The 71,234-nt window shown below is 43.0% G+C and overlaps 3 protein-coding genes across 3 annotated transcripts; 2 read left to right on the top strand and 1 right to left on the bottom strand.

The window, feature by feature from the left end:
- Positions 1–15,962: 15,962 nt before the first annotated feature.
- METTL6 (methyltransferase 6, tRNA N3-cytidine) lies at positions 15,963–22,929 on the bottom strand. The gene is made up of 5 exons (XM_009948472.2): positions 22,651–22,929; positions 21,846–21,980; positions 20,418–20,588; positions 18,790–18,931; positions 15,963–16,126 (listed from the first exon to the last, which is right to left on the bottom strand). Exons 1-5 carry the CDS (start codon positions 22,927–22,929, stop codon positions 15,963–15,965), a joined length of 891 nt encoding a protein of 296 aa, XP_009946774.1.
- Positions 22,930–24,758: 1,829 nt separating this feature from the next.
- On the top strand, positions 24,759–46,524 carry EAF1 (ELL associated factor 1). Its single transcript, XM_086467838.1, has 6 exons — positions 24,759–24,862; positions 28,460–28,554; positions 31,784–31,920; positions 34,473–34,639; positions 41,335–41,565; positions 43,623–46,524. The coding sequence occupies exons 1-6, from the start codon at positions 24,760–24,762 to the stop codon at positions 43,667–43,669; spliced, it is 780 nt and encodes a 259-aa protein (XP_086323964.1). The 5' UTR covers position 24,759; the 3' UTR covers positions 43,670–46,524.
- Positions 46,525–57,605: 11,081 nt separating this feature from the next.
- Positions 57,606–70,156, top strand: MTURN (maturin, neural progenitor differentiation regulator homolog). The gene is made up of 3 exons (XM_086468400.1): positions 57,606–57,767; positions 63,648–63,770; positions 70,046–70,156. The coding sequence occupies exons 1-3, from the start codon at positions 57,606–57,608 to the stop codon at positions 70,154–70,156; spliced, it is 396 nt and encodes a 131-aa protein (XP_086324526.1).
- The last annotated feature ends 1,078 nt before the right edge of the window (positions 70,157–71,234 follow it).

Raw genomic sequence — 71,234 nt, 5'->3', positions numbered from 1 at the left:
TTCCCCCATCAACTCCAGGTAACATGGTGTATTTCCCACCTCTTCATCTAGAAGAACTGCAGGTGGGGGAAGGGAATTCTGCAGCTTCTATATAGCCAAATATTCTCCTCCTGTCAAATCCTCCCCCTCCCCACAAAATGGCTTAAAATAGATTGACAGTACAGCCTTGTTTTGCAGGTCTTGCTATTTATTTGTGCCATCATTTCAAGCTCTGTACCTCAGAGGACTGGGAACTGAGATTGCACTTCTGGTAATGTGAAATGAGTTTGCAATACAACAGTCTGAACCAGGACTCCAAGAAAAAAGAAAATTATTCTAGTGGGCTGCCTATTGGGAAGACAGCATAGAGTAGACAGCCGAGGCTGCACATGAAAACTTATTTCCACATTCCTCACTTATTTTCTGTTCTAATGGTATCCAAAGCGGGTTTTTGTCTTTCTAGTACTGCATTTGTTATCTACTTGAAGGCCAGTTGAACAACTTTTTTTTTTTTTTTTAGAGACCTGAGGAACTCAGGGCAAGATAATGAAAGCCTTCTTGAGAGCTAAAGCCAAGACTTGCTGAGTGAGCAATCCTCACTATTTATGTGAGGATCCTCACTAAGCATTTGAGCCTCATGCTACTGTATGGTATGTTATACCAAGAGCCTTCAGCCAGCTGGAGATGCTTGGGAAAATCAGAAGAGGGCAGTTACCTCTGACTGCCTGCAGCTCTCAGCCCAGTCTGATGCCCAGGCTACACTCCTGCCTGAGAGCACAGAGAACCACAGAGCTGAAAACAAGCAAACACAGCCAAGAAACTCCAGCCTCAAGGAAAACCAGAGCCTACCTCCCTCTGGTACTTTTCTCATGTCCTTAAGAGACTGCAAGAGTGGCCAAAATACCATCAGAGCTGCTTAACCCAGCATTTTCTCCCTTTTCCATATCCGTGCAGGGCAGCACAGTTGGCAGCCATTTAGCCCTAGCTAGTCTCTGTATACATGCTCAGCAATATGCATCTGCAAGGGAGCCTAGCCCATCACTCTCTACTTCTTAATCCTCCCCTACCTCAGGAAACAGAAGCTGCTATTTAAGTCTCTCCAAACAGATTTCGTATGTGTAAGGCACTACCATCCATCTGCTAGCCAGCTTTAAGTTAGTTAGGCAAGAGTTACCTGGTCAACGTAAATCCCACTGGCCAAGCAACTCTTGGGAACAAAGCAAACTGCTTAGAGCACAGCTAGCAGTAGCACTTATATAGTCTTGCACAACCCTTGGCTTTTGTCTGTGTTCATGTTATAGCAAGGATACTCACCTGAAGCAGCTCTCTAGGTAATAATTAGCTCTACCCATGCTTCTCTGGTGGTTACAAGATCCCAGAACTTTTGGTTTTTTGGAACCAAAGCAGAAGCCCACCAGCTTGTGTGCTTTTTCTCATACATGCCAGTGCCAATAATTCAAACAGGCTTCTCCTCTGTTTTGCCAAACAGCTGAAGCTCATCCTCAAATCTCTCACTTCTTCTCTTCAGCTGGGCTGCTCTTCCTCTCACCCCTACTTTCTGAAGGGAACATGACCCAAAACTGGGAAATAGGCACTGGTCCTGGCTCTACAGAGAACAGATGATTTCTTTGCACAAATGTCTGCAAGCAGCACTTGGCTGAAAGAAGCCAGAACATAAGCTTACAATGAATGAGGTTTCCTCTCTTTCTGTGCAGCCTCACAAACCAGGCCACATTACATGTAGGCTCACAGACCAAGTAATACAATTTAGGATCTTTAGTAGCTTAAGAGCTTGCAGAGATGAGAACAAATGGCTTAAGAGGTTGGATGACATACTCTGCACAGCTGTATGTGAAGAGTGACATGAAACTGTTTGAACTCACTAGTCAGTGTAATAAGGAGCCAGAGAAGGCTGTTACTGCTCATAAAATAATCTGAATTGTCAACATTTGTGTTAGTGCTTAATAGAAAAAGGAGAAATTAAAAGAAAAAACAAAGAGATGTTGAAGAAGGGTATAATAAGGAGCAATTAACCCCGTGTTGGGTGTAGAGCAATTTCCTCCAGCACATCTACTTCGCAAATGAGGCACAGCAGGAACTGTGACTGACAGAGGCAGCAGTGCTTTTGACAGAGCATTTACCAGTAGAGCTCCTCTTCTATAAATGATAAATAAGAACAGGGGTGACTAAATCCTAGTAGTTTCAACCCAAATTTGGGTTCCATTGTTTTAAGTACCACGTAACGATACAGGAAGTCAAACCTGCCCCCAAACATTTGCAGTCCAAAGGCAATAAAACTATAGAGGAGGAAGGAAATGTTTACCGCGTACAAATGGCAAATGCTAGTTGCATGGTAGCTTGTATGACTGAAAGGAGGAAGAAGCCAGGCAAGATAAGTTACTGAAAGGAAGGAGAATTAGAAAGAAGGACACTACGGAAAAGCGGGTAAAGGGCTGGATAGCAGGTGACTTGCTTATGGGCTCTATTTCCTCTTTCAGAAATCACTCTGAGCCAAGCAGGCACAGAGGTCTGCCTTGTGCAGTCTGCAGGCTGCAACCACACACCCCTGTGCAATGTGGGACTCTGCAGAGGACCCTCCCAAAAGCTGCAGCACTGCTTCCCTTCTGAACCGTGCACAGCCAGCGCTCATCAACATCCACACACTGCATGGGCCGGATCACTCAGAACTTCTGTCAGTTAAGAAAATCTCTCTCTCTCAATTGTTTGTGAGAGGAGACCCATGCAGTGACCCAGGCTGCCAAAGCAGCTCTCTGTATAAAACTTTGCTACTCTTAGCATTTATTGTCACTTGCATTTTCCAGTCAAATTCCTCAAGTTGCAAGAAATCCTGAACGGCAACTTCAGGCTATCAGGATGAGTATACTCCATAATACAGTCACACCGGAGTACCCACAGAGACCCTTCTGGCTCTCCCCCTGCCCACACAGCTATGCTCCTTTTTAATGAAAACCAGGACTTCAAGAGAGAGGAGGGGAAATGGTGCACAAGTAAGCTTACCCCAACATTCAGTCATTTGGGGGCCAGTATGCAGGTCTGAGTCCCACAGTCTAGCTACACCCTGAAAGTGCAGTGTCACAGGGATGCAGGAGGGTTTTTTGGGGCTAAGAGCATCTTTCAGAACTTTGCTGATGCACTAAGCCTAAGAAAAATATTTGACATCTTCAGGTATTTTTCTTCCAGGCCATGGAAAATTGCTCCCTTTCTAAATGCTTATTAAATTTCCTTGGGCTCATACATGAAGTGGATGATTCTGGGGGTTTGCCCTCTCCCGCAATAATGAGCAAATGGGCATCCATTCTGTTAGCTCCCCTCTTGATTCTAGTGATTCCTAGTATAATCAATCTGCCTGTCTCTTCCCAGACTTCCCAGCCTCAGTGCAAGAACTTTACTAAGGGTGTGAATTACGGGACAGTTGGACTATCTCTGTTTGGTGCTGTGTTACAATTATTGCTGATTTGTGAACATATTCTCAAATTCTTCTATATATTTTTTTTGCCTCCTGCCTTTCTAACGGGTATAGCCACATGAGTAGGTAAACAACTAGGTAAGTCCCCGCTTCCCACAACAATTACTGTCCTTCCCCACTCCTGCCCCCCAGCAAACTGTATTAGTGCCCATTCACTTATCTAGATAGTCAAGTCACATCTCATACCATCATCACTTAGGCTTTATCTGTTTCTCTTCAGCCTTATCAGCACTGTTTTAATGTTGATACTCCCATTTCTGACGTTATATCAGTTTGTGCCGCACTGGCTAATTCATTGCTAACAAATGTCCTATTCACTGTAGGGGAGATGAGTCTATATAGCTTCAGCTGCAGCATTATCCACTTTTCCTTCCTTCCTGGAGCTCACTATCCTCCAGTCCAACCCATACTCACTGCTGCCACTAGCAAATAATACAACCCACAGGTGTTCTTGTATCTTTCTTTCAAATGCTGCATTGTCTTGGCTCACAATGTTCACCAGAGTCTCTGCATCATCACATTTTGTTTCTTGAGAATCCAGTTTTGAGCTCGGGCATGCCTTTCTGTGTTAGATCTCCTTATTCGTAGTCAGTAGATTTCATTTTCTAGTACCTCCACAGTGTCAGACAGTTGTTCAGCCTTCATAAATTTCATAAACTGGTCTGGGTGTTTTCCTCTGCTTTGCAAATTACAACTGATCAAGTTGAAAGTTGGTGCCTCAGTTTGCATTTTCATTCTGTATTACCCTGTTAAAAATAAAACAAAAAAACCCTCACTATCCTCTCTTATCTTTATTTGGTTAGTGTCATGGAGGGCAAAGCATGCCTCAAAAGTCTGAGAGACATCAACTGATTCAGAATGTGAGGAAAAAAAGCCAATCTCATGACTGTCTTCATTTTTGCTGGTACCCACTGTTTGCATAAAAGGCTTTGTCAGTTAGCCTCTGCTTTTGCAGAGAACATCAGCTGTGGTAGCATTTTTAGCTGTGACATTTTCCCCACTCAGAATATTTTCTTAGTCTGTTACACTCTGTGTACCATCTGCCATACAGTAGTCACACACTGACAAGAAGCCTGGCCACAGTCTGCTTTATTTAGTAGACGAGTCCTAATTGCTTAGCCTGGCACAACATGAGCCACTGCATAGCACGGCATCTAGTTCTAACTGCTTGTGCCACAGTTTCTCGGGGGTACAATGCTCAAGCATAGTCTCAGAGGCAGCTGTGACCACCGATTAGTTCCAACACAGAACAGTCGTGCTTCCATTCAACTCCTGTTAAGAGAGGAGGGAGCAACCACACTGTAGGCCTCCGGATGCCTTTTGTTCCCAGTTTCACGCAGGGAATGCAGCAGAAAGGAAGAGGCCATGAGGCTGGGAGCTGAGCAAGCACTGCACATCCTGGATACAAACTGTACAAGTGATTCTGCTGTCCTGCCTGGTGTTAGAGACTGCTGGAGGGGTGGGGAGCAGGAAGGCTGGCTCTCTAGCTGTGTATTAAATGCAGTCTCATTAAGTATGTGCCAGGATCACCCATCCTGAACTTGAACAAAGGGCAGATGCCAGTTTTAGAACCTCTCTTGCAGGCTGTATGGCTGTTGCCTCTGAGCACCTGCCTTGGTGCGAGCACTGTAGAATGCAAGCACCAGTCACACTCTTCTTCCTTGTGAGTTGCCCATGGCTCCTTGGAGCTGCAGGCAGTGACACAGACCAACCTGCCAACAGAAACACCACAGTCCAGGGCACTGCTCAACATCCCTGCTCCACTGCTCTTTCGGTGTCTACTGAAAAGAGATGCCAAGGCTGAACGCAATCCTGAGCTAAACGGGGAAACTTCACACTCCCATGGCTCTGTGACACCCCAGCAGCCTGCGATAACCAAAAAGGAAAGACTTCTTGTCCTGCCCATCTACACCAGAACACTCTCAGCTGGCGCTGTCTCTGGGTCTGCTGCTCTCTCAGCCTGTACAGACACATGAATGTTGACATGACAATGACACATTTTCTTTTTGATCACTGGCTATTTAGAGAGGAAGTCGTAGGCCAGATACTACTTCTATACAGTGGAAATCAGGACAAGTTTGGTGGATTGGGAAGGAAGAATAACACAATGTGCTAGGACTCCAGTACCACACTATTAATAGTCACTTGTAAGCCCCTATTGCAGTTCTCCATCAAAGCAACCTTTTCTTGAAATGGCTCAAGGCCCAAACCTGTGCAATGCTGTGGTCCCTCCATGGAAGTCAGTAGAAATTGACAGCACAACTCAGCATTTTGTAGGATCAGGCGCTTGGTAATAAATAAGGCGGCTCTCAGCAAGAAAGTCCACAAGATGACTTAGCAGATACACTACTGCTTGGAGAGGGGCCAGGAAAGAATTCTGCCTGAAGAGGCTGCCTGTGGGAAAAGAGTCCTTTGTGACACTTCTCCTGGGCTGAACATAGCCATTAGTCCCACTCACTACTGTCCTGGGAAGTAGGAAACAGCAGCTCTCAGTCTGCTCCATTTCTGCCTATCATCCTGTTGCTGGGAAGGAACCACCTAGGATACAGCCTCCGTGCTTTGCTTGGTGACAGGTTTCACTCCAAGAAGCTTTTCCACGGAGCTCCTTATTTTGGGGTTGGCAGATCCCACTTGTGTGCAAAAAGCAAGGATAAGCCAGTCCTAAATAAAGAGAAAGGAAAGTGTAAGAAAGGCAAGGAGAGGAGCTGCATTTTTACAAATCCATTTCTGCACTGCCAGATAATTAGCATTTACACCAATTCTAATATTTAATATCCAGAAGAGTTACTGTTGCATAAAATGCAGTTGAGGCAATTTTACATGTAGCTTATTAGTGGTAGTGGATTATACTAAACACACGTGTAAAGTGAGATATAAAGCCAGCAAGATGTAAATGTAATTTTATTTTGTTCTTCCTCTTTCCCTTGAAATGAGAAGGGCTTGCTGGAGACAAAATGGGGATTAATAAAGTAGGAGAAACTGTAAAATAGCAAACTAAATTGCAGCCAACTTCACATAGTAATTAATGAGAGATACACAGCCTCTCTGGTCATGTGCGTCTTACACAGCTCTGCTTGAATGGATGCTCTACTGGAGAGCAGCTCATCTATAAAACAAAAGTGGGAAGAAAACAGGAGCTGTTCATATAAACAGAAATTTGTCTAATATTTTTGAGGAGTTAAAAAATATTGTATTAAGGCATTGCGTTTTGAAATCTGTATCTTAAGTCATTGCAGTTTCTAAGGTAACAATTTAGGGGGACTCAGATTAAACAGAAACAAACTGCAAGTTGTCAACGCAACAAATTATTGCCTCATGGGCAGAGGCAATTAGGATCCCAGCTGGCATTAACAGTAATAGCTTTTCACCTTACTCTCCCTCACATGGTGCTAAGAACATTCCCTCTAAATAACAAGTATCTCTGAGATGCAACTATATTTTTTTAAAAAAAAAAAAATTGTTTTTTCCTTCTTCAAGATCCAAGCGTTATTTAAGTAAACAAAAAGACGACTTAACTGTATATAAGAAGACTCTAGCTGTCTTGTCTATAGTTAATCATTACCAGCTCTTCCGACCACCCTGTTAAAGATTTAGGTAATTCAGTGCTGGGGTTAAAAGGAAGGTAGCACTGATTAGTGGCTAGTGCCATCTTGTGAACAAAATCCCAAACACCCTTCCTTCACTCTTTTTAGTAAAACTGTACCTATGCAGCAGGGTAGAGGAAAAAAAAATCCAACATTTGCACAAATAGGTAACTTCATGATAAGAGCTCCATATTTAGGCATAAAACATGAGACCAAGCATCCAACTAAGCCAGATAAGAGCTTGACAAAGTAGAGACAGTCTAGAGAGAAGAAAGTTATTTTACAGTACAGCTGATGGTAAGAGAAGCTATTCCTTTTTCACTGCATTGCAAACAATACCTAATATTACCCTTACTCAAGAAATGCGCACCACGTCAGCTGCAGACTAATGGACAAATTTTCCTCCCCTGTTTAGGTCAGTTTCCTTTTCAAAACCTTCCACACCCGGGGTTCAAACAGCAGTGGAAGACAAGGTTGCACTAAAACTATAGAATACAAAGGGATTTATGCTATAAATCCAGCAGGCTGACAAACACAGGGATCACCAACTCTGTAACCTTCCTATGGACTGCATGAGGGTTGTATTTGCTGTGTTCTGACCAGGAACAGACTGGAAAAACAGGGGATGGGCGAAGAGCAGAACTGCCGCTTCTTGTAACAAACTAACATTTTTATCATAGTGTCTGCTCCTGACACCATGCATTTGTAACGGAAACACTTCTGCTTTAAACAAAAATATCTATTTTGTATCCCTCATCAAAGCATTTTATATGTTTTTCTCCTCCCCACCCACTCCACCCCTCATTTCATGGATTTTGAGTACCTACTTCATCAGGTTTTATGATCAGGTTTGACTGTATCAGTGGATCCTCTTTTCCTAACATCAAGAGTCAGCAAAGGGAGGGATGCATTAGCTCTCCCATCCTAAAGTGCGATTCCCTTTGCCACCTTGGAGTTGCAACAGCTCTCAAGGAAGTCACATGAAGTTTTCCCATTGACTTTGACAGAAGGAGGCTTTTACCACGTCCATTTCCAACCTGGAAAAGGACCTTCCAGTGCTGGCCTTTTACTCAATCCTTTCCTTTTCAAGGATGTACTGTGGTTACCTCTTCATATCCTAGACTTTGAAAAACTTGATGGTTGTAGCAGTAGGAAAATAGGAAGACCTAGAACTTATACCAAACGTAGCAACTGGTTTTTTATGTACCATTTTTCACTCCAAGATTCTTCCCTCTTCCCTACAGGGCAGAAAGTGAGAGGCAAGGCTTGAAATCACCCAGGAAACCAAAAGCGGTGTTGGGAATGGTAGTCTTTCAAATTCCAGTGACAGGAGGTTCAGGAACCACATTTTCCTTCATCAGAACTAGTATCTCATTAACAGAGGATCTGCTCTGCAGTAAGAAGGCTTGCTATGTAGATACTGAAACAAGATATGGGAAATAATTTCTTCAGTCCCATTTTCACAGTAATTTAAATTTGAAGTAGGGAAAATATTAATCTCTATGTCTCATCACAAATGGGATGTCCTTCCTTCCTCTTCTTACCCATCCTGCATAACTGAATGGTTATAACTTTTAGGACGGGGATTGTCTCTTACTCTGTGTGTCTACAGCACCCAGAACAATGCTGTCCCATTCATGGGTTTCCAGATATCACCACAAGAAGTATGCAGTGAACATTTTTAAAGAGATTTGTTCAAAAGAATCCTCTTCGTAAGACACCATATGTTAAACTTGACATTTGGGCTCCATTCAGAGACTCTCCTGCAGTCCTGTACAATCTACCATTTCAGCACTTTGTATTTCTTTCCACCTCCTGTAACATTCAACACATGCACCATAAAAATCAATAGCAATAAAAACTTAGCTAACGTAAGGATATACAATGTCAAAGGCTCCAGGAAATGTCAAATCAAGCCACAAAAGCAAATTTCTTGTATGTTACCCATACTTTACTCATATTTATGACTTGTACTTTACTCATGTTTATGAACAATAGTAGTCAAGAATAACATATTCCCAACTCTCCGCAGGGCTACATGAAACAAAACTGTGTCATCACAGTAATAGACAGTTACACTACTGCTACCTGTGCTGCAAAACCATGAGTGTCCCTGGAGCAACGTCTGGCATTGCACATCTTCAGCTTTGTTTGGTATTTAAATATGAACAATGCCACTGTTGCAGCTAAAGTTTAACTTGCATGCTTTCTGAGCATGCCAGGCACATGCTAGCTCATCTCCTTAAATTTTTGAAAGCTCCTTTCTTTGTTGTTGTTTTTTTGAAGGATATTAATATTTGGATTTTTATTGCAGTACTACAAAATGTTGCCCAACACTGCATTTCCTGCCAAATGATAGGCTAGCCTGGCACATGAGCAAACCACATTGCTGCTAGCATTGACAAGACAGTCTTGCTCCTTCAATTCATCAGTCATTCACAAGAAGCCTTTCTTTTACAGAAGTACAAATACATCTTAAGATTTGTTGTAACTGCAAAATCATTCCATCTCACTGATCTACTATTGGTGACCAAATCAGACAAAGGGCTCTCACAAGAAGTCATCTGTACAAATGAAGTATAACCTGTGCATTATGGAATCAAGGTAAAAGCTCTCAGTACCAGTACCTGTTGACAAGCTTATCCTGTCTTCAGTAGCCTTTGAGAACACCACTGCCCTACCTTAAGAGAGATATGTAGTTCATGTTGTAGAGGCTGTTCGTGGTATTTTCCTTTAAGGTTCAGCTATGTTCTTTTTTTTAAAGCCTTTATTTAGCGGCCTGGAAAGGATCTCTGAGTAAAAGGGCAAGCTAATATTTTGTATAGAGGAAAGTCCATAAGAGGAAGATTTTTCAGGATTTCTAAAATAGATTCTGGCTCTGTATCACCTTAATTGTTTCAGCTCACTTCAAAGTGGGTTCTTCTCTCTCCTGAGTTTTACTCTTATTTCTAACCAGCTTTCTCTTGGCCATTGTGTCCCAGCCAAGTACAGATCAAGAATATATGGATGCTTAATTTATTAGCTGCTTTCAAAATTAAAAATAAAGCCTGAAACCATTACTGGAAGCTGATCCAAAGCCAGCAAAAATCCCTAGTGGTATACACTATGGAGCAAAGAGGGTATGCTACTGTATCAGGAGGAGAGTCCAGAACATCTGCATATTCCGCTTCCAGTAAGTGACTCGCATTCATCCAGATAAGAGATTATAAACGTGATGTTCCCTGGGGCCAGGTCCTAAAGGACATGACAGAGCATCCGCGAATGCTGAATGTGAAATCTGTGTTGAGATAATTCAGCCAGCTCGTCACAGCTGAGTCTAAGAAGTACAGGGTTTCAGAACTATCTTTCTGAAGGTAGTTCAGAAAAAAATTAGTGGGAACGGTTTTGTGGCTTCTTCAAATTATTTTTTCTATTGATAGAAAGAATAGATAATATTCTATTCTATCATTCCTATGAAATTTCCTTTGCTAATAAAACAAATAGAACATTTATTGTATTTGTGCAGAAAACAATTCTCCTTTCCTTCTATCCTCTGCCATCCTGCTTTTGAATACCCTGCTTTTAGCAAAACAGCAACATTTAAGAGCAAAAGGCTTCTATTAGATGACAAAAATTCCAATTAAATGTCATCTTTCACATAAAACCTTGAAGCCAAAATTAGGAAAAAGGCCCAAAAAAAAAGTATGTCAAAATCCTTAAATTTCAGATGCCCAACAATCCCATATGCACGAAGATATCATTACCCCACTGGAGAGCAGCTTCTCTGCTATTCAAACACTATTACAGAAATCCCAGCGTCCAGAGAAGTTGACTGTAGTAAAATACTGGGTGGATCACAGGCAGTAGGCAGGCTATGACTTCTCTGCTCTCTGACTTTTCTCTACAACTACCCTCAGTTACTCCTGTTCTAAGTTCTCTGGATACTACAGGCATCAGAAACCTGAGCCAGAGTTGATATGGCACATCTAGCTTAAACAAGGGTAAGACAGCACAGACACCCCAGAGTGGGAATTCTGAAAAATCACTGAAGTGACAGTGAAGTATAAAGCTTCTTAGAAGTCCAGGGAGAAAAATAAACCTGGATTTATGTTTTCAGTCACACATCTGCCTTTCCAAATCCTTCACTTCATATATTCTACAAGCACACATTGGTTACACCCGTGTCTCTGGCAAAGACCTTCAAAAGCAACCGAATCTTCCAAGAATGAGACCTCAGACTTGCTGGAAAAGCGGGTAAATGTTACCAAACAGAATAATTTAAGTAGAGGGACAAAAAAAAAATCACTAGTTGTTTGGAAGAATCATGTAGTCTTTTTCTTGTGTCCTTATCTTCCCTGATTTCACAGAAGTGGTATTTTCTCCCCGCCCCCCCCCCCCCCAATGAACGGTGCACATCAGCCTAGGAAGTGGGAATGAAAAAGATTCTCTGATGGAACATCTTACCTGGCTAATAGCTTTTATCTTTGCAAGCAATGCCTCCGTGTGCCTCCCCACAGTGCAGGCTCACCATCTGCCTTTGTTCTAATAAATGGACTCACATTACAAATACAGAGTGCAAACATATTCATATCCTGAACCCAAGGGCTAGATGTTTTTGCAGAACGTATAACTACTAAATGTTTGCTCCCAAATGTTTGAAATAGCACACAATCCTTCCTAATAACAACAAGCACAACATTCATCATAGCTACACTATGGGAGGTAAAAATCCATAAATGAAGACTTACCTATTTTCACTAAGTGTATCTTAACACTATCTTTCCAAGATAAAATTCTGCTTCCCAGATAATCTTGCATGTATTACTAATATCGCACACAACTGGATGTCGCCCTTCTGCCTGCCTCTAACACTAGCCTAGTTTTGGAAGCTGCAGGCTTTCATTCACAAAATTTCACCTTTTAGATGAGCAACTCATTTAATTGCATGTCATCCCTGGCCTATGAAACTCAGAAAACTTTTTTTTCCCCAAGAAGCTTAAACATAATCTTACCTTTTTTCCTTCACATACTGATTCTCAACACTGATATCCTCTCCAAATCTATCTATCTATCTATCTTCCAAATAACTCTTCCAGTGAAACACTTCCTAATTGGTAATTTGTATCTCTCTATATATTCAGATGGATAAACTGTACAACAGATCAAGAAAAAAAAGAACATCGGTTATGCACAATCAACCATGAGGATAGTGCTGTATTAACTGCTTAAATATTCTGCCTTTGGAACCCAAGGAACCTTCAGGTACCTGAAAGATGCACAGAAATAGCCCTTTAGCTATCAAATGAACCACACAAAACCTGCTGTGATCCCACACTTTAAAATTCAAATGGATTTTTCTCAATAGCCCGTATTACTAAGGAAAGCAAGCTTTCCTATGCATACAGTATAGGCACAATACATGTGTGGATTTCTGTCTAGTCTTAGCCTGTTGTCAAACACATTGCACAGTACCAACCAAATTTGACAGAACAGTAAAGAACATGAAAGGTTAGAAGACTCAAAGACATTGTATTTCTATAAATTTGACATAAATAGCCAACAGACAGGCCTTACTCATGGCCTCACTCAGGCACTGCCCCATTAACATATGCTATCTAATTCCAGTAGGAGACATCAGAGAACTCCACACTGGAAAGTGACATTTAGGATTCTGTTATGGCAGCAAAAGTTTTAACCGCACTTCATACTTTATTAAACAGAGAATGTAATCATACACCAAACCGTAAATAAATAAATAAATAAATAAATAAATAAATAAATAAATGCGGTTTTCTTAGTCCCACTACTTCGATATTGACTTGCTTCTATTCTAAATATTGCTCAGAACAGGGTGATGGCATGAAGTAACCTACTACTTATATTTGTGCTTGCCAGGTAGAGCAGCTAGCTCAGCTTAAGGGAAACAAAAGGAAGGTCTTCTACAGACAACTGAGTCAGTCTCAGCAGCCCCCATTGACTGAAGACAACTTAAATCAAAGAACAATCAAGATATTTATTACAGTCATGGCACAGTTGCTTGTTTGTGCAAGGTGAGCACGATTCAGTGCGTATATACTTTTTTCAAGTCCTTTGTCGCTATTTATCCTGATTATCACATCTCCTTAAGGACAGTTCTTCGAGTAAGGATACTAGGTACAGGTATCCTTGCCATGTGCTACTTCTGGTGAGCTTACATGAGCTTGGAAAGGCTGAAAGTTTGGTGGGGAGCATATCCACTTTACTCAGCGCTACAACAGCCACATGCACCCCACATGATGAGACAAGGATTTCTTAAAGCTGACTCAACTTACTCAAACTTTACCACAGTTACAAAAACTTGCAATGATTTAGAGTTCACAGAAGCAGAGGCATAGAAATGAGATAAAGCTTCCTGACCATTTGTCTCAAAATAACCTCTGCTGTGTCACAACTATAGCTGAAGACCTTTCTGCAGGGGCACTAATGCATGCTATTTTATTTTCCAGGTCTGACTGGAAATGAGACTGAACGACAAATAAAAAAAATAGAAACACTGCTCTCCGTTTAATGTGTTAGTGCACAAAAAGTAACAGTAGTTTCTCAAGTAGAAATATACAGAAACAGCGAAGCCACAGCCAGACACAAAAAGGTGTATAATTGTTCAGGTAATAGTTCAGTGTAAAAACAAAGTCAATGGCTGTCTGCAGCTAAGTCTATGGGGTTGACTCAAACCTTCTGATTAATATTTGTAATACTTGCCTACATTTCATTTCCTTTTTGGGATTCCCAGTTCAGTGTATTTGCCTTTGCATATGCTGATAATCACACGGCAAAGCGACGAGGCATCACAGAAGGCAATCCTTTAGTCTCGTTTATGCGCTGTATACTCTAAAAGGACCAAACATCCAGTCCTGTAAGGCACTTGGTGTTACAGGGTTCAAACACCACCAAAAATCAACAGAGCTCAGACTACATGCAGTCATTGCAGAACTGCTGTACTAGAGATGAACATTTGCTGAGGAGCCACAAAATGATGACTGCTCAGATTAGAATAATGCTATCATTGTTATACCCCTTTTAAGCATATTTATTCATTTACTATAAATGTTACTAGGTATTTATTACCAGTATGGCAGGAAGTGCTAATGGGTTGCACAGCAGGGTTCAGCAATGCATAAATCCCCGGGATGATACTCTACATAAAAAAAAGGAGATGTCATGTAATAACCCTCCTCAAAGAGTCATTAGGAGAATTGTGTGGTTTAATCGCTTTTTCCTCTGAGGCCAAAATTTGATGATACAATAAATCCAGCTTTGAGGCTCATGGTATCAGACCAAAAAAAGCTGTGGTGCCCTGATGCAAAGCAATGATCTGCTGCAAATTTATAAACATTTATAAACATGTCAACTGAATAAGACCTCTGGCAGCTCCAATTTGTTCAAAAAATTCAGATTGGTTAACTTCTGTAACATTAGGTTTTATGCTAGAAAAGGTATTACTTTTTTCCCTCCATGCACACACGGCCAGTGTTAAGAGTGCTGAAAAAAAAATCATTATCACACCTTATGGCTAGTTTGTCATAAACAGAGGCAAATACCTCTGGTCCACATCAGATGTGTATGACTGGGTCATCTAGCAACACACAAATCCAGTGGAAGGCCTGATCAATCAGTCACATACTAATATATACTGCAAACAATGAAAGCCCTACTCAGAATAGGGACATCCTCAAATAAAGCCACAGGCTGCCGTGCCCAGTCTATTTCCAAGGACGGAGGTTCCACAACCTCTCTGGGCCCTGCCCCAGTATCTGATTTCCCCTTACACACACATACACACACACACACACACACACAAAAGTTAATATGTCATTGGAATTTCCCTTTTTGCAACGTGTGAACATTACACAAGATCAGCACAGCCCATTGCACGAGTCCCCGGATACATCTGAGCTTCCTCTGCTGCACAGCAGCTGTTCAAAACGCAGGTTAAAGATTCAGACATGTTTTTGAGATTGTATCATCCAAGAACAAAGAATTCTGCAGTGCAAAGTGTCACAGCTGTTGAAGGGAAAGGATGAAATTCCTTCAAGCAATTAAGTCTGTGCCAAGCTATGAGCCATAGCATCAATACAGTGGCTTCTAGTGATAGGAACAGCAGACCAACACCTTTCCTGAGAGTGATGGAAAAGAATTAAGACCTCTGCTCAGAAAAAAAGCAGCTGACTAACTTGGTATTAAAGAAAGTACTTCCGACTCACTGATTTCAGTTCCAAATGGGAAACTGACTTGCAAAACCTCAACTATTTCTGCCCATCAAAAAAGGAACGTCTGAAATTAATTAGGCATAAAGACAACCTGATCCTTAACAACTTTCTTCAAGCATGAAATCAGATAAATTAGGATCTCATTCAGAATATAAACATTTTTTACACATCTACATGCTGAGCACATTAACAAGATACCATTATTAAAACACCAAAGCAGCTTGACATTACACCACTCACTGAGTCTGTTTCATTCCTGTGTGTTGCAAAATTATACTCAGAAGTCCCACAAGTACTGAAAGCAGATGAAATACTGCAACTTTAACAGGCCACAAAAACCATAAGTGATAGGAAACACAGGATGTTTATTTAAAAAATAGTTTTTATTAAAAATGGAAATAACCATTATGATTGATAATAACTAATGAAAACTAGTGCTCAAAATTAACCATATGTAGTGTGCTTTACCTGATCGTCCAACAATGCTGTACAGGATTTACTTTAGAAGCAGGAATACACATACTCAACAGGTTGCCTGCATCACTAAACCATCCCATTCATACAGCATTCATATTTCATATCTGAGGATGAAAAGCAACAAGAAATACTGGATGCAGTCATTTCTGTTTTACCAGCAAGAAGAGCACACACAAGGAAAAACTTCAATTTCAAACAGCAATGCTGTTGTTAATCAGCAAGAACTTCCGTCTTACTGAAAGGCTTTTGAAATTTGCTTTGAAGAAAAACTCTTGGAACACGTAAGTCTTCTTTCCTATTCACAGTTTCTCGCTGTACATATTCATTGACCACTTGCTCATATCCCTCAGCCTTGAAAAGCTGAGACAGGAACTCTGGAAGAGATTTAAAATAAAATAAGATTAAATATTCTGTTTAAGCTATTTTTAAAACACTGGTCAGCATTTATATAAGCATATGTTCTTATGTCTTACAGCATGAAAATCACACACAGGCCTTCAGACTTCAAGCTGTTCTACATAGGCACGCTGCTGAACAAAAATCAATACTGATTTCCGCTAGAAACATCAACTTAAGCAAAACAGCTTGCAAAACTGGGGCTTGTTAGCTACTCAGTTTAGTTTCCAAAACTTGCCACATCTCTTATTTTTATTGAGTGTCGTCATTCTCCTTGTGACTGATGCCAGTGCATATTCACCTTGTGCAGCTGACCTTTGCTAGCTAAACACATCACTTATTTCAAAGGTAATCCAGCCTTGTAGATGCAGCTCTGCTTGAGGAAAAATACCACCCTACGTTACCAGACATGCACACTCCACTGCTGCACAGAAAAATGGACAAAATGGCAAAGTGGATACCGTGCTACCAAGCCTCCACTAAGTCAAATCGGAAGTATTTTCCATAAAGAAAAGAATCTTACTCAAAGCATACCCCGCTTAGGGAAGGCAGAAGTACCTCACAAACAGGGCGACCTGTGCAGCAGAGAGGGCCGCTCATGCTGTTGACTTATTACTTTAACGAAACATCATTACTTTTCCTTTCCTCCACATTGTTTCATTTACTCAGGCAGTAGTTTCACAATAAATTTAAGCCATTCTAAACTTGTGCTACTTGAAGGAAGTAAAGACATGCCATTTTTTCACTGCTCGGGAGGATCGGCTCAACGAAATGGCTGATCGTGTGGGTACAGGAAGCCCAGCACTGGAAGAGGTGGTGTGCTGAGGAAGGAAGATGAGACCACCTACTATGGTGGTAGTGCAGGCTTGTATCAACCTAAGCCCATCATGAAGCCACATGCACTGGTTGTAAGCACAGTGTGTTCCTGTAAAATGGAGGACCCACTTCAATGAAATATAAATAAACAGCATTTAATTGTGGACCTATTGGAATCTCATTGTGAGGAAATTGCATATATTTCATAACAGAAAATTACAACCATGCATTCCTCCATGAATCTAATATTATTTCAAACAGAGAAGAATGGATTTTTTCTTCCACAGAAGCAGCTCAATGTTGTTATCTGAGACCAGACATATTATAAAAAAGTGTCATGCAAATCACCCCATGCAGCAATTACTTGGTGTACTAGCGCAACGCTAAACAAATGAAAAATAGCTCAGGTTGCAAACGGTGTGGAAATGATGGGAGTCATGTTTCTAGTAATAAAAGAATTCTCAAGCATTAAGCAATATTTACATGAAAATTAGTGAGATGAATGAGATCATAATGACTCAAAATGGGAGCAGAGGTGGTCCATGAGACAGTCACAGACCAGCCCAAGGCAAAACAATTGATAACATGAGCCATATAAGACAAATTCTCTCTTCTTCCTCTTACTCCTCCCTACCTCAATTCTTCCCTCAAAGCAAACTAGCAAGGAATTTCTCATTCAGAAACAATTCTAACACACGATAAAAGTCAGATTTAAAATTCCACAGCTAGGTCAGTCTCTTATTTGTTCCCTTTAGCATCCATTCTCTTTCTAAGAGCTAATTGTTTAAACAGAACTAAAAATCACTCCATAAATAACAGTTCTAGAAATGCTTCAATGAAGCTGTAGCACAGCCTGCATTATCTTAGATTTCATCATTGTCCTGTAAAGAATAGAGAGAGCTCAGACAAGATTAATGTTTTTTATATATCAGAAGCAATTAGGTAATACGTTATGTCATAAAACATGAATAACATTTACTTGGCTCCAAATCGGTCTCTTCAGTGGCTGTACGTTGCTTTAGACTAAGAACAAAGAGCCCCACAGAAATAAACACACAGCTTTCATTACAGAATGCCCTATAATTGATAGGAGGAAGTAACGGTTCACTAAAGTTTAGCATGAGGAATTGGGAGTTAAAAGACAAGCTATAATCCCAACTCATTGTGAGAGTCTAAGGAAATTCCTTCATGTCTCTCTGCTTCAAATTCTCCTCCAGTAAACTGCAATAATTACCTTCCTTCCTAAAGCATTACAAGCACTGAAGAAAAAACTGTTTAAATACTGTATAACATAGAAATGTTTTTTGCATCATCTTTACTACAAAAACAGAAGACAGAGTGACCACAGCTAGTCAGTGCTATCTCAGCAGGATTTGTGCACAAGCTTCTCAGCACTGTGGTCATGGTTCTGCTTTAGAAGTCACCGACTTCTTCGGTAGACCTCATCTTGCACACCAGGAATAGCCTTGCAAAAAGAATGGTGCCAAGATACCTGCTTAGTTGCTTCATGAAGATGATAATTCTGCTACTGAACATTGGTGTTCTTCCCTTAGATAACAAATCTGAATGAAATTCAGCAAATTCAGAAACTGCTGCTCCTGGCACATTATAGCACGTACAAGAAGCTTGTAAACAAGAAAGTGCTCCAAAAAGTCCTGCCAGTCTAAATACCCTCTTCCTCCCAAAAAGGATGGCAAATGAAGTACACCATGACTTAACAGTTCATCTGTGTAAAACAAAACTTCCACGGGCATGCTGGCAATTCCCCGAAGCAAGTTTAAACAGAAGATTCACAGAAAAGAAAGCACTCTACAGTATGTCTTACCTTCAGTAAAAAAATATGATCTTGTCCCATCTTGTCTAACGTAAAAGTTTTCTCCAAGTTTGCTGCCAGACTTAAACCTGAGCATTGCATGATCGTACAGTCCATAGTCTCTGAACAAGACACACTTGCCTGGTTTTAATACCTGTCACATAATACATGCAGGCTTTAATAAGGTATATGGATTTAGCCATATATATATTTAGTTATTTCTGTACCCATACACATATAACTAAGACAATACAGAAGTTATATGTATATTGAATTCACTCCCTGTGTAAAAAAAAAGTTGTATATAAACTGGATCGTCCGCTCTTAAAAACGATTCCCCACAAACAGTAGACTACAAACAGTGTTAAGACAGATGTTTGGGTGCTGATTGGCTAAATAAGCTTTTTGTGACACTCTTCAAATACAGAGAAAAGAAGAAAATACACAGTTTAACAATAAAAATTAACTCCTTACAGTGCATTTTCTTTGTTGGGTAGTATACAGTCTACCACCTGATTTTGCTTAATGACTAACAGTAAAATTTAGAACACCATGACATTTCTTTTTTCATGTGAGAAAGAAAAATTTTGCAACATAGTAAGAAATAAAAGATAAACAATTTCAGGAAAATGGATTGTGCATTTGAGGCATTTTTTAATTGCTCTTTGTTAAAGAAATCAGCCATAAAGAGTTTAAAATTTAGAAACACATGGTCACTGGCCATGCCGACTTTAGACATTTGATGCATGCACCTTTCCTACCTCGAATACCAGATGTATTTGTTAGAGGAGAAAAGGAGTACTTGCCACCTGCAAACTTGTGCAGAAACCTACAAGTGAGTTAAATGAGCCAGGCATCTCCACAGAGAAAACAATAATTAGCCTTTTCATGTGCACAAGGCAAGAACCAACTCTGACTTTGGAAAACAGCTGCAGATATATCAAAAAAATCTAACATACCCTTTTCAAACTACTGATGATAAAACAAATGGGATATCTGACAACATAAACCCCCAAAATACACACATATGCATAAATACAAAATACGTTGACTATTTCCCTCTGCAGTCAATACGTGACTTCTCAGGGAGGTTCAGAACAATCACAATTCTGATTGTTTAAACCACCCTCTGGATGGGCCTATCCTGGTCTATCAACTAACAAAGGCAGCCCAGGGAGATGAGTCTCTCTAGATTAATGTTGATCTCTGAATGCCCCACTTCTAAATCACCACAGATCAAGTGTGTTTAATAATAACAATAACATCCTAACTGCAAGTCACTGTATCTTCTGGAAGTCAATTTTGGTTCACTGTCATTCACACCTTATCAACACAGACATTTCTGAAATCCATAGACATGATTTGTAGCATACAACCTAGGAGCCAAAGTCACACATTCAAGATACCTTTTGTTATGCATTAGGCCAGAATCCAAAAAAACTCACAATAACAAGAGAGAAAAAAAAAATGTAAAACATACTGCAGTCCCATATACTAGGTGAACTAACTAAATATATCCATGGAATAGAGTATTAAAGATCACCATTACAAGACAGGTTATTTTCTCATTAAAAAAATTATACTTTCAAGCTAAAAAGAAGGAACATGCTTTAAAGGCTGTAAAATCAGCTGGTTTTTACCTTGTAAATGTTCTTCAGCACAAGATGCATTTTGTCAGGATGAATGGCAGAAAGCACAAATATAAGTGTGACAACATCCACAGAATCTGCTGGTATATTTTCTAGAAGATCATCTTTGGTAAGATCACACTGGAACACTTTACATCTTTCAGTACTGTATAAGGCATTTTTCTAGGGAAATGAAAACATTATGCTTTCATTGAAAATTAGCAGTATTTGTTACCGCAAAAGAGTGAAAAAATTGTGAAACTTATCAGTAGAGTGACACAAGACATGGTGGCAAAACAACATTAACTTCCAACAGGTGACTGATGCAATCAGAAACTCTTTGCTGCACACTACAACGGTGAAACTATAACTACTAGAATAGTCTGTTCTCAGGAATTTGAGGAGGAATGTGTGTTAAGACAGATCAGAAAACATACCACTTCTGTTTTACCGCTGCTTCTACTCTTTAAAAAAACAGAAATATTATTAAAAGAAATTCTGTATTACAAGGTGATCAAAGTTCAGCTCCTGAGCTACAAGTAGACTGTAAATAAACAGTTCAGGTTCATGTCACGTAACCTGCAGCTGGGATGTTCTAGCCCACCGTTTTGCTAGGTAAAAGGAAACCTAGTCTTGGCAAGAAAGAAGTTCAGCAAGAGCTGTGGAGGCAGACACCTCCTGAGGCATCCAAAACCCAGGGTACACACTCAGGCCAATCTCATCTTGCAGTGCAGCTGTGGCATCCCACCAAGCTACTGTCCTCTCCTGTTTGCCAAACGTATTTCTTCCCATCTTTCCCATGAGACATACAGTATGTGTCTTGTGGTTCTCAGTCACAAATGTACCACAAGAGAATGCTTTCAAATAATATATATATAGAAATTTACCTGTGATTAAGTTATTATAAACTTAATAAACCAGAATACTTTTAAAGCCCAAAGCCCCCACCAGCCTTATTGGAAGACTTGACTTTGTACTGCAGTACCACCTACCTATGAATAAGTATAAACATACCTATTTCTAATCAGGCTACAAATTTCTCAACAATAACTTTCATAGCCCCGACTTCAAGGTTCTCCTTGGGACTCCCTCTGCCCCACAAATATCAAGGCCAAGCTTCCATGCCAAACAAATTTGGCTTGTACTGCACAGTCAGCAGAGACATAGTAGTGCTCCCAAAAAACAGTCTTCACAAATCATTCAAGTAACACATATATATTACCATAATGCTAAAATTTGGTGCTGGAAAACTAGGTCTTGAGCAATGATTCGGCTTTCTGCATAGCAGATCCACTGAAATGGATCAGTCTCCACTTTTTGGCAAAAGCTGTCCTACCCTTCTTACAAAAAGGAAGGCAAGAGAAGTCTGTCATTCCAGTCATTTGTGATTTCAGAAGCTTCTAAAGACACACTAAAAGAAGTTCCAAATATCACACCAACCTTGACGTACTCAACAGCTCTAGGAGAGAAATCACAGGCATATGCAAAAATATTCAGATCTTCTTCTAAGAGTGGAAACAAGCAGTTCCCAACCCCACAGCCTGCTTCCAGAATGGTCAGTTTCTGATCTGCAAACTGGGGAGGAAGAAATCCAAGATAAAGCACATCATTTTTGTTTTCCTCATGATATGAGCAGAGACACTGTTCAATCAGCATTTTAAAAGCTACAAACAATTTTAATTACCATTGATTCAAAAACTGGAGTAGGCAACCATTGGATAATCTGACACTACAAAACAGAAATCATGACTTCTGCAAAATTACAAATCTTTTTAGAATATATTAATATTTCTTTAGTCATCTACCCCTTAAGTTATCAATAGATTCTTGTACCATTTCTGTCTTGTCTTTCATTCAGCTGTAATGAACAACGGATACATCTGGCTATTCCCCTTAACGATATTTTGCAACTAGCCTGTAATTCTGGACGCTTTTCTTTAGTGTTCTGAAGTGCACCAACTTGCATCTGAAAACGTCACATCACAGAGAGACACATTGTCTATTTAGGACACAAAACAAATATTCCAGATGCCATTCTTAGTATCCAGTATGGGTCAATTATAAACTGAAACCAAACTGACGCATCTGATCCTGAGGAGGTATCTTTGATATTAAGACAAACTACACAGGGCACTGCAAACTTAACATGTGACAGCTCTTACCCTAACGGCTTTGTTATAAGTATTATTAAATAATTTGGAAACAACTGATCCCACCTTTTACAAAGGAAGTGTATACATCTCACCTCCCGACACGCTTTTAACTCTTGAAACTCTCTGGTTGTCCAGTGCCTGTCTTTGAAGAAGTTGGTGCTGTTTCTTTTGTAAAATAGATCCCAGTTCTTCTGCGCCTCTTTCTCCAGTTTTAGCTGTTTGAACTCAGACACCAGAACCTGATCTTTCACCAGCCTCTCAGCTTCTTCTGGGCTAAGGATTCTTGCCCTATGTCCTTTTTTTTGGAAAGTACCACCTTCGGTAGATGTTGTCATATTTAAGCAATTGGCTGACGTGTTTTCTTGGAACATCCTAGGCTTTTTCACACAAACATGAATGCCAAAGACTCAAGGATGATTTTTTTCTTTAGTCTATGTTTCCATCACTTAAGTAAAATAACTGAGGATCTAGAAGCAGAATAAAAAATGAGGAGTTACAGCATGCATTTACTACAACGTTACAGTGATCTGTCCTACCTGATGGACTGCAATACCACCAGATTTCTCTTAACTTCAGAAATCCTCCATCCAAACCAATAACTGCATACAACATCACACTGATGTCAATGAAGATATTTAACAGAGTCTACTGGTCTTCCCTCTACATCCTAGAAAGCTACCTAAAGAGAAAGATGGTGCAGCTCTAGGCTTATTTTCACTAAAACTGACTTTAAAACGAAAGCAAGGGCTTTGTTTCTTGTTAATCCCAATCAGAACACTTCAGAAAAATTGTAACTGAAAAACAGGTGACATTTAAAAGTCCCATTAAAGTTGACAAAACAAGCTGTATTCATGTTAGCATTTCTCCTTTCTGCTCTCACCTCTGTGAGAAAACATTTATAACACCACGTCACTCGAACAAGAGAGCAAAACCAGTACTGTGGTCCAAATGCCCATAGCCGGCCTGTGTCAGCATTCCTTCCACTCCTCCTGAGGATCCATGCCAGTTTCCACAATCAGAGGTGGTTTTATTTTCAGAAGTTAACAAAAATGGAGCAATGAAAAGAGCTCTGCGTAGGCTGGGAAGGGATCCAAATATTTTCTTTGATGTTAAACTAGTTCTGACCTGCCTTGCCACAAATATTCAGACCCCGAAAGATGGCACATGTGAATTAAATCCTGCATGGCCCAGTAACTCCCAGTGAAGCCCAGGTAGCCAAAAGGTGTATGTCAGTGCCTGGCAACAGGCATCGGTGTCATTTTACCAAAATGGAAATGAGAAAAACCCAACGATACCCACCCTAACGCAAAAAAAAAAAAAAAAAAAAAATAAAATATATATATATATATAAGTACTTCACTTACATATTTTACCTCATGATACAAATATGAACATAAAATACAAAAGTGTGCAAACGAAATAAAGAACTGTCAAAATTTTGTCCAGCTTCACAGGAGACAGACACCCTCTTTTTCCTTCAAAAACAACAGAAAAGGTTACAGAGAAAGGTTCCCTTGAAAGAAAGTCTCCTCAAGAAGAGTATACACTAAAAAAAGCTTAATCAGCAAAATTCTACTTTATGCCTGGCATGCTACAAAAAGATCGTTTATATTTCTTCACAGGACAAGCCAGGACAAAAAAAATATCCAGGGTGGCCCTTTCACTAACCCATTTGCGCTCAGAAAACGCTTCGGTAAGAAGTTAGCACGATGACAAACACCGTTTTAACAGCCTACGTGTAGGCTAAAGAGCTTTTTAAAGGTGTGTAATCCAGCCCTCAGACTGCACAGATAATGCCTCTGTGCAAGCTCCCGGTCCCCCCACAAGGGAACTGGCTTCCCGCCAACAGCTGCTCCCTCAGAGGGGACGGGGCCGCCGCCGCCGCCGCCGCCGCCGCCGCGCTGAACGCCCCGGCAGGGCAGGGCAGGCCCCTCCTGCCCTGCCCTCCCGAGGGCGGGGAGCGCCGGGCTCCCACCTCTTCTCTCAGGGACGCCCCTCGGGGGACCCGTACCCCCTTCGCGGGGACAGCAGCACCTGCTCGGCCCAGCGCCCCGGCCTCGCTTCGTCTCACCCCGCCGTACCCGCCGCCGCCAACCCCGGAGCAGTTTCCCGGCTGCACTCGGCCCCCGGAAGGGCGCCGGGCGGCAACGCACGGAGGAGAGGAAGGGACCGGCCGGGCCGGGAGGGGAGGGGACGGGGACATGAACGGCTCGGCGAACTCGCTGCTGGACAAGGAAGAGCACCCGCTGCAGCTGGGCGAGAGCTTCGAGCGGCGGCCCAAGGCCTCCTTCCACACCATCCGCTGTGAGCGCCACCCCCTCTCCCTCCCGGCGGGCTACGCCGCCGCTGCCGCCCTTTCTCCCCCCTCTCCTCCCGCTCCCTCCGTCCTGTCCCCCTGCCGCCTGCCCCGGCGGCGCTTCCCCTTCAGCCGCACCCACCGCTCCTGCTGGCGAGCCCCCTCTCCTTGAACGCCTTCCCGCCGGGCGGCCCCGGGTCGGAGGGGCAGTACCTGTCCGGCGCCCCGCCATCCTCACCGAGGTCTCCTCCCGGAGTCCCGCCGCCGTTTCTTACTCGTTAAGGGCCGACCCCTCCCCGCCGGCCTGCGGGGGCCTCCGGCCCGCCACGACGAAGCCTTGCTCTTGCCCTGTCCGCCCCTGCTCCTCACCGCCCCTTTCGCGCCACCACCCCGGGGCTTCGTTACCCCCTCAGCGCCCCTCTCCCTCCTTTCCCGCTCCCTCAGCGCCCATCTTCCCTCCCGCCACCCCGACGGGTGTTTTCCCCACAGAGGTGTCCCGCCCCGGCGGGCAGCCCGAGGGGCAAAGGGGATGGTGAGCGCTGGCCGAGGGCGCTGGTAGGGAGGAGGTTTGAGCGAGGCAGGCCAGGGCGGACGAACAGCTTTTCATGAAACGTGCGTGAATCGCTTCGGAGCATAAAACGATCCCCTCCGTGAGGGGGTGGCTTGCCAGTTTATTTTTGGGGTTTTTTGGTGGCACTTGCAGGACAGGACGCCGCAGGCCCCGGCGTGGCCAGAGTGTGTCTGGAGAGGAGCGCGGCTGGTCGGCAGCCGAAGCGCCCGCAGTTTGATTTTTAACTGGTTATTTTCGCGGTGAGGCAACGTGTAACCCAGCAGCCCCGTCCCTGGCTGTGCCGACGACTCCAGCCAGCTGTAATAAGTCACTTTCCAGGAAAGCGAGCAGAAATATCTCATTTACATACAGTACTGCCAAATAAGTGTAAAATAAATCCCGAGGTAGGGTCTTGAGCATCTATGAAGTTTTGGAATAACTGGGAAGAATATGCGATTTTTTTTTTTGAGTTGTCAGATATTATTGTGACTGCTGTGTTTAGCACTGGTTACATTTAATTTCATATTAGAAGATCGTTTTGAAGAGAAGCCCACTGGATCTCTGTACTTGAATTCTGTGGGCAAGAAATTGCTTTTCCTTCCCCTAAATGAGTCCAGGATTTAAAATTAGTGAATCACCAACAGTAAATGAAAGTAATGCTAAACTTACATTTCAGTAGCTTTGTATTAAGGTGGGGAATTTATACAGTTAACAGTAGGATTTTTTGGTTTATGATGCATAGTACTAGGCCCAGTCTCATGGCCCATGTTCATACACCACGAGTAAGTAATTTCGGTGATATTAGTCACCTGAGTGTGACTTGAAAGAACAGCTTTCTAGATGGAGCTGTTACCCAAGCAGATGGTCAATGACTGAGGCAAAGCTATTTTGCTCAATAGTAACCTCTGTCTAGTGGATTAGCACTTAAATTTTGTGTGTTTCACCCCTCTGGTTATACATAATTGCACCATGCTAAAAAAATACCATACCGTATGTTTGGTACATTTAACTGTTTATACATAACACTGAACGGTTTTATCCAGCACTGACTTACTAGCAAAGCTCCATTTATAAATCAAAATTTTAAAATAGCCCAACTATCAAATGAATGAGGTTGTTGTCTGATAGTGTATGACTTAAACCCAAGCCATATCCAAATCCAATACACTGGATTTCTAGAATCGGAAGTGCTTCAATAATCAATTTCTTAAGGGATTGCAAAGCCAAAGCTCTTCAGACTACAACTGGAAAAATGCAGTTGTATTTCAAAAGAGCTTTCTGTGTGCTGTATTTTCCATCTGTGACTTTCAAGTGAGATCTCTTCATTTCCTGGTTATGATTTTTTTTTCTAACTGTTGATCTGGAATGATTTATCTGGGATCCAGGCATTACATTGTTCCCATAATCCTCTTCACACAAACTATAATAAGAGGATTTTGTAGGCTAAATTTGTTTTGGCCTTCTTAAAATACTTCATTCCTTTCCATAATGTTTATGAAATACTGTGCTGAAAAACTGCATTATCCCTGGAAAACTCATCTTAAAAACATTTGGCTTTTGGAAAAAGGGCTGTGGTTTCATTTGGAGGGACATATGTGCACTTGATCTACAGCAAGATTAGCCAAGCACATACACTAGTAAGCTAACCAAATGAAAACAATTTGTTGAGTGTTTGTTTAGAATAACTGTATTTTGCTGATACCTAAGAAAGAAGTGTGATAGTGATATTCCTTTTAATTTAGTGACTGCGCCGTTGGAACTCTTGATCCCATTTTGGCAAAGACACTAGCTCTTACACAGCTGGTTTGTTTTATTTAGCAAGCTTGCACATAAAGTAGGTGGGAAACAATAGCTAGAAATAGATTGCTCAGTTGAAAATGAAGGGTATAATTTGGTCTGGCAGTTAAGGCATGAGGATTAAGTCAAGTGTGCCTGATTCTGCTTGTTGTGCTGTCAAAGTAAAACTCAATTAGACATTAACGTCCTCTTAATGAGAATTTATTACAAGCTAGGGTTTTGTGGGTTTTTTCCACAATTACGCTTTTCATAGTGGAATTATATTTTAAATTTGTTCTGAGATATGAATTTCTTATCTAATGCAGTAATTAAAAGCCTTGATGGTGACTATAATTGCACCTTTTCATATCCAGAGATGCTAGAATTGAATGGAGGCTTATTTTAAAAACAAACAACCAAAGCAAACCAACCTATATCTGTCTGATCTTATTTCACTTTGTCTAAATCCTCTGTCAAAATATTAGAGGTTTGATAGATTTTTCTCAGTTTTGTGGCTCATCAGCATGGCAGAATAATGAGGGGAAAATACTTTTAAGTTAAAATGTTCTCAGTTCAAATAAATAGACTAAACAGAAGTGCCTTGTTTGGGGGACAAAGCATTCTAGACAATGCGGCAAAAATACTTAAAGCTAGGGTTAGTTTAAAGCTGTTACAGTGTCTCACCTTAGTCATGCTTTCCATCTGCAGTGGCTTTGGACTAGCGCGGAGCCTTCTGAAGTAAGATCAGCACCTCTTTTTTCCTTACAGGTGAAATCTGAGGTCTCCTCTACCCTTGAGGAAGTATTGCGGAGGCAAGATAGCTGTTAAATAACCAGAAAAATCAGTAAGGCTAAGTGAATTGGTGTCACTAAATTAGTCTTTGTCACAGAGAGGGTCCTCAGGTTTGGAATTGGCAGGAGCCACGCAGAGCCTGAGTCTTGAAATTGGTACTGTTTTGAGATGCATGGTACAGGTTTATACTTGCTTGCAAAATCATCACTCAAAGCCTGGGGTTTGGAGAAGACTGCTTTTGGTCTTCAGACACAAGGTCTAGAACCTTACTTCCAATTTAAAAGGAAGTTTAGAACCTGGTACCATCGTATGACTGGGGCGTTGAGCATAGACAGATTGCGCTGCTGTGTTATTCCACCCCTGCTGTAAACACTAGCCTGTATTTTAACATTCCCTATAATCACAATAAATGTGCAGTGACTCTGCAGGGCAGGATGACCTTTCTGAAGACTCCAAGAAATGTAATCACAATTCTTTTCCTCTTTAGATGATTTTAAGCCAGCATCGATTGATACATCATGTGAGGGGGACCTCCAAGTGGGGAAAGGAGATGACGTAACAATCACTTTGCCACATATTCCAGTAAGTTTGTTATATATGTGTCCTTGTTTACTCTCCAACAAATTTGCAATGTAGTTACCGTCTAATGTAAATGTTACTTTCACTTTCATCTTTGTTAGTACAAGTGGGTTCAATATTTGAGCAGCCAGTCTTGTAGTGTGTTACCTTAGGAAAGGACTGCACAATCAAATCATTGCAAAGGCTTGTATTTGTAAGGTTGCAGTCTGTTCTTTACTTTTGATTCCTTCCTTCCAACTCTTCCTTGAATAACAAGAAGACTTTTACTGTTAGCTGAAGTTCTGTACCTGGTTTGCATTGATTTTTAGTGCTATAGCTTAAGGAAGAAAGGCAGGGTAATTTGGGCTTTAGTCAAGGGGTTTGGAGATTTCATCATTTGATGTTCAGAAGCCACAGGTAGGCCTGTAAGCCTATTCTTCCCATTACTAAAATGTGTACAGATAGCATAGAGGGTTCCCTGCCTTTAGCTTTGTCAGTGAAATCAAGGAGGGCGGTTCTGGTGAGTGGCAATGAAGTGGTTTCCCATCCACTTCCTCCTCAAATTATGCCATAAAGATCTACTGTGTGAGGATGACAGTCAAACAGCAATAAAAGAAGTGATCAAGCTGTTTATAGCTGCAGCTGTTTTGTAATTGAAGGTTCAGTGGTTTCCTTACCAAAACAGAAGAAAGTGCTTGCATGCTGGAACTGGATTTGTTTATTAGCTGAAGTTAATGCTATGTGTCAAGCCAATAAACCAGAATTCACAGACATCAGTGGGTTTGGTGGTTGCAGGGGGGCACCAGTCAGTTTGGAAGCAGTGTGTCACATCCTTTTGGTATTGTTTATTCCAGCGTGTTGGTGTTTTTAATTGGTAGGTGATGGTACTGTGATAATTCTCACTGAGTGAGGCTTTAGCCCGATTCCCCCCCACTCCTGTTTTTTACAAGGCTTTGGTCACCTTTAATGCTGCAGGAGGTCACATGCTGGGTTTTGCCTATAAAAACGGTGAGCATGGTAGTGCTATTTGAGAGCAGGTAACAATACGATGACTAGCAGTGGCATCCATCTTGGATTGACTGGGAACAGTGGTTTTCGTTCATCTTTTGTGTCGAACAACTTCACTTGTAATGTCCCTTTCCAAATCTCTGTGCTGATGAGTTTAATTCTGTTGCCTTCCCATGCGTATGAACATCTTCAAGCTTATAGTATGCTTTGGAGGCTTGGGCAGCTAACGGCACTCAACGCAGCCACTGTGCACAGGTTGTTTCGAGGCAGGGCTGCCTGGGTTCCGGACAGAGAGCTGGAAAACGCTGAGCGTACTGGAAAAGAGTGGGAAGGTTTGAGATAGTTTCATCCTGACAAGACTTACTGAATTTCTTAGATCCTGCTTTGGTTCTCAGTTGCCCAACAACTGGATAGGATTCAGATTCTAAGTTGTTTTTTGAAATTAATTGACTGGTCCCTGAGGTTATCTGGTAATTTGTTCAGTGGAGATATTTTGATGTCCCTTGCTGCTTGGATAAATTGAAATACTGTTTCTACATGTGGATTTAGTGGCTTCAATATTTGATAAACGGTCTTGGTTGGGGAAGTGAAGAATTTCTGTTTGTTAAAAACCCTCATGCATGAAAACAAATTGATTAAACGTCACCTGTTTCACCTGCTGCTTCCTCTATCCTGTAAAGAGGAGCCAGTGTTATTTGAGCACTAACATAAAACCTAAACATTCAATTTTAAATAGAAGGGTGGGACTGTTAACTTGCAGGGTTCTGTTTCTGCTGATTTTTTTCAGCCAAAATCACAGTCTTTTCTGAATTAGGCTTCTAGGTAGCAAACAAACTTTGATCAATTTTCATTAAATTTGTGCATTATACATTTCCTGACTTAGTGGTCAACAACGAGCAGGATTTGACTTTCAGCTTGCTTTTTATTCTCTTAAATGTTGCTTTCCTCTCTTAAATGTACAAGTGATAAAAATCTAACATGCTTTGAAGACTAGACTTTATTGAGACATCCTTTCTGAATTCTGTATATCTTACTGTATCTTTGTTGGCAATTCTGATTTTTCACCCTTACTGTTAACGAAGACATTTTAAATTCAAACGTATTCTATTAGTGATATGGAGAATAGGAATTGCATTCTGAGTGGTTAAAATATGATTGTTCATTTTTGCTACTGAGAATAAGATGTAGAAGAGTGCATTTTTTTCCTTTTCTCCCTGATTTTGGTTGCTTTTCTACAGCATGTGTACAAGTGCACATAAATAAACTTTTATTTTATTTCTTTTGTGCAGTAGCTATACGTTGCAGAGAAGTCTGAGAAGGTTTCATAGCTGAGAACATATTTCAGTATATCCCCTTCAAGTAATGTGTCCTTTTTTGACATGGCCAGGTGTGTGTCCATGCTGCTACGTGCAGGTAGACCATAGATTCTGCCTCCTGTAACCCCAAAACCAGGTGTATGAGCCAGCCTGTGCATGGATACAGGACAGCTGAGCATAATCTCAGCAGTATCAGTTTGCCAGTGTGCACCACCACTTGAGTTTGTCTTTATTGCTTCTCAGTCTAAGCCATTACACTTTTCTGGCTCTATGCAGCATTGTGTGGATGTGGGGGCTTTCTGGAAGGCGTCAAAATACCCTGTTTGCTTTTGAGAAGACTTTTCGGTGTAATTGCATGGCATCTACTTGTTAATCTGACTTTGAAGAAGGCAGCTGTTCTTACGTAGTTTGAGACAGTGCTTGTAATCCGCTGTGAAAAATACAGCCTCTTTTAAAAATATAAATTAAATACAAAGCAGTTTAAATTATTTTTCAATTGACCACATATTTCTTTCGGCAACAGTTCTGCTACACGAATAATTAAAACTTTATTTCTTATTGAAATCAAAGATTTGCAGAGCAGAAATGTCAAGATTTCTGACACTTGTCAGGGCCAGCTATGCAAATTCAGTTATGTTGCCAGTTTGGGAATGAGAACTGTAAATAATGGCAACGATGGAGAAGATGTTTTGTCACTGCAGAGACAGTTAAAATGATGAAAGGTGTAGGAGTGCTATGAGGAAACCTCTGATCTACTGCATATAACTGTATTTTTCCCTTTTCATGAATGAACATTTTCTGTAGGAACTAAACATTAACTGCTTAGCCTCTTGGTCAGAACAATACATATATTCATTTCTCTTAGTGTTTATAAACTTTTGTGTAGGGGAATATAACCAAACAAATGTGTGTTTTTTCTTTGATACCAGGGTTCAACTCCTCCAATGACTGTGTTTAAAGGAAATAAAAGGCCATATCAGAAGGACTGTGTGCTTATTATCAATCATGACACTGGGGAATATGTGCTGGAAAAACTTAGTAGCAGCATTCAAGTCAAGAAAACAAGGTAAAGCCAGGGACGGGGCTGTTGATAGGATTAATACGTGCTGAAGTTTCTTCTTCAGACTGTCTTTTGAACCATAACTCAAGTTTTCTTTTATTTTGTAGTGATGTTTAATTACTAAGCCTTATGGGCTTTACATGGCCAATTATCTTGCATAAAAATGCAAATAGGATTGTGAATCCAAGAGTAAAGAATTTGTAAATTCTCCACTGCTGAAAGGACATAATTATAGTTTGCAATGAAAGACCTCTGATTTGAAGCTTTGGAAGCTGGCTGAGGGATGGGATGTGTTTCAGGAATCTCTAGTTAGCTGAAAAAGACCATGGAAATATTAGGCTGTCAAAAGGATTGTTGGACTTTCTAGGTTTGTTCCCTACAGATTCCTGTGGGAGTCATGATGCTTTAATAATATACTCTTAGGGAACAAGAAACATTCATCCCTATATTGGATCAGTGATATGTAAAGTGGAACATAAATCCAAAGTGTCCAGCTGCTGGGGAACTGTAGAAATAACAGTTATGAGGTTCTGCCTAGAAGAACTGCTGAGGCCAGAAATCCTCTCTGACCCAATATTTGTACTTCACTGCACAAAGTGTGCAGCTGGAACATGTTTAGTAATCTTGCTGCTCTGCAAGTATCTGAAGTTTCTGGATCATGTTTTTTCAGCATCACTGGATCACAGGTTATTGAGATCTAAAGAGAAAGCAGTTATTCAAATGTCTCGTGAAGAAGCTCTTAAATAGTTTTACTAGTTTTACATTTAAAAAAAATGTCTTTATTGCAGAGTAGAACTTTTAGGTGCTAAAACTACTAGAAATGTGGGTTGCAGCTCATCAGCAGTTGACTGGAAGTTTGCCAAGAACACCTTGCATTCAAGCTAAATGGACTGTAACAGTCCTCTGACTCAGTGATGTGAAAACTCATCCTTGTGGCATTCATCTTGTCCAGTGGATATGAGCACATCATAGATGAGATTTGAATTCCCAATTTAAGTTCTGCTGGACTTTGTCAGAAAGGAGCAAAAAAGTGCAGGAGGGTTTGGGTTGAGTGAGGTGTTTGGACCCACGGAGTTTTGGCTCTAGTGAGGTGAACAATATTTCGATTTTTCTCAAGCAGAGACATGGTAGTAAAAAATTGGGGATCCCTCTTTTGAGGAATAGTGCTTTGCAAAGTCATTCAGTTTTCTAGATCAGAAGGGTCTTTTTTTTTTTTTTCATGGCTACTTTGATCTTTAATGACCTGTTGTCACTATGTGGGAGCAGAGTTTTTAGTGTTAACATCCTGATGACATTCGTGAGAGAGTAATTGCACTTTTTCTGCATAAAACCTTCTGACCTTCTGTAGTTCCAAGAGCATAATTAATCCTGGAAGCAGTCTTTTGCTTTTACCTTTCACTTCATACAATGAGTGTATTCCCAAACCCTCACTTCTGTTGTAAATGACTGTGTAAACTGCATTAATGTGGTATCTAATAGCTGCGTTTCAGTGATGAATGAAGAGGTGATTCTGTGCCTAATTTTTGAGGTTGCATCTACAATTCCATGAGGCACAGAGATACCTGAGTTAGTGCTACATGTACTAGCTGAGATACCGGGAGCAGTTTAGGTGAAGGCCCAGGAAGTTCCGCACGGGCTAGCTGAGCTCATTCCTCAGGGGATTAGCTCACAGGCACAAAGTGTCACACTGCTGAGCTGGGACCCTCCTAGAACCAAAACTGAACTCTGGTATCCACATAAGCTTCTTCTGTGCTGCACTACATAAAGCCATACCCCCAAAGGCTTTATGCAATAAATAAAGCACACACTTTAAACTCATTATGGTGTGCCGTAGAGGGACTTGAATAAGTATTTTGGTTTGGGTTTGGTTTTTTTTTCTGCCAAGGATCTTGGTTGTCCTACGATCTCAATCATGTTGTTAATTCAGTAAAAGGAAGAAATATCCGATTTGAGTTGAGCAGCTAGGCATAGCGTTATTCTGGAGACTATTTCCCACTAAGGAAACAGCTTAAACTATTTTTAAGGGATAGTAGCAAATGAATGAAAAACAGGAATTAAATGCTTGTATGCTGTATTTGGCAGTAAGAATGATTGCTCTAGTCAGGTTGACCTCTTAAGAGAGTTCAGTTTGAGATGATTTAATTGCAAGTGAGAAAATTGTTTCTTTTGCTGTGATTGTTTTAAGCAGGATTTTGTTATGAGTGGATTTGTTTTATCATGTAGTTACTTTAAATGACTACAATTGCTTGTTCTTTTTTAAACATACAAATACTAATTGCTAAATCAAAGCCTTCGTTGTTCTTCAAGTAGAGAATTTGGCACTGCTGAACCACATCTGGATTTGAAAATAAATTTTGTAAGGGCGTTGCAGTGTAGGCATATATGCTTATTTTTTATTGAAAGCAAGTGTTGCCTACAGAAAGCTGTAATGCACTGTTTATAAAACAAAGTAGAGATCTATACAACAGGAAGTCGCAGATGAGGCATTAGTACAAGGGTGCTGAAAAAGCTGAACATAGTTGCACAGTACCACTGAATGTCTCTGGTTGTTTTTTCAGAGCAGAGGGCAGCAGTAAGATCCAAGCCCGAATAGAACAACAGTCTGCCCGAGCATCCCAGCCTCCTTCACAGTTCAGAGCCCCCCCCAAGCCAGCAGTTGGACCTAAAACTTCTCCTCTGAAAGATAATCCTTCTCCTGAGCCTCAGCTGGATGACATTAAGAGAGGTAAAGAAGGGTTTGCAGTTTCCTGTTTGGTTTTGTCTTTCTTCTTTATAGTAAAAACTATGACCATGCAATTTATAGAAACGTTAGAATGTTCGGGGATTAAAAGATAGTATTTGACAGCTGGTTTGTCATCGTTATATCTCATTTTAGGGCATCTTAGTGAATTATTTATTCTCTTCTGCCAGCATAGGTGTTTATGCTGCAGTTTTCTCTGGCATGAGAGGACTTCCTCTTTTTGGATAATTTTCTCTCTTCCAAATTATTTCTCTGTTCTGAAAAGAAGACAAAATAAGTGTGAATTCAGAAACCTGTAGCTGAGTGCCTGACGAGTTGAATGGGTGTCTTAGGCAACGACAACAGCGAGAACTAAAGCTAATGGTCCAAGGTCTAGTTATGTAATCAAGTAACTTGGACGAAAGTTATTCCCGCACTGCGTAAGGTTGGAGCCATTTGCCAGTGGGATGGAAGGGCTGGGTGGCTGTGTTCCTGTCACAAGACCTGGAGCTTGTGCCATGCCAAGTAGTGCTAGCAGGGGAGGATGAGAGAGTGAGTGAACAACCCTGCAGCTTCCCCTTTACAGCTTCTCTGCAGCTTTGATCACATCTGCCATATAGTTGCTGTACTTCTGTCAAAGTCCCTTGAAGGGGTAACTGGCTCAGCGCAGCCTCCTGCTCAAGCAATGCTTTGTCTCAGTGTTTCACTGCGGGCAGGACGCACTTTCTTTGCCCGTGTCCATCCTTTCATACTGGTGTGATAATCTGGTTTTGCTGTGGATATCACAGTCAGAATGAGGAAGACTTCAAATTTAAATTTTTGTTTGGTTCTCTTGTCTTGCACCAAATGCAATTATTTTAAGATTGTTCTTTCTGTGTAGTATTTTTTTCTGTGTCTTTTTTTTTTCTCTTTTTTTTTCACTGTCCTGTATAGCTATTTTTGTCTGTAGACTTAGCCTGTGTTAATTGCCCAGACTATGTTAATTACTTCACAGGGTATTTTTTCAGTTCATGGTAATCACTAGGTGACAGTTTTACTGCTGAGCTATCTGTGTGTTTGCATAGGTGCTGACTGGTCTCGCTCTTTCACAGCACAAATACCTGGACGCTGGTCAGCAGACAGAATCAATGTCTGAGGGTGTTAGCTACAGTTCCCTTAGCTGCAGTGCCATTTTTATTTTCTGTGTGATAGGTAAGGAGAAAGATAACAGGTGATATATCAATTTAAGTATTGCATCAGTTGTGAATTTTAAATGCCTGTTCTTATAGTGTGTAATAAGTTACTTAACCGTTGGGGCATTCTTGTATACGTACAGCAATTTGTAAAGGTCATGTTATAGTAAACTATTGACATTTGTCTGGTGTGACATCTGTTCTACAAAGACCATTTTCTACTGGTCTAAAATATTAGTCATATTGTTTAGAACTGTCCTAGCAATTTTTTTTTTTTTGCCACCTGATCATCTTTTATTGGAAAGTACCTCCAAATAAATAATCTGTAGAGTTTTGTTTCCAGAATCAAGCAAAAGAACACCTGACTTGGAGTAAAAACAGGACTTCAAGTTGGTGTTTTATAGGGAGCACCATTCAAGGCCAAAAAGAGTGCAAATACCTGGGTAGGGTTTTTTTGGCTTACATTACATGCTCTTTATAACTTTTTCCCAGCATTGATTATCTGGAGTGTCAGCATTACTAAACCATTTATATCATAAGAACCTACTTGGGAAAGGTAGAACTAAAATGGCACCATTCTGCAATTAAAATAATGAATAAAACTTAACGGTAAAAGCTGTGAGATAGTCTTCAGTCCTGTTATCTTCCCCTACTGTGTCTTTTTATGAATAAAGACTTCTAAGTTCTTAAGAGGCTGTGTTCTTTCCATTCAAGCAGTAGCTTTCATTTTGGGTGAAGTACCTCCTTTATGAAAGCAAGCTAAACAAAGCTGAAATTCTGTGGTTTTTTCTTTAATGGACACGGCACAGAACTTGCAAGCCCTAAAGGAGGTGATTGAAAGGATCTCCAGTGCTATGACACTTCCTTGCTCCCAGAGTGCCCTACTTAAGGGTGTGGTAGGATACACAACCCTCGTGATGTTTAACAATAGTTTTAAGGTAACCTCAGTGCAAGTTTCTGCTTTCCCCTAGTACCCTCAGCTGTGCATTCCATAGCTCTCCTTACAGATGAGCTGGGAAACAAGCTTTCAGGTAGGTCAGTTTTCTGTCCCATTACACAGTTGTTCAAATGACAGCACCTGAGGACAGAGTCAGAGCCTGTGGGAGCTGAAGAAGTCCTTTCCTTCATGCAGAGAGGCCTTTGGGAGGCTGTATCTAGGGGTCTTGCACCAGAGGAGTCTTTTCCCCTCCAAGCTTTTATATTGTCCTCCTGCCCAAAGGGAGCAAAAGAGAGGGTTAGAGCTTGTTCCTTTGAGTACTTGGCTACATCTGATAATATTTCATTAAGCGGTGAGCATTTGCACACGTATACTGCAACAGCCATTTATGTACATGAAATAATCAGCATTTATCACATGTGTTTGACCACAACAGAAATGTTTTCAATAACATTGACATAATTACAGCATGCCGTACTTGGGGGAAAAAAAAAAAAAAAAAACAACCCAAAACAAAACCCAAAACAAAACCACAGAAACTTTTTTCTGGTTTGGAGACTGTAAATTCAGTGCTTGAAAATCTCAGCAGATCTTGTTTACCTAATGTGCAACTGTAGTGGGTAAGGATGATGCCATAGCACTGTATTTGTCTCTCAAGAGCACCTCAGTCAAATTTCTTGCACTTCACTGTGAAATACTGCCTCTTCTAGCTGCCATCTCTGCGTGCTCAAAGTGCCAATATCAACTTGATTTCTCTCCACCTTGCATACCATTATTAACAGTAAGCATTCTGCTATGGATGTACAACCTCATCCTGCTTAAAGCTGAATGACTTTATTTCTGAAAGTCCTTGGCATTCTGGCAGCCCAAGGTTAGGGGTTTAGTGAGAAATGCTGCATAGCCTATTGGAATTGAGATAAGAAGTAAGAACCCTTAGACATGAATATGGAAAGAAATTAGGGCATTTGATGCAGAATATATACAGAAGACAGCCCTGTTGAGAAAGGCTGTTCTTTTTGTGTAATGATTCCTGACCTTGAAATTTTTTTTACTCTAAAAACGGCATTGACTGCCGGTGTAAAACAGTAAGCCGTTTTGTTTTCTTGAAAGGAAGCCTACAGTTATAACATGAAATGTGCAAAAGCTAAGGTTCCCCTAGCAATGTCAGCCTTTTCAGATGATGTAGACTCAATTAAGGCAAGTGCTTGGAACTATACTATATGGAAAGCTTTTTTAGAAGTAACTGCTGCACATCCTAACTCTTGTCACCTTTTAAACCTTAAAGGTGCATCAATATAAGGCATTTGATCTTGCGGCACAAAAAGATCTAGGAAAGGTCTGATTCTTTCATTGTCACTTAACATGTATGTACACACATATATACACACGTATATACACACAACTATTTGAATTGGAGGCACTGCAAGGAAATGTTTAGCCAAGGCTTCAGTACCTATAACTGCACTAAGCATAACAGGCAAATAAGAAAATGCAAAATTGGGCAATTTTAAAGTGGATATGTTTTTCTTATAAGGCTTTGGTGTCATCATTGGCTTAGCCGCCACCTTTGACAGGGTGACACAAGAGGGTTTTGAATAGACTCCCTTAGTGGTCCTGCTGGAGTTCTGCCTGACAGACTTCTAGCGATGCAGCAGCCACCATAACATTAGTGAAAACATTTACTTTTTTCTCATCTGCGCAGACAAGGTGTTCAGAATTCTGGGCTCAAGGAATTAAGCGGCAAGAGAGCTGAGGGGAAGCTGACAGCCTGGGAGGCAAAAGTTGGCTAGAAAATGGGCTCAGATCAAGCTTCTACCAGTGACCACTGTCACTGGGAACACTCTTAACTTCCCAGCCCTTGAAGCTTGTGATATTGGTGCTCTTCTGCTCTCTCTGTCTGTATTCAGTGTAGTGGACCTTACCACTTCTTCTGAGGCATTCTCCCTTTCCCTCCTCATACTCAAAACTCTTTTGTGGGCTCTTAAGTTTTCTGCCTCCCCAGCAGAAACCCCTCATTTTTCAATCTGACACTAATCTCTAATTCTGTTTAAAATTAGCCAGGCTAATCTTCCTTTCCCATTCATCAGACTGCGTCATTTCCTTCCTTCAGTTATCTTCTCACCTACTGTATCGAGTTCAAACTTCTTATTTAATTTTTTTTCTAGTTCTCTAGTTCTTTTCCCTTTCACCACCAATGCCTCTTAGATAGCTCCATCATCTTCACACTATTTTATATGCTGCTTTCTGGGCTGCTATGTTCTTCTCAGCCCATATGCCAACACTCCTCCATTTCAGCCATAGACTCTCTTGCTCTGTGAGCATATGTGTGTGATTCTCTGACACTTGTCCTGTGTTAGACTTGTTTATTGAATCTTTTTGCAATATGGACTGTGGTCTGTACGTGATAGTGCTTGCTACAATTCAGGATATTCTAACAATGTATTATTATCATCACTATAACTTATAGCTAGCAACTCCATCACTAGAAGTATGTGGAAATTTTATGTCATTAAGCTAGGGGAAAAAAAAATAAATATGGGCATTTTACAGGGCTAGAACCCTTATTCCTGTTTACCTTTCCTTTAGCTTTCCCCTGTGAATTTCTTAGCCCTGAACGCAGGCAACATTTACAGTTTGAAATCCTCGATTTGGGTAGGCTGAGAACAGTGACTTACAAGTGCTCATTTGTCTGTGTATCAGACTCCAGGCATGAAATGGATTTTTAAAGTCTGCAGGATGCTGTTGGGAGGGAATAAGGGAGAAAGACATTACAGTACAAAGTAGTATCTTCTGTTGGCCTAATCGTATATTCTTACTCCCTCTTCCAGTGGTCTCTTATGCTATGTCTTCAAGGTGGTAGAGTAGGTTTTACCTGGCGTACTAATAAAGTACAGAGAACACGAGTGGTCTAGTCAGGGATCTGGGTTTAGGAAGTAGGTTGGAGGAACGACCCCACTATCCTTAAGTACCCAGCTGGAGTTAGTCATATGGTTGTTCCCTTTCAATATGTCTTCCTTTGTCTCTGATTTGCTATAACTATAGCATTTGAAATTGAGCTCTGAACTTTGAAATTGAAAAATAGCAGTTTAAAACCGACAAAAGAAAACTTAATTTTTCAAAGCAATACATGCTGAGCTAGAGGAACTCTCTCCAGCAAATAATGTGGAGGCTGAAAACATAGCTGTTACTCTATAGTGTTAAGCAGCTCAGGGAAAATGGATCTTACTACAAAAGGGAAACATTCCAGTTGCACAGACTTACTCCTGCAGGGGCTGAAGATAAGAAGCATTAAAATTGTGCCATTTTTACATAAAGGAAAGACTCATTTTACATGATCTGGCTATGCTATACACAAGAAGGATGTCCCCAGCTGAGGACCTGGGGTTCATCTCGCTCTGACACACATCTGACCTAAGGTAAATTACTCCTGGCATCAGTTCTCCATTTATCAGGTAGAGATGATAATACCTCATCTCTCCCTTCTTTCAGTCTTGTCCTTTAGCTTTCTGACTTCTCTGGGGCAAGCACTGAGTTCTAACCCTGTGGTTTAGAACTGTTAGCACAACAAAAGCCTAAATTTTGAAGATTTTACATCCTACGCTTAACGTATGTGTGAATATTGTTCTCTCATGAAAACCTGCCTCGGTGAACTGAGTCATTAGATACTGAGCTTTGTGGGTGAATACACAATAATTGTCCTCTAATAGTGTTTAGGCCCCTTACAATTATGACAAATTTAACAATATGATATGATTTGGGGTGATTTACCTTAATAGCTGTTTAGTAACCAGTCGTTCAGCCAACACTAGCTGTTGCTGATGGGGCTGTCATGGTATTTCAGTGTTTCTTTGCACTGGAAACTCTGAAGTGGGGTGTGTCTGACTTGAATGACTTCACAGCTTCAAAGTTATCTCTGTATTTTCCTGGCTACTTGTAAGCTCTATTGCAGGTTAAGATATTACTACCACTCCCCAACATGCGAATATTCTCATCTATTCTCTTCTGCCTCACTGTGAAGTTATCCAACATCATCCATCTGCTTCTGAAGTTTGTTTGGAATGAGTTGTGTGACTTTGCACTGGAGCAGTTTCATAGATTATCTGAAGTCAAGGCAGTTTCTTTGTGATCATATGCCTGTGCCCTCCCCCCGCTTTTTGTGTTTTCCAAAAGCCTGAGTGTTGCTGACATCTAACAATCTAGATTCCTTCACATTAAGATGCTTTTAAAAAATGGGCTGGCTGTTGGCCTGTAAAACTTAATCAGGAAACATACTTACTTTGTATGTAGAACATGTAACCTGTCAAAAATAAGGAAGCAGTAAGTGCTTTCAGGAGTGTAAAGTATGTAAATAATAACAGTGGAAGTGAAGGTTTTGTGATACTAACCTATGCTGTTGCTTCTTTAAAACTAGCCACAACAACTAAGTAAAAAAGTTTTCAGAATTTTTTGGTTTTCCTTCCTGTCTCTTTCATGTGAGATATTTTGATGTGATAAATTATGCTTGATAAAACTGTTGCATTTTCACATTCTTCTCCAAAATTCCATGGGGCACTGTTTATGGTTTCAGCCAGATGAATGTCCTTTTATTTCAGAGCTGAGAGCAGAGGTTGAAATTATTGAGCAGATGAGCAGCAGCAGTGGAAGCAGCTCATCGGATTCAGAAACCTCATCTGGGAGTGAAGATGAAAGCTCCAGCAGTGAGGGGGAAGAGCCGGCACATGTTTCCCCTTCCCAGCCACCACACCAGCAGTATAACAACAGGAATGCTGTTGCTAACGGCACCAGCAGGCCGCAAGGAAGCAATCAGCTCATGAACACGCTCCGTAAGTAAAGGCTTGTGTCTTTTCGCTGTGGGAAGCTGCTTGAGACCACTCGTTTTCTTAGCACGTTAGGCTAACTCCGTGAAGTGCAATTTGCCAAATGGTAATCCCAGGGAGTTGCACTGGCTGCAATAATGTGGGCAGGTTTTTCAAACAGAGGGCCGAGACCTGTCTGAAGGTGTGGAGATTGCTTCAGTTTGGTCTAGAGCCTGTTGGCATCGGTGTAATGGCCCCCATTGTTTGTGCTGAGCCTTGATTCAGGCCTCCAGGTGGAATGAGAAAAGCGTCACTGTGGGAGGATCTGATGCACTGGAGGATGGGAATTATTTTGACTCGAAAACACAGATTAGACATAAATAGTGAGATTGTCACGTGTGTCAGTTAAAGGTCTGTAAAGAATTGTGAATGGTACAAGGCTGCCCTATGGTCATAAATGCACAGTCTCTGTGGTCTTCATTATTAGCTGTATTGCTTTGTTAGAGTGTTCATACTGTGTTGGTCTCAGCTGCATTTTCACAAATAGGAAAGGAAATTCAAAGTGTGACATACTTGGTTAAAAATACTACAGCTGTGGCGTTTGCAAGCATTGAATCAGTTCAAACTCACTCCTTTTAAAAAGTGTAAAAAATGTTTTTAAAGCATAGTTTTGTCCCATGAGACTGTGTCTGGGGAGATGGTGTACATCTGTGTTACTCTTTCCTTATGCTAGATCCAAGTATATTCTAACTCAGTGGAGTTAAAATATTGCATTTACAAGAAACTAGAAATTAGTTATCATAAATTGTTCTTAATTCCTCCTGGGGCATGTCTGTGTACATCTCTTGGCACCCACACACAGGGAACTGGTGGAGTTGAAATATAGATAAATGAAGGGTTTCCAGCTTTGAGAAGACAAGTATGTTATACACACAATACTGAAAAGGCCTGCTGGAAAACTGCAGAGACCTGTCAGTCTTCCTATCAGTAATGAATGTCTAAGTGAAATCCAAAGTTCAACAAAATCAGTAGGACTCTTTCCATTTCCCTGTTTCTGGTTGTGAGCTGCCTCTTCCCTGCTTCTCCTGGGCCATGACAATACTGCGTAGGTCATTGAAAGCCAAGAAGCTTCTGACTCCAGCAGAATTTGGCAACTGGTAGGGTAGCTCCTTTTTTCAGACAATGTTTTTTGCCTTTGGATTTAAAATGCTTTTGCCAAGCATCAGTATGTCCTTGAGCATTCAAGTCGCTGGTGACCCTCTACATGAGGAGGTTCACCATGCTTACCATAACCCGAGTTCTTGTTTCACAAAAGGGAGGAGGAGGTGAAGAAATCCAGGGCATAGCCGTTGCCTAGCTGCTCTGCAGCTGTTTGGGGCAGGGCCGTGGGAGAACGCTGGAACAGCTCGGTCTGGTTACCAGAAATTCTTGCCCCCTTTTATCCCCGCCACCTCACCAAGTCACAAGTGCCCTGCAAAACAGGGTCTGAGACTGTCGGTCTGATCCGTATCCTGGCCTGGCCGCCTTTTGTCTGATCTCTCTTTGCGCTTTGGAGGCAGGCCTTCACTGTCACAGCATGTGTCAGCTTAGATCAGCCGATAGCCGGGAGTTGTGATGGCTTTAACATTCCATTTGGTTTATTGACATGCGTAGGCCTTGTCTTGGCTACCCAAACGGCCTTAAAACAAAAAAAATCGATTTTTAAAAGGGCTGAGAAAGCGAGGGAATTCCCCAATGCCTTGTCCCAGAGTCATATAGGGGAGCTTGACTGGGTAGAGGCTGCAGAATGCCTTCTGCCCATGCTGGTCTCCTACCAGAGAGCAGCTTTGGTGGCTGTGGAGCCAAGGACGCTCAGTTTGGCCTGGATCTGACTGTGTAGTGGCCCCATGCAGCTCCTAATGTTCTTGGGCATGGAGAACCGTTCAATTAAATGACAGATGATATTTGCATTCACTTCTTGTGTTATTCTTATTTAAATCTTCCAGTGTAAATGTGACTGTTCTTTGGTTTGATTGCCACGAAATGTGAAATGTGAATTAACGCCTACTCACTTGTTGTGTTTTGTTGGTTTTTGTTTTCCATAGGAAATGACTTGCAGTTGAGTGAGTCTGGGAGCGACAGTGATGACTAGAGGCTGAGCTTTTGCTGTTTCTGTTACATATACATGAAGAACTAATTTACCTTGAAGTGATCCTAGTGCTTATGAAGAGGAGCTGGCACAGCGATAGTTCCATGTGTGGAATTTTAATAGGAGAAATGCATAGCCCTACAAAATAGCAAATGTTGAGGGCTGGTTTACTTTGTGAATTAAGTGTATATTTTGTGTATATTCTTATTCTTTTAAAGCTTTAAATAGATATGTACAGTGGGTAAGCCAGTATATGTTCCTATCTATGTTCATGTCCATCATCTGCAAGTTTAATGTGTAACTATATGATGTAATCTGCAAATGTCTTGTTTGTGGAAGATACTCAGCCCATCATGACCTTTGGGGGGGACTTTTGTATATAGGGTGAGCATGAGCCAACAATGAGTTTAAAAAACCATGCAGGAGCTAGTGCGTGCACTGAAGTGGGACTGTCGTAAATTAAGTTTCAATACTAACTTGATTTCTTTGGTTTGGGACTTTTCTAATGTCTTTTTATTGCTATTTATGGTTGATTTAATGGACTTACTTTTAGACAGTTAGAAAATGGAAATCATGAAACCATGTTTGCCACAAACCTTGCTGCACCGGTGCCTTATAAGCAGGTTTTTTAAATAGCGCTTCGATCCCTGACACCTTTTCTATAGGGAGCAATACTGAAACCTCAGATGGCTTTTGCAAACAGGAGCTGTATTTCACATGCAGCCAGCTGGACTCTGAGGGCAGTTACTGTAGCAAGGTAAAGGATATACATCAGTCACGTGAACACATCCAAATAAGAACCAGATTAGCATTTTCTTTTGCAACTGAAGTGTCTCGTTTAACCCAGACATTCAGACCTAGTCTTCAGAAATATGTAGGAGCCCGATTACCAATGAAATTGCAATGTCACAAATACAAGATATTGGACTTAACTGGAATTGTAAGACCAAAGCCCTCTTTGCAGTTTCCTAGAGAATGCAGAAAGAAGAGGTGACTGAACAATTAACCGTGAAACAGCAGAATTCTCTATCCCACCACGGTTGTCCAGGTAGACTTCAGTCCATACTGTTGTTGGACGGGATCTCTGTGCTTGGCAGGAGTACACAGAGCAGGAAATATTTGCCTAGGGTGAAATTCACCCCTGTTTAAGGGGGTTTAAAGGGTGCTTAGTTGGGTTGTCATTAACTTTTTTTGCTTGCATGAAGATGAGTGCCACAGGCAGCCTGTTACAGCTTGAACACCAGGCTGACTTTTTAAAACCAAAATTGAACTGACATAGGACAAGTGGTGCCATAGTTGTGGTGTCATCCAGGGGAATGAGAAGCTGAATTGAATGCCTCTCCGTTCTTAAGTGTCTGCTTTGTACTGCTTTTGTCTGGTAGTTTGTGTTTTAACTCCTGTTTACTGAGCTCTTTCCTTTTTTTTTTTTTAAGGTGTTGAAGAGCAAGGGGACATTTGAAGGGAGATTTTACTAAATGGTTTATTTTTTTGCATTAGATACATATTTAGGCATATTTTTGCATTATTGTACATACATTTAAAAATACTTGGTTTTTTAAAAGTGTTTTGTGATGTGGGTACATATTTTAACAGACAATTATGAAATATACTTGATGTAAAGCCACAATTGCTCTCCTTTTTTTTCTTTTTTTTTTCCCCCCCCTGTTCCTCCTCCGACAGTAAAAGTGCTTTGTTTTAGCAAGCTTTTACCAATTTGGTATTTTACACCTTGGTGTAGGAGATTTGCATGGTAGTTGAAGGTCTAATTAATGCTTCTGACTTTTCCTCAGCTTAAGATCTGAGTAAGCAGGGAGGCATTTCTCTGATGCCATTTCCTCATTATTGGAGCTTATTCCTGAGTTCTGTTGACTTTATTTGCGCTTAAATGGAGCAGCGGTGCAGCATTTTCATTGCTTACCATTTGCTGGCTGCTCATGCACTCTAAAATCCAGGACATGTCATAGGAAGTTTACTAATTATGTGTAAATAAAATAGGTGAAACTTAGGATAAGACACCACCAGGCTCCATTGATTTGAATTGCCAGTTTAATTACAGTTTAGATCAGCGAGTGGGAAAGCTTCATTCAGATAATCAATTTCTGCCTTGTTTTGTATTTGTACTCTAGGTCACTTTTCCTTGCTGTCCCTCACTAGAAGGTTTCTCCCCCTCCCTGTTTGTGGACAACCAAATCAACATATTTTCACACAGCCACACCACTTTTAAGCTACATTTGGCCATCCTTTGCGTCCCCTGGCGATGTGTCCTTTCAAGGGAGGCCAGCCTGTTGTTTCCGAGCTGTTTAGCTGCAGGTCCCACACCCAGACCACAGTGTCTGGCTGCCCGTGGGGCTGGTGAGTGACAGTGGCCCGCAGCGTGCTCGTGGGCGTAAGCAGGCCAGTCCCTATGCGTGTGTGACCCGCCCGTCCCCTCCCTGCCACTGTGTCCCAAGCGGCTTCTGGCATCTCCTGCCTGAGAAGCTCCCCGGGATCTCCAGCCTTCCCACAGCTCTCACGGGTACGTGGGACATGTCTTGTGAAGGTGAGCCACGTGGAGGCTTCAGTGGGCACCTTGTGAGATCAGAAAGGGTGGCTGCTGCTTTTTCCCTTTTTCTAAAGACACATGTGAGTGTGTTTTAAAGCCATTGCCAGCCTGACATTTCGATCGGGGCTCTTAAAGTTTTATGTTTCGTATATTAGGAAATAGTAAACATTGTCTGTTCCTGTTACATGGTTGTTCATTTGTTCATGATTTGCAGCAAGTTTTATTCAGGTGGAAATTGGAATTCAAATTACTTGCAGAAAAGCAGTTATTTAGAATTCTTTTAATTAGTTGGCAATATCTGTAACATGCTGGTGAAATAAAAGTTGACTAAAATATGTTTTGATTAAACTTGTTAATGAAACTGAGTATTCCTGGTTTATTTCTGGTGGGTTCTAATCCTGCAGGATTTTAGCACTAGCAGATCTCACCACCTCACACTAATTTTTCCACGTAAAGTAGGAACATCTTTTATATGCCAGTTAGTTTAAATGTGAATTAACGGTGCATATGGAATGCAATTTTCTGAGTGAACTGAAACTGAGTAAATAGTTCTTTGCATTCATGGGGGAGCTGCCTGCTGGCTATGGCGAGGTTAGCAGTTCAAGACAGCTTTGGTTTATTCTGGTCAGTGACTTCATCCGTTTCGGTGGTTTGACTTGAAACTTCACCAGCAAACAGGGCCTGCCTGTGATTTTTCCCATAACTAAAATTGCTTTAGGAGTAATAATCAATAATGATTTAAATCGATTCAATGGGATTGTCATAATTTCAAATACTGTTACAAATTTTCTTTTAATAGAAAGGATTGGTTTCCAAAGGGACAAATTCAGCCACCTGCTTGTCCTGGTCCTTAGACACCTTAAGATAGGATTGCAGCAATGACCAAGCTGTGTTTCAAATTTTAGTGAGGTGCAGGAAAGCTTCCACCCGCCTCCGCCCTTGTTCCAGCCCCGAGGGCTGACCAGCCCGCTACCAGCAGGCACGGCTTGAGCCACTCCAGCTGAACCACAGGCACGCTCACCTCCGGGCAAAAAGTGTCCCTGTCCCTGGTGAGAGTCACACGTTTGTAAGAGTGTGCAGCACTACCTTTTCTTCTGCCACCAAAGCATCCCCCTTCTGCCACAAGTCTTGGCTGAACCAATTTAGTTGAGAAGGCAGACTGATAGCAAAATGTTTGGCTTTTTTCAGCATTGCTTGGAATAGCTCAAAGCTTAACTGTGGGTAGTACATCTATTTTGAAGATACTGTGCCGAAGTTGATTTGCACAGTTTGCTTTATTATAGACTAGCTATGTGCCTGTTCATAGCTATGTATAGAGACAGTTTGCTGTGCAAAGCTTTATAGTCATCTTTTCCTCTTTCAAAGTCCACTTATTTTGAATAAAAAATGTTCAACAACCCATGCTTGTCGTCATGGGGGTTTTTTGATCTCTTTTTTTTTTTTTTCTTCTTTTTTTTTTTTTTTCTTTTAATTTGGAAACTAAGAGAAATGTAGCCTGGAATTATTGGTGATGGAGAACACTTATTTTCAGTAATCGCCCATGCTTCATTGTTCAGTGTGCTATGCATTTCCTGCTAGCCGCTGAGTCAGAGATCCTATGGAAAATACCACTGCCCAGCAATGGGTGCCTGAGGGGATGAAGGCTTCTGGTAGCTCTGAGGGCCTTGGGTTCAGCTCCTAACGATGAATGAGAGCATTTTGAATCTACTTGGCTGTTCACCGGTTTTTGTACACACACAAATACATGTAATAGCAAAGGAAAAAGAGTATTGCGGATACTTGCCTTAAAAACAGAAGCTGTTATGTTGAGGAATTGCTGGGACAGATGTGTGCACCTGAAGTAGTTGATTGTTGTGTATATCATACAGCCAAACCCTGTTCTCAGAACATCATAAGCTGATTAACAAAGTAATAGTCAATAACTACCTCTGCTTTGTGTGAGAAGGGTGCCTCTATCAATTGAAAGGTATCTGTTTAGCTATCTCTTCCTATTCCCACTGCTTACACTCCCTTCCTTTCTTTTGTAATTCCACTATTTCCAGCATATGTGTGCTTTCCTGCAGGAATTTACAGGAAATGGGGTGGGTGTTGAAATGTTACAAACGCTTTAATTGTATTCACCCTTGCTCTAGATTTATTGTAGATGACAAAGACCTTGTGAATGGACCCATCTTCCTCCCCGTCCTTGGCTTTGCCTTTATCGGGACTAAACAGTATTCCTCTGGCAACCGAGAAAGAAAGGGCAAGATGTGAGAGTGTGAAACACCCCAAGCTGCTGCTGGTCCACTGAGGATGCTCTCTGTGTTGGCCTGGCTTGGTCTCGCAGCATCATTGTAAATAAAATGCAAAATTCATTGCTGCCATTGCCCTGTGGCTGGGAGAAGTGGAGTTTGGACAAAAAGTGGGTGAAAAATGTCTTGCTAAAGGGGTTTCTGCAAGGGTTTTGGTGAGATATTTGGCGCTGCTAAGTTTCGTTAGCTCTGCCAGTGAGTTTGTGTGTGCTGTGCGTAGTGGGGGTAACCATGTCTCCCTGACTTTTTGGGCAGATGCTCGTGGAAGCAGGGGCTGGAGCGAGGCTGACATGGGGCTTTCTACGTGTTGTTGGATTTAGTTGAACCATGGGTTTTCAAAAAGGCACTGACAAGCTAAACGAGACAACTGATGGGATATCTTGGAAGGAAATGTATGAATTTGACTTGAAATCCCACAGAATACGTAGGTTCTTGTACATTCGCCAGTGACTTTAATTCTCCTGAACTTTTGTAAAAATGGGGTTTTCTGAAGGGCAGAATGTAAAAATGCACTAAATATCATGTTGAAGGTTTTACATTCAAATTTTGACCTGCATTGCTTCCCAGACCAGCTAGCTTTGTTGTAGGAGTCTGTGTGAAAACCTTCGAGGCACACATGCACAGGGCCTGGTCTGACGGAAAACGTTCCCTGCATGTTGTAAGTAAGATATAATTGTCCACTTCTTTGCAGCCCCAGCCAGCCCGTAAATTCTGCCATCACCCCTTTGTAACTTGGGAGTTGGCTTTTTCCTCTGTAGCTGTGATACCTCCTTAGCATTTTCCTACTGCCAGACATTATAATCACTAACAAAAATAAACAAGCATCTGCTCAGGAAAACAGCTATCAAATACTTCGGTGAGCACCACAGGTTTTACTCCAACGCTTCAAATAAGTTTCAGGATTGTGGTAGTCTGCTAGGAACACAGAGCCTGCGATAGGAGACCTGGACGCTCATCACACGTAACAAAGGTGGCCAAAACATTGTGAGCCTATGGGATGCATGCCAAAATTTTCAGTTATGCCAGAGCCACAGGCACCAGCATGGGGTGATGCCCTGAGAGATGCCAGTGGTTGTCACCCTCTCCTTCATGATATAAGGGGTGTGTTTAGGTACGCAGTCATTGCGTAACTAGGGAAGAGAGCTGGTAGCTTGAGTCTGGATGGCGGAGAGCGGAGGCGGAAGGGACGGGTAGGGATGGGGACCATTCAGCAGCAGCAGACTCTGGTGGTTCCCTGCTCTTTTCAAAGGGGATCTAGTGGGTCTTAAGACAAGGGAGATCACCAGTTCCTACTGGGAGAAAAGATACTGATTGAACCTCATCCCAGAAGCAAATGGGCTCTTCCAAAAACCAGCTCTGTGGTAACACTGTCTTACTCCAAATTAATTCTTCCAGGCTTATGCAGAAGACTAAGGTGCTTTACCTCAGGAACAGAGCCAAATTTTTCTTCCGTGCTACTGAGGCTGGATTCAGCATCATAAACAAACTGGTGTAAACAAGAAAATAAAGCCGCTGATTAAACATTAGCCAGTCAAGATACCAGGTTTGGTAGTTTGTTAATCCAGCCAGTGAAGTTGCTTCCCAAATGCCATCAAGAGATTTTAAGGTGCATAAATATGCTGTAGCTGTGTCTATGCGAGCAAGTAGTACAGCCCGGGAGCAGATCCATAGTGCAGAAGAGTGCTGAGATTGCAATGTGCGCACTGCCCACCTTTCATCTGAGAGGAATCCACCTCATGTGCCCTCTCCATGATGCAAACCACAGCGGGGTAAGTGGGGATGACTGGGGCATTCACTTTGTAAGTGCTCTCCTGACCTAGGCTAACCACTAACGTGTAGGCACCTTGTGTGAGTTGCCCCTGTGCCAGCTTCTCTGCAAAAATACTGGGATAAGAAACACAGTAAGAAATATTACTTAATCCCAGAAGCATAATATTGTGCTTTATAGAGACATTCTCAGTATGGTATTAATATATGAATCATGCTGAATAATAACACATGATCAAATAGCTGAGACTTAGCCATTTTTTTAAAAAATATATTTTTCAGCAGGTGAAATTAATATTTTTGCAATCTTTAAGGCTCAAACAACATTCCTATGTAATACACACAAATCTCCATCTTATAAGGTGCTAAGTGACTATGGCAAATGAAAAGGCGGCTCTCAGCAGCAGAGCTAGGACCAGGCTGTAGATTTTCTCGTCTAATCCTAACAGCAGCCTCATGCCCGCAATATCAACACAGGGCTTGCCTGTGCGGGAAGCTGTCCCAACAGACTGAAGTTGGGAGCCAGTCTGACTTTCAGAGAAGAGCTTTAAATTGCAAATGAATGATCAATGCTTTTTGCTTTTAGAAGCTTAGGCTAAAGTTGGGAAGGGGGGGGGGGAGCTTCCTTTGCCATGGGGTGTTGACCTGGACAATGTCATTGCTGTCACTGCCTGCACTCAGTTTTTCATCGCTCTTCCCCTAAAGCAAGTGACAGTAGCAGAAGTAAGTGATGCTTCCAACATCAGTGTGGACCTGCTGCCAGCGCAATTGCAACAGAAGTCAGGGCAAGGTCTGGGCCAGTGTCCGTGCTTGGGAAAAGACCCTGAGGGTATGATGTGCCAGATACTGCTGTATCTGTGTCAGTTCACACCAGTGCTTGTACCAGTATCTTTTTTTTCCTCTGTAGACAATACAGTCAATTTTCCTCTGATTCTCCCAGCCTTTAGAAGGAAAATAAATCACTGTAGTTAAAATCACAAGTCCTCGTAAAAACCTGCTTGTGCCCAGAAAGCTAAGTATCAGAGCTTGCCTGAAGCTGAGGAAGAAGCGGCATCTTTTTCAATAAATTTACATCTCTAAATAGATGATAAGTGTTGAATCAATTTCCATATGTTTAAAATAGAAGAACATTAAGGATTCTGGCAGTTCAAGCAATCAACTAATTTGGGACTATTATGAGAATATCTTTTATAGTAGTGGAGCAATTAATCTGAAAATCAGGGACAGTCTGCAGCTCTGTGCCCTTTCAATATCATAAAGATCACAAATTAACAAAATACCCTGTTTGTTTGCCTGAAGAGCTCATGGTGCCTTATGACATTCACGTCTTTGCAATGTCACCTTGCAGCTCTTAATAAGCCAATCATAATATATCCCCCACTTGGCTTGCCTGGCCACATGGTCTGCTCATGGCTATACAGATTCAATGATAAAGAAGAGTGTTGGCAGACGCATCTTGGTGAAAAAGGCAGGAACTGTCGTGTACCAACCACTATGTCCAAAAAAGATGTAAGGGTAGAAGCTCTCCAGTGCTCTCCTCCCAATTTCTCCCATCCCTGTGTCCAGCCTGGACTCACTAAGCCTCACCTCTGGCCACATCTGGCTGGCTGCTTGCTGACCCTCAGCTGGCTGGCCCTAAACAAAGTTCACAACTCTTCATTCCTACCACCACATCTATATTTGAGAAGAGTCTTACCGTTTTGAAAAGGGCACTGAATATTAAATATGTATGCAGTCTGTGCTTCAGAAAGTTTCAAGGAAAATCATCTTTCAAAATCAGCTGGTGTTTTTACCTGCATGCAGCAGGATGAAGGCTTCGTGCTGGGCTTTGAGGGTCAGAATTAAGGAAATATCTACAGAACTTCAAGTGAAGCCATCCACGGTGAATCCAGCCTCCTGTGTCACCCTCAGTTTGCTGAGTCATCAAATGTTTCGGTCATATTTCAGTACACTGCTCACAAATGTAATGCTTTAATAAGTACATAGCCTGGAGACACGCCGCTGTTACTGCATAGCACCTGGCAATGTGGTGCGATACTGCTGCTCTGGGTGTCCAGAGCAAGAGAGACTTCAAAACCGCCTGCCTGCAGGACCAGGAAGATGACAGGGCATCAGTATATTCTCCCTCACATTTAGCACATAATCTTCCTATTCCTAAAAAGCAGGGACGCGGAGTAGGAGAGATTTGGGAGTTGTTTGATGACCTTTTAGAATTTAAGTTCATATTTTGGAGTAGACAATGCCACCAGGGAAAACTGCTAATTAGCAAGTGGATTTTGCATAGCCCAGATCTTCATCACTATTTATGTGCTTGATTTCTTATTGCCAATGCAATAGGATGTTGAACCATTGACTTCAAAAGGAGGATGTCAGGATTTGCGGAAGCAGCAAGATCTTCATTCTGCATAGATTTTTAACTAACATATTTCGGTAGTTTAAAACTTAATTGAGAAATGGTGCATTTCTAATTTACCTTCCCTCTACAACATCTTCTTGGCTTGGATCATTCTTCACAGTTTTCTTGCTCTTTCCTCAACTCCATTTGCCACTGCAATGGGTTAAAAAACCAGCAACCCAAAGCAAAGACAACAATCACAGCTGCATTCCTCATTAAAGACAAGAAAAACACAAATTGCTGTCTAGACGCTCTGGAAAGCTGAGTATCCTCAGGAACACAGAAGTCAGGTGGGAAGTGCTGGCTCCTGGACTCCAGCCTCAGGGGATGATGTGGTTGGGGTTGTGGGCTGGGGGAGGATGCAGCACCTGATGGGTGGGTTGGAAATACTGTAGCAGCCAAGAATTTTTTACTTTTTAATAACCTCAATGTAGACAGCCGTTAAAACCTGATCTGCTGGGCAATATTCACTTAGCTTGAGCCCCTGGAGGAACCCACCACTGCTGTGCTGCAGTAGGACGCTTAATGCTGTTAGAGGCTTGGTGAAAACGCGTGTAGATAGTGCAAGCACCATTGAAAGCCCTGCGTAGACCAGACTTTTGGAGGGACAGCAGCTGTTTCAGCAGGTCTCTCAAGCAAGTGCAATAGTCAAGGCTCTGGACATGTGAAATGCATGTTGAGAGCGAGCCAGTACTGATAACAGTAAGAAATATTTTCTTTTTCAAGGTCCGTGGTGTAAAGAAGGTCTATGAGGGGTTGGCCATGAGGGGATCAGCTCCCCTTGCCAATTTTTTTCTCCCTAGGATTTCTTGATCCTTTTCTCTTCTGGAGCAAAGGAACAAATCTTTCCTTAGGAGACCAAACTGTGGAGACAGCGTAGAGATGCAAAAGAACAAGCTGACACAGCACAGCAATTAAGGGTGTATCTCTAATAATTTGCTGGAGCTCGCCCTCCTGACCTTTCCGTATTTAGATCAGCAGGAAGGGTGCATAATGAGGGCTACAGGAGGGCAATCAGGTTCTTACAGCTGGTCAGGCGAATTAATGTGAATTGCTTGGCAATTCACCAAAAGCAGACCAATGAGGGCTCTTCATAAGAAAAAAAGAGAAAAAAAAAAACTTGAAGGTGGTCAGTTCATGGGCTGGATTTGTCAGATTTCTAAACTGCTGTAGAGAACAGTGGTTCAGTGTTTTGGAGAGACACCACAGACGCGGGCAAGTTGCCTTTGTCTGACACATTTCAGAAACCCTTCTGCTCCTCCATCTTCCACAGCTTCTCACTCTCCCTCCCCTCTGTCCCTTTTCCCTACGTCATTTGATGTTGCTGGGTCCTGAGGGAGTAGGGGAATAGTAAACATCCAGCAAGGTGCTCTTCCCTTTCTCACTTGAGCACAGAGCTGCTGAGTTTCCAGCCTTCTAGACCGTGCTCATCACCAGGCATCTCAAAGGCTTTTGTAAAGGTAACTTCTGGGAGCCAGGTACCTGATTCTTTAAAAGCCTTCCCCTCCATCCCTCCTCCAATCCATGCAAATGGCAGAAAATTGGTTTATCCATGCAACCCTCATGCTGTCATTAACCTTTGACCTGACAATTTAATTTCTGGGAAGGTGAAGAACCTGCATAAAACCAGAAGTCACCTGTAAAATGCTGGTATTTGCATTTCTGATTCAATTAGCATGGCTATGGCAGTCCATGTGCTCTCCCTTCCTAATACTCTCACTACGCTCTTCAAAGTGAAATGCCGTTTCCAGTAGGTGATAGTTACTGGCTAGTGGCATCCCTCTGAAATGATCTACCAACATTTCCCTGACCTCGCGACAGCCTGGATCAGGATGATGGAAAGCACTGGAGCTGCTGTGTCCTGGAGGGAGACAGAAATGGAAGTGCATCCCTGCAGGGCAGAGGGAAATAAATACCTTCCCTCTGGTGCGGTTTCCCTTCTGCAAGCCATCCTTGCCACAGCCGACAGCTTCTTGACCTCCCCTCCTTATGTGGCCATTGTTTGGGACACAGATGCTCATGGGTATTCGGACCAAGTTGGAAGCAAAACCATGCACGTGATTTATACAGTGTTTTGGAAAAGCTGAGGTGTAGTACAGCACTGCTGTCCATCTACCCGCCTACTCAAATGAGCAGCGAGTGTCTCTGCTTTTGACTTGCAGAGAAGCAGAAGGGTGTCACGGGCACTGCATCCACCTCGTGTCCGCATTGCCATCCCTCGGCACCCGGCAACGGCGCAATGGCCAGGGCCGCCGAGCCTGGCTTGCTCTGCAAGCAGCGCTTCTGCTGGTTGCTTTTTAGCCTTGCCAAAATCACCATCCTTTACTGGGTTGTTTTCATAATCTGCTTTTGGGGTACAGTGTCAGGGCAAAGAGACTCGTCACATGTAAATAAACAAATAAGCACGGTTGTCTGGTTTGAACGGCTATGCTGTCAGATGTGACAAAGGATTTTGCAGCGCATGCTGCAATGAGATATTTAAAATCTCATTCGAAACCTGTCAGCTTCCCTACCCCACAGAAGGGAGATAACAAACAGCACATACTTCAAAGTGACGTTTTAAGGACTAAAAGACATTCACATGGGGCTTTGAAAATGCACATAAATCATAGGTGTTAACACCGAGACCTCATTTATTTGAAACTGTGGCTGCTCGCAATGCAGCCTTGACCTCCCCTTGCTGCTACAGGCCAGGGTGCTGCCAGCCAGGAGGACACAGCTGCCTGGCTGCCCACCTTGGGCGGCTCAAAATCCGCGTGCCAAACCCTGCGCACAGCCCCCCCAGCATGAGAGAAGGTCAAGGCTTTGCTCCCACCACCACAACCTTACCCGACACCAGCACCGTCTCTGGGGAGGACGGAAAACAAGGCTGGATCTCCGGGAAGTGCAAAGAGATAGCAGGATTGGGGTCGACCTTGGTGGCTGAGTGCTGTGGTGGCGGAGACATCTGCCTGGGGGTGGCACCCTGACCGCTGGTTGCAGGCAAGCCGGCAGTGTCACGTTTTAGGAGAAAGGGCTGTATTTTTCCATGTCCTGTTTTCATGCTAATGATGTAAATACATTTGGGGAAAAAAAACCACCAAACACCCAAAGTGGAAGAGTGTTGAATCTGCAAAGCCCTGCACAGGACTCACAGCCTCACCAGCCCCCAGAGCCCCCGGCAGCCTGCAGGTTTCTGCAGGACCCCTGCTTCCTTTGGGAAATGGCAAGTGGTTTGGGATTTCCTTTCTAGCTGCTCAGGACTCACCACTCTGGCCCCGGGGGCTGCCTGCGAAGCCACCAATCTTCCACAGGTGCCCCACACAGTCAGTGCTTTGTGGATATTACTGCACCCATCTCCCCCAGACCTGTGCAGTAGGCAGGAGACTGCTGTTGCCTCATTTTCCCCTGGCAAAGGGAGGTGTAGTGGGACCAGGGTAAGTACCTATAAGAGCACCCACAGATTTTGGGATCTGAGGCACCTGGGCCGGACGTTTTGGAACTTTTGTCATTTTTACCATGCTCTTGTGCAGTCAGAGCACAGGTCCAAGTGCAGCAAGGGGTGCTCAGCACTTGCCACTCTAATAGCACCCCAGGAATGAGGGCAATATCCAGAATATCTGCATGGAATAAATGAAACGCCTTTAGTGGAAAAAGCATCAGGCAATCACATCCCGCATGCACAAAGGGGCTGAGTTAGTGTTGCACAAGCACTCACGTTGCTGGTATTTCCTGATACCTCAGTGCTCGGCTGCAACGCCAGTGGAGGTTTTTCCCTGTGGTATCACCAGTGCCGAGCTGTGCTGCACCTGTGCCCACAGCTGGACGAAGGGGGGGGGCAGGAGACGGTGGCTGTGGGGCTGACTGTGGCAGCATGGATGCTCAGAGCGTGCCCTGGGCCAGCCAGAGGCAGGGTGGGTGCCTCCTTCCACAGCCTTGCTGGCTCTGCCCTGCTCGCCCTCATCCCCTCTGCAGCCTGTGACCCCACCAATTGCTTTGGCAGCGGTCATAGGATTTATGCACCAACTGGTATGCACGATGAGAGTGCACGCTGTGTAACGCAGACCCCCTCAGGTGGGCATTTGCAGTTAACCACTGCTCTGGAGACAACCAACAGCCGCCAGGCAGTATTCAGAGCCCAGTGTTGCCTTTGTCCGTGCCAACTCTTCTGCCTGCTGCCACTTATGGGCTCTGCTACGTGGTCACCTCTATGACATCCTGGGCTTCCAGCCAAAAACCCACCCGGGTCTGTGGGGATTTGTTTCCCTTTGTGGCATGGTAGACACCGATGCACGTCTAAGGCGCTTTCTAACTGCAGGTCAGCTCTTGTGCCTCATACACCTCGCCAGACGCACGGCTAACCACTGGGGTACGCCAGGAGGAGCAGATAACCACTTGGGGTACGCCAGGAGGAATAGATATAACCACTTGGGGTGCTCCAGGAGGAGCAGATATAACCACTTGGGGTATGCCAGGAAGAGCGTTATGAACCCAACTGCAAGTCCATCGGTCCCCAGCGTCGTTGACACAACCTGTAAAGCCTTCTGACATCACAGGGTGAATCCGTCAGTGTATAGGCAGCCCAACGTCTTGCGCCGGGGTGGCTGCCGCGAAACGCAGCGCAAGGGGAACCGATCGGTCCGGCATGAAAGGGAACGGCCAGGCGGGCTTTCCCGTTGGCAAAAGCCGAACCCCCGGGTTCCCCGGGAAGGGGGAAAGGGCGCAGCGGAGCGCCGCACGGCCGTGCTGCCGGCGCGTCCCTGGGCGGCCTTTCTTCCCGCCGGGCCGCCCGAAGGCATCAAGCCGATCGCCTGCGGCACCCGCGGCGGGGCCGGGGCCGGGGCCGGGAGCCCGGCGCGGCGCGGGGCGGCGCGGGGCGGGGGGCGGTGCGCGGGGCGGGCGTTGGGCGGCGCGCGGGGGGTGCGCGGGCGGGCGCGGATCGCGGCGGCGGCGGCGGCGGCGGCGATGGCTTTCGAGGCGCTGGCGGAGGCGGCGGAGCGGTGGTGCGCCCGCACGCCCTTCCAGCTCATCGCCGCCGAGGAGACGGAGCGGCGGATGGACTTCTACGCCGAGCCCGGCGTCTCCTTCTACGTGCTCTGCCCGGAGGCCGCCTGCGGCGACAATTTCGTGAGTGCCCCGGGAGGGCACCGGGGCGGGGGGGACGGTCACGGGCGTGAGCGGGTACCCGTGCGTGTGCGTGAGCCGGCGGGCAGCGCCTGCACCGCTTTGGGACGCTCCCCCCCTCCGTCCGTGCATGTCGCCGGTGCTTGGGGGAGCACCCGAGGGTTAGCGCCCGGGGGGGGTTGGGCGGCGGGGGGATGCGGGGATGGAGGTCGGCGGTGCCGGGGGCTGCGGGGGCGCCCCGGCGTGTGGGCCGGGGGTGGTGGCGACGCCGGGGAGATCCTCCCCAGCGCGCACCACAGTCTGCAAAATGGAGTCCGCTGCCGGTGGGGGGTGGCCCCGCGGGCAGGGCTGCGGGCAGGGACACCCCCCCCCCCCCCCCCCCCCCCCCCCGCCTTCCCCATCACCCTGGCCCGGGGAGGCTGAGGGGGAGGGAGGAGCGGTGCGACCCACCCCCCCCCCGCTCCTCCTGCGCCCCGCGGGGGCCGCGGCTGCAGCTCCCCCCGCGGCCCCCTCCGTCCTCCCGGGGTGCCGGGGCACGGCGCAGGGACGGGCGGACTGGCAGGGCTGTCACGGCAAATGGAGAATGGGCAGGAATAAAATGGAGTCAGGATGACAGGAGGGCCGCACCTCCCCCCTCGCCGCTCCCCCGGGCCCGGCGGGGCTGGGGGACCCGGGCAGGTGCCGGCCTGGCGCCGCCGCGTCCCCTCCCCGTCCCCTCCCCGCCCCTCGCGGAGTTCGGCGGCAAGTTTGTGCAGAAATGGCACCGGCAAAACAACCCGTGGCTTTGGGATGGGGGGGTGGGTTGTTCCCCGCCCCCCCCAGCCCTCCCGGTGGGGAGCTGAAGTGCAAGAAGAGTTACCGAAAAGCAGCACCTCGCCGCGGGGTTTTGTAACCTGCAAAGCTCCGGTTAGCTGCAATGAAAGGATTTTATTTTATTTTTTAAAAAATAGCCCATAGCACAGACAGTTGTTGTAGGAATGTTGTAGGACCTTCTCTTCCTTGGAGCAACTTTCATCCCTCGACCTGCTTGTCAAATGTTAATTAATTCCCTTTCCAACAGGTAAGTGCAGTATGAACCCATTTGACAGATGGTTTCTTGGAAACAAAGAGCAGTGAAGTGACTTCTCCAGGACCACAAATCTGAGCGAGCAGGACATTTATTTATTGTGTCGGGCAGATGATCATCCTGAATTGTGAAAGAAGTTACCTGGAGTTTAGTTATGCATCTGTCCAGGGATGCATGAGACCTTCGTTCACGATCCCCGCTGTGGCAGTGGAGCATCTCTGGGCGTGGATTCTCACGGTCCATGGTGGGACTAGCCCTGCACACCCGTTTCCCAGCACCTATGAGCCTGTGAAACCCCGGCGCTCGTTCCCTTCTAGAGATGCCTGTGCCAGGAAGGGGCCATGCCTGCTGGACTCTTAAGCAGGGGATATGTATGAATACAATGCAGGACTAGGCTAAAGCTGTGGGTTGATGCTAATGATACTGGAAAGTGCAAAGAAAGCTCATTTTTCTTAGATATGTATTGTTTCTCTATATGCTGCTCAATAATTGAGCGAACTCTTTCAAAACAAAATCTAGTCAACTTTAAAAAAAAGCTTAAGCAGTTTCAGACCCTATTCCCATGCTTCCAACACTGTCCAATTTTTGTGGTTTGCAACCATGTTTTCCCTTTTTTTTTTGGCAAGTATTTTCATTCCAGGGTTGCTGTGGGAAGGACTCCCCGGCCAAAGCTGCCAGTAGTAAAACTGAGCAAAAGGGCCAACTGCTGTCAAATGCAGAATGTAAACAGGAGAAAACTAGAGGCAGGTTTTCTTCTGTCTTCTTTTGGCATAATTACATCAGGTGCTTTTTGTTATAATAATACTTTTAAGACGGGCAGATAGGTGTCATTCTTAATTCTTTTCCTGTCGATGGTGTCTCTTTAATGTGATTAAGAACCACTAATGAGCTGCTTCACCATCATTGTGTTTTCTCCTCCTAGTGTACTGTGGGGCTTCATTTCTGCTCCCAGCTTGGCTGTCTTGGTTTTTGCAGTCATTTTCTTTTTTTATGTTCCAGAAGATAAGTTTCCTTTCTACGTGCAATTATAGGCTAAGATTTATTTTAAGGAGACTTAATACAAGCCAGGGTACTGATTCTGATTTGCACTTGAGCCTTGTTGTATGGCTCCAGTAATACAATGGAGCGAGAAAGCATGTATAAACAGAATTCACAGTGACACACTTCACAGTCTTTTTGCGCCCTGTGACCCTTATAAGGGAACCACACATTTAATAAGTGTCTTTACATCTTCATTTCATAAAAATGTGACTTAAAAAGCTATGTAGGAGGTGCCAGATAAGTCCGTAATAACCCACTTGTAAGGAGGAAGTGGTGAGCATGATGAACTTAAGAGGGAGGAGGAGAAAAACATGGAAAGGTTGCCAAGACGCAGTCTGGGGTAGAATAACTCTGGACTTTGTATAAAATCAGAGATTCCAGATTACAACAATCATGTAATCTTGATTTCCTGTAAAGGTATCTTTGGGCTAGGTTTTTAACATGCTAGGGATACAGAAGACCCGTCTAGATGCCTATTCTAATTTTCAGTACCACCTGGACACTAAAACTCTCTGAATCAGCGTTTTAGGTAGCTGAAGTACGTGTAATTTAGCTCCTGAGGCTCGTGGTGTTCTTGAAAATTAATTTGACTTGTATAACCATAACCAATGAGGGTGAGGGTTGCAGTGCTGTTCCTTATAGTCTGTCGTTTCTTTTGTCACCATGTTATTGCTGGTATTCAAAGTAACCGATAAAGCAAATAAAAATATAATGCCACCTTGATGCAAGGTTTCCTGTAATATATTTTAGAACAGAGTCAGTGAGTCTGAATAGTTTCTGCAAGTCAAATTATCCCCACAAAGAAAAAGTTTTGCTGCCATGCTCAACAGGTGGACTGGTTAGAAAAAGATGGTCCAGCAAGTGACTCTGTCATCCAGCAACACTGAATCATCTAAAGGCATGAGGGAAAGCAAACCCTTCCAGATGCAACCCTATGAATTGACTCATCTATGTGCTGTGTGTAGATGCTGAACTAAATAATTCAACCATGATCCTAGGTCAGCTGAGGTGGAAATTAGTGGCTGTGTGCTTTTGTAGTTACACAAAGCAACTGTGAGCAAAACTGGGCAAGCTTGGAAAACACATACTCAGATGATGAGGTTAATATTTTTTTAATTGCTCAGCCATGGCTGAGCACTGTGGTCCACCAGTTTGCCAGCAGCCCGCTTTTCCCACTGCAGAGAGATCGTCAGGCATCGGGGTTTTTCCAGGAAAAGCATCTCCGTGTGTGCAGCCTTACTGACTGCTCTAACTTTCTAAGCAGGAGCTGAATCCTCAAATTATGTTTGTTTTTATTTTGAGAGGCCAAAATTCCTTTTGCAGGTTTCTCTGGAGTTGTGTGAGTCAGTGGTGAGACTCAGTTCCTGCACTGCCTCGGTGCAGCACTGAACATCCACAGAGAGCTGTAGATGCAGCTGAACTTGTAGGTGTTATAGCCCTGGTCTTCGTTACTGTTGGGTTTTCTTGGGTGGGGGGAGATGAAATCAAGCCATTTCTGAATGAGATGCATGCACTAATGGCACGTGAGACCTTTCATAGCGTGTTTGTTGCTACAGCCAAAGTTTTAAATCTTCTGCAGACGTGGAAATTGTTGGAAGCCCTACTTGCTTATTGCCTTATGATGCTATGCAAAAAGGTCTCTTCAAAGGCTCAATGATCAGGTTACTGACTTAGGTTTCCCCTTGTGCTAGGTCATCTTATTCTGCACTAATGCTAACAAATTCATGCTGGAGCCTAAAATGTGGTGCAGCTTGAAAAGAGACTGTAAAAGCGTGATAGGACAACATGGGGTTAACTTTCCCTGGGGAGTGAGCTAGCTATTATTTATAAAAGGGCAGAGCCTGATTTTAATTTGTGTGGAAGCTCCTGTGTATAGTTCTGGTAGTCAAAAGAAGCCATAATTTAAACAAGAATCAGGATGTTAGCAATCATAATAATTTTGCACATATAAACAATTATAACAGGTTTAGCACAAGCCATGAATTGCCAAGCTGCAACATCCAGCTCTTAAGTTTGATGTGAAGATTGGAAGTGACTAAACGGTTATTGCTAACCCCAAGTATTAAGAAATCTTGGGCTCCAAAATCCTGAGGCTGTTCTTAAACTGTGGTGATTTGAAAGTGTTCATTTGATACTTTAAAGAGGGTTCATTTGAGTTCACTTCATGTACCTTCTGCCTTTTTAGGCCATCGAAATCACAAAGTGCCGACTTTTTTTTTTTCCCTCTTTTTTTTTTTTTTTTTTTTTGTTGTAAACAGAAGCTGAGATTTGGTTGTATATTTATAGGACTACAAGGCCCATGACTCTAAGATGACACAAAGTATCATGAGACTTGTGGTATGTGCCTTTGAGAGTTCGCAAGACTGTAAAGAACGTATTTTTATTGCCAGACTGGTTAAGAGATGACTCTGGTTATATGGAAAGAGCAGAACCGACTCAGTAAGGCAGGGCTTTTTTCATAACAAAACACTTCACTATGTTTATACTTGTAAAATGCAACAAGCAGCAAAGAAAATGTAGGTCAAGTAAGGCTCATAGCAAGGCAGTTACAGTTTTAATCTTAAAGATGCAGCTTAGGTGATATTAAGTAGTGTTTTCTTTTGACTAGTGTAAAACTGCATCCCTGGCAGGTATTCACCACTGAACAGGAAGGTGACGTGCAAACCTTATGTTAGGGATTGAAGCATCTGTAGTTCTTACTCTTTCTCTGTTAGTGAAGCTTCAGAGAGACCCTCCTCTTGTTTAAACATAACCTACTGTTACAGCACAGTGAAAAGCTGCATGGCGCATTGGGGGAAAGAGCTACTGTGCGAAAATAGGGGTATGAGAGTCTCAAACTAATTTTGCAGTATTACGCTTCTCAGTGTAGCAGACTGCTTAAGACACTCCCATGGACAAAGTCTTCAAAAAGAAGGTCTTTAAAAGTATGCATTAGCTTGTGCTGTGTGCTGCCCTTGTGCGCAAGAAGCATTGTTGCCTAAGTGCTTCCACCGTCACTCACCAGCTCTGTTTCAAACAACCTTGTAGCAGCAGAATAAGCATCAGTTTTGGGAGAGGCTTCACAGAGCTAGGCTGGGGAACCAGCATCTCTGAAGCAAGAGCAAGACGAGAGGAATGTCGCAAATGGGTTTAAATGTGCCTGCCCAGGGAGAGAAGATTCCGGTCTAGGAGGAGTAAAACTCAAAACAGGGAGGGAGGCATGAAGTGTCAGAATGTTGTGAGTGCCCAAATGTCTCTCCTTGGCTCTGTGTCTAACCTGAGGGTATATTTTGCATCTTTTCTTCTGCATTGTCAAGAGAATTGCACATCAAGTTCCACCTCCGGGTTCGCATCACACTTGTACTAAAGCCAGGAAGACAAAGAGATGCTTTAGCTCTTCCTGTGGGCTTACTGCAGCAGATGATGCAGAAGAAGAGAAAACTCAGTGTGACTTCCTCTGAGCAGGACTGGTGTCAAATGAAAACACCTTTACTCATAAAATGTGCATGTGCAAGGCGTGTGTACCCTTCATTGCTGGTGCCGTCATAAGGCGTTTTCTCTTCTGGATCGATTTCCTTGCTTTCTGATGCATCGTGTTAATAAAATCAAGGTCCCTCCTGAGAAGTGTTGCTTCTGAAGCAGCCTGCAGAGCCCGTCCCTGGTGTGGGTCTGAACTGCAGGAGGCCCAGTGTACTTTGTCAGATATTTACAACATGTCACCTTGTAAAATCACATGGAAAGGCCAGTGTGAATTCCTATTAATGCCTTTTCTTTCTTGTGTTGCTGTTGGCTTTCAGCATGTGTGGAGTGAAAGTGAGGACTGCTTACCTTTTCTGCAGCTTGCACAGGATTACATCTCCTCCTGTGGGAAAAAGACACTCCATGAAATACTGGAAAAAGTCTTCAAATCCTTCAGACCTGTAAGTGCCTCTTTTTCACTGCTAAACATTGACAGTTATTTGTGGCTTTTAATAGGATAGCACTGGATGGAGCAAGGTGGTTTTTCTTCTGCAAGGGCTTCCATCTCCAGTCAGCTGCCTGGGTGCAGGGGTGTTAGCACGTGGGCTACTATCAGGCATTTGGAAATTGTTTCTTGGAAGCCAGCTGCCTTTTTATTTCCATCTCTGCATTTGAGAGGATGAGATTCCCGCGCAGGGTGGGCGGCCAACTGGCGCGGCAGCCGGTGGCAGCGTCTCCCCAGCTGCACAGGGGCTTCCATCCTGCTGATGCAGCGCTGACTCTGAGGAACGGGATGCGAGTCAGCGCCACGGGGCTTTGTGGCAGAGTTATTTCCTGGCACTGGAATTGGGAAGTTTTGCAAGGATCTGAGTAGTGAAAGTAAACCTCTTGGAAGCTGGAAATACTGTTTCTCCTCAGGGTGGTTTGTTTTAGGGTTGGCTTTTTTTTCCCCCAAGTGGTTCAGATTTTGCTGTTAGGGTGGTTGCCACTTGGTATTTGCAAACGCCAGTTTGGTCACTGCTTGAGAAAGGTTGGGGCAGAAGCTGGGTTTTGTGGGGAGGGGGCTTGTATTTTTCTGTTTCGCTGCTGCTCAGCTTTCTCTGTCCTTGTTTGATGCTAAGATTTGGGTCAAAGCCTGGGTTTCATCAGGGTGAGGTGAAAGACTGGCCGTTGCCCTTCATTTTTGACAAATCCTCCCTTTGCACAGCCTCTCTTTTTGAGTGCATGGGGCTGGGTAAAGGGGCTGGTGCAAAGCAGAGTGGAGGTCCGTTGCCAGAGCCATACTCCCATGATGTCCATGGGAAAACTGACTGATGGATGATTTTATACTCAACTGAAAATGTAGAAATTTTTCCCTCCTCTCTTTTTCTGGCTGACTAATTGAGAAGACTGGAAATGTATCCCAAGTATTTAGAGCAAAAGGGAGGGCCTGGAGCGCCAGTATAAAAACACTGGCCCTGCCTATGTTACACCCTTGCATTGCCTTGCCGCGGATGCCACAGCTGGTTGACATAAAAAAGCATCGTTTTAAAGAATCCTTTGAGAGACTGGAAATAAATAGAACAGATGCACACTTTTCTTAGAAAGGACTGGAAATCTGATCTGTCAGTACAGCTGCTTGTAATTGTGAAAACACACAAAGATATAAATATGTTTCCCAGAACAATATTTGACTCTTGGATCTTCATAGCTGTTTTCTCCTGCTCAGAAAAGCTGTGTGTTTGAGGAGAAACTTCCATTGGTTTAACTAAAGAGGACTTAAAAAAGACTTAATTAAACTGGTAGCGATCACTTATATCATTTAAACTACATTTATTTCAGCATAGCTTAGGTTACTGAGAAATTGGCTTCAGTCAAACCAAGTTAAGCTACTCTTCAGAATAAAAAGGTTCAAAGTGAGGGGAATGATTATCCTTATTTAGTCCGGACCATTCGTTAATACATCACATTTCACCCCATGATTCCCACAACTGAGCACATAAATGGTGGTTGAGCTGGAGTGCGTCTTTTCCAAAGACACCCAGTCTTGATGTAAAATCTTCAGGTGACTTAAAGGATACAACACTGCTGGGCACTTTTTCTTCTCATTGTTAGTTATGCTCCTGTGAAAAACTTTTATTTACAATCTGCATTTTTCCAGTTTTGCTTCCTAGCTGTTGAATTTCATTATGCTTTTGTCTGCTCAAAAATGACATCCTCAATTGTGAGAGACCTCTTGCAGACTGTAATCAAGAACCTTTTAATTTTCTCTTGGATATACCACAAAGATTAAGTTTCTCAGATTCTCCTTTGGCCTAGTATTGAGAGATTTGCATCAGCATAACAAAACTGGGTTTATTATTTGAAGTATGGTTGTGTGTAGACAAGACTGATAAGGAGTGTATTGACCTTTTCCCCTTGTTTTAATTATTAAAAATAGCACATGCGTGGTAGGATAGATTTTTAAAAGTGAAGGGTGTTACAACAGATATATGGAAACAGTTATTTTGCATCCTCAGGCCTTTGCCAGAACAAAACCACTTTTTGTCATTATTGGAAAATTATTTCCTTAGCATTACTTTGTGCTGTCCCCCATCCTTTCTCTGCTGGACCTGTTTTTCTAATGAAAGCACCTTGCTGTCAGCTTGGAGGTAACAATGCATTTGCAGGGCATTTCTTCTCCAGTGTCCCAACCAGGTCTGCTGTCAGAGGCCAGTCTGGCAAATTTCAGTTTGAAAAGTGGCAGTTTAGGAAAAACTGCTGCTGAATGTCAGACTGGGCTCTTCTGAAGTGTCTGATGGTCCTGGCTACTCAGTCTGATACACTGAGGAGGGGCTAAGTATTTAGCATGTGCTTAGTAAGCACCTTGTGAAAGTCTTTTCCGTTTTGTATTTTCAGCTGGACATCCAAGATTATTAGACAGTTTTGAAAGTCTTTGTCAGGGTCCTTCAAAGGGAAATATTTAGGAGGAGGCACTGGCGGTGCATAGCACAAGCACCCGCCCTCCCTTAAATGAGGGGTCCAAAACCGATTTTTGCCCAGTAACTCAGCTCAGTCCTGCTCTGGATGTTTGTGGTAACAGCCCAGCTGTGTCTCTGCAGGCTTACTGTGGGGCTGCATCATGGGAAGGCACTGGCTGCTCATGCTGCTGGACCCCGTGTTTTGGAGGCAGTGAGACCAGGGATGCCCAGTGCTTGGCATCCCTCTCAGTGGCAGATAAGAGATTTCCCTCTGTTCGCTGCTCTTCCCTGGGCACAGGAGGCAATGAGGGCGGCCTCGGGGCTGCTCACCAGCCCTCACTGTGCTCAGGCATCTCTCCCTTATGTTTTATGGGCATAAACACAGTGCCAGGGCAGGATATTTATTTAGATGAGGCTTTTAAAAAGTGTTGGTTAACCCTTGACAGCTAAACAGCACCTCTAAATCCTGCTCTAGACAAGGTTAAGCTGTTTCTTTGCTAAGGTGGGAGGGGGTGTGTGTGGATATTATCTCTGCCCATTACTGCCTTCCTGTGTCAGTTTCCACAAAACTCTGTGATTTGCCTTATTATCCACTTACTCAGGGACCATCCAAAAGTGCCAGGCACCATACAGGCACACAAAGTGATATCAATAGCAGTGAGCTCAAATACCACTATCTACCCTCAGAGTATCCCAGCTCCTTCGATGCGCTTGTCTCTTCGGTGCCAGAGGTGTCCATGCTGGCACTTGTAAGCACGTCTGCCTGGAGACTAAGCCCTTCACACTGCGATTCGGCAGAACCGCATTATCTCTAGTGTAACATCATGTGAACTGCTAAAGCTCAGTCTTGTACTTGGCTTATTTTTCATTGTGCTTGTACATCAGCTTTTTGTAGGAGGCAATGTCACTCTGCTTTCGTGACTTAAAAACTGCTAGGCTATTTGTATAGAATCAGGGCACTTGAAAGAGTTAAGAAAGACAGACAAACAAAAAAATAAAAAATGCCTGAGGGACATCACACCAACTGGCAGGAGTTTGCAGAGGACCAAAACATGAGTCATACCATTCAGCAGCAAATTCCAGGGCTCCCCCATTGAACTCACCTTCAGCCTAAAAAGCCTGCATCTGAACTGGGGAATCTGCAGTGTAAAAGCTGTTTGTCCTGTATTCATTGAATTCATACATGTCCCAGTGACCTCTCCTTTACCTCCAGATGGGTAGTTTGGCCAGCAGGAATAAATAGATATAGTTCAGGCGATGCTGCTCCTGGTTGGTGTCCTCCCTCCCTCCTCACCACCCTCCCGTCCTCCCTCTCCCTACGCATCCCCACCTGGCAGTTTTGTTACCCTTGGCTGTTTGGGTAATGGATCAGCTCTCTCTTTCTACACCCCTTTGCTGTTTTGCCTCTTTCCTCCTTGTTTTCGCTCTGCATTAAAGTCCTTTCAAGTCTGCTACATAGCTGGTACTTTAATGTATGAAGTAGGTATGGACTAGAAGCAGAAACTAGTGTGTTTGAAAGAAGACAAGGTGGGAGTCAGTCTAGCATCAGCTCAGTCCACTGTCATCATCTTATTTTGTCCTCATCTTTTATACACCCTCCTTCTGCTTTGACTCAATGTTTGTAGAGGTCCCTGCGCTTTGGACCCTGATCCTCCCTCCTTGGCGTCAAGGTGTGGGCTGATTTGTCACTGCAGTCCAGAGAGCGGTAAGGGGTTAACAGCGGTGAGGGACCGTAATCCTCTGGGAAGTGATGTGACTCCTAAAAGCAGGACCTTCATGGTCAAGGTCCTTAGTGCCTTGGAAGTTCCTAAACTGCCTGTGAGAGAACAAAATGGCACCTCTCTTGGAGGAGCAGCCCATCCCATCCCATCCCATCCCATCCCATCCCATCCCATCCCATCCCATCCCTCCCTGTCCTTCCTAAGCTCCATAAAACTGCCAACATCAGCAGCATGACTCTTCGATTTATGCTGTGCCCGGGAGAGGAGAGCTGGGTTTCCTGAGGGTGAAGGGAGAGGGGATGTGTGAAAAGCAGCGTGTGCTCCCCATCCTTCGAGGTTGTGCATGTCTGTGGTTCTCGTAGTGTATGTTGTGTTTTCTGTGCTAATTTTGCATGGGAAAGGCTTACAGTATCCCATAAAATGAAGACTCATGTGACTCATTTCCCTGCAAATCGAGGAGGAATTCTAACCAGAGCTGGGCAAAAAAATGTGATCAAAACTCTTTCTGCTGGGTGATATAAACAGAGCAGTACAACTCTCACATTTAATTTGAATACACCGAATCACTTTAGTGAAAATAATACTGGTGGATAAGAAAGTCTAGAGGCCTTGCTTTTGCATTTTAAAATGTGAGTATTTTAATTTTAGCTTCATGAAACAAAACCCCCGCATCCTGAAAAATGAACCAAGTAGTTTCATTTCAGTTAAGCATTTGACTTGAAAAATATGTATGCATAGGAATATTTACTCTTTGTTCATCTCAGAAAAGAAGAACATTTTCAGCTTGGGGTCTCTCCGTAAGTATTTTTAAAATGCGAAGGAGGGGATTTAGTCAGCAAATTCTCCTTCCGTTTCCCTGCTGAAGAAACCGTGCAACTGAAAAGCTGTTTTTCTCACCGTGGCAGTCAGGAACACGAGCTTTATTGGACCCAGAGGCTAATTCTGTGCGTTGTGTTTATACCCGCTGAATAATTTTGAATGTTGGTCACAGGCTAAATTCGTTTAGGTCCCTAAAAATCTGCCTTTCATTTTTGTGCTACCACCTAGCGAGTGTCACTCTCCTCCCGATTTTTCTGGGGTTTGCCTCTTTTGAGAGCTAACAGCTGCGTCACTCTCCAGAGTGTGGCATGCATCTCTGCTGCTCTTCCAGCCCTGGCAAGCTAAATACATGGTATTCCCAATAATGCCTGGTGTGTGATTTTGCTTTGTGGACATTAATGGCTGCTACTGTAGGATTCTAATGCAACATTTCCACAACAGATGCATTATTTTGACTATTCTTTGGTTTGTCTGTCTTCCTGACTTCTGTTGGCTTGGCAACCTTTTGGAGGAGAGGGGGAAAACTAAAATATCGCTGTTTGCTCCTTTTCCTGTAGCAAACAAGTGCTGTTGCAGTGACCGAACCATCGGGTGGAGACATCCAAACATTGTCCAAGGAAGATAGGCTGGCTGTTCTTCAGAAGCCCAAATCTAATTTGCAGAAATTTAAAGGAACTCAGGCAATTTTGAGTTGAATACACGGTATTTCTCACTGCGAGGGCTTCACCCAGTATGCAAGGCTTCATCTGGTGTGGTGGAGTGAAGGGTAGCAGAGAAGCACTTAAGATGGTGGGATCTTTAGGTGTTTAGGGCATCCTTGCCTACTCCATACTAGCCAGTTCTGCATGAGCATGGTTTCTTCTTTGGCTTTTTTAGGGCTGCCGAACACAATCTTAAACCGAGATGACTACTGCTACAGTATTATCATGGTTCTTTCTGAAGTTAAACCGCTGCCAAGTCTAAACATTCAACAATTTGTCATATGACCTCAGGGAAGAACACAAAGCTTTTTGCAAGTGCTTTGCTTTGATTTTATTTATCTTCCAGTTTCTGAGCACTTAATTTGGTGTGAGGATGCATTTTCAAATCTTTCTCTATCACAAGAGGGAGAGAGAGTGAGTTGAGACAGTTATGCAATACTATTATTGCAGGATTTGAGGTTTTCAAGAAGTAGCATCTAGGTATTGTGTGAAGATTTGCAGCAAAGTTGCACAAGTGGGTAATTTGCTATTACACAGTATTTTCTCTTCTTTGTAGTTACTTGGGCTTCCAGATGTTGATGATGATGCATTTGAAGAATATAACGCAGATGTGGAAGAAGAGGAACCAGAAGCTGATCACCAACAGATGGGTGTCAGTCAGCAGTGATTTTCCGAGGAGCTAAAAAATTCAGAAGCCTTTGGTACCAGGTGGGGTCAGGTGGTCCCACATTAGCCTGTTTGAATTAGCGCATCACATGGGGATATCTGGCTCCCAGGATAAAAGTTTTACAAAACGGTTTTAAAAAAAAAAATTAATAGTAATAATCTGTGATGAGCTTTGCTAAGAAGTGACCTGAATTTTGCTCCTGCTTCAGTGGGTTTTCTATGGAGTTGTCTTGGTAGCATTCTGCCGTTATCAGTCTAGAAGTAGTTTTGTTGCTGACTTGTCTCTTCGATTTGTGTTCGAGAGTAGCGTTTGCTGACATGAATGTAGAGTACTGAGAATGTAGGAAGCGTGTGGTGAGAGTGCTGAGTCCTCACCGGTGACCTTTCCAAGGAAACCAGCGCAGAGAGCAAACGCAACCTGCGCTTTTCTTTTTAGTTCAACAGCTATGGTTTTTGACAAAGTACCAAAATTGGAGAGATTTCTCCTGAAAAACACTAGTTTAATAGTGGTTAGTACTGCAGAAGTGCACATGAAGGCTTAACAAAAATAATGGGAAGTGGGAAATCCAGAGGATTATGGGTGTCAGACATATTAATGTCGTTCTACTTTCACCTGACTTTACAAATGCTGGATTATTAACTGGGAGTAACTAATATCAGCAGTACACGTTATAACCAGCCCTGATATTCTGACACCATTTGATCCAAAGCCAAATGCTTCTTTCGTACAAATAAGTTAGAAAATGGCCATCGCCTATCCCACTTCTGCATGACAACCAACTTTAAGCTTTGCTGTTTTCAATACACTGCTAAATTATTACTCAAACCTCGTGGCATCATGAATTGAAGTGCAGCTTAACTTTGAAGCCATAAGGGTATAAACCAGCACCTGGCTCTTAAAATTATGCTGGACCTGTTCCTTTCCCTGGGCCTTTGAGCTAGTCCGGGCATTTACACCTCAGTGGAGGGGAGCTAAAATACTACTACTTTGGTTGATACAAAAACTAGTGAGGTTTTACTTAGCTGGGGATTTGCTCCCCAGAGGGGTTTGTCTGGGTCTTGGTATAAAGTGGAAGAAG

The sequence above is a fragment of the Leptosomus discolor genome, chromosome 7 (genome assembly GCF_034619465.1).
Source record: "Leptosomus discolor isolate bLepDis1 chromosome 7, bLepDis1.hap2, whole genome shotgun sequence".
In the NCBI taxonomy this organism is placed as follows: Eukaryota; Metazoa; Chordata; class Aves; order Leptosomiformes; family Leptosomidae; genus Leptosomus; species Leptosomus discolor.
This window is presented reverse-complemented; position numbering and strand designations above follow the sequence as displayed.

Coding starts and splice junctions, on each gene's coding strand:
- METTL6 (XM_009948472.2), bottom strand. CDS start 22,929: ATGTTCCAAGAAAACACGTCAGCCAATTGCTTAAATATGACAACATCT. Junction 20,589..21,845: donor GAGCTGTTGAGTACGTCAAG/GTTGGTGTGATA, acceptor TCATTTCCCTAG/AAAAATGCCTTATACAGTAC. Junction 16,127..18,789: donor ATCATATTTTTTTACTGAAG/GTAAGACATACT, acceptor AATCTCTTCCAG/AGTTCCTGTCTCAGCTTTTC.
- EAF1 (XM_086467838.1), top strand. CDS start 24,760: ATGAACGGCTCGGCGAACTCGCTGCTGGACAAGGAAGAGCACCCGCTG. Junction 28,555..31,783: donor TCACTTTGCCACATATTCCA/GTAAGTTTGTTA, acceptor CTTTGATACCAG/GGTTCAACTCCTCCAATGAC. Junction 41,566..43,622: donor TCAGCTCATGAACACGCTCC/GTAAGTAAAGGC, acceptor TGTTTTCCATAG/GAAATGACTTGCAGTTGAGT.
- MTURN (XM_086468400.1), top strand. CDS start 57,606: ATGGCTTTCGAGGCGCTGGCGGAGGCGGCGGAGCGGTGGTGCGCCCGC. Junction 57,768..63,647: donor CCGCCTGCGGCGACAATTTC/GTGAGTGCCCCG, acceptor GTTGGCTTTCAG/CATGTGTGGAGTGAAAGTGA. Junction 63,771..70,045: donor TCTTCAAATCCTTCAGACCT/GTAAGTGCCTCT, acceptor TCTTCTTTGTAG/TTACTTGGGCTTCCAGATGT.